The 72,089-nt window shown below is 42.1% G+C and overlaps 2 protein-coding genes across 2 annotated transcripts; one reads left to right on the forward strand and one right to left on the reverse strand.

The window, feature by feature from the left end:
• Positions 1-2,992: 2,992 nt before the first annotated feature.
• LOC118778790 (zinc finger protein 436-like) lies at positions 2,993-26,201 on the forward strand. The gene is made up of 13 exons (XM_036530509.1): positions 2,993-3,068; positions 5,991-6,144; positions 6,365-6,538; positions 7,364-7,480; positions 8,320-8,443; positions 11,551-11,669; positions 14,979-15,138; positions 17,242-17,360; positions 17,659-17,818; positions 20,570-20,688; positions 21,003-21,222; positions 23,974-24,092; positions 24,386-26,201. The coding sequence occupies exons 2-13, from the start codon at positions 6,100-6,102 to the stop codon at positions 24,593-24,595; spliced, it is 1,686 nt and encodes a 561-aa protein (XP_036386402.1). The 5' UTR covers positions 2,993-3,068; positions 5,991-6,099; the 3' UTR covers positions 24,596-26,201.
• Positions 26,202-52,761: 26,560 nt separating this feature from the next.
• Positions 52,762-60,549, reverse strand: copz1 (COPI coat complex subunit zeta 1). The gene is made up of 9 exons (XM_036531701.1): positions 60,478-60,549; positions 59,642-59,710; positions 59,471-59,552; positions 58,603-58,694; positions 58,449-58,504; positions 58,278-58,355; positions 57,519-57,570; positions 57,379-57,417; positions 52,762-54,070 (listed from the first exon to the last, which is right to left on the reverse strand). Exons 1-9 carry the CDS (start codon positions 60,493-60,495, stop codon positions 54,023-54,025), a joined length of 534 nt encoding a protein of 177 aa, XP_036387594.1. The 5' UTR covers positions 60,496-60,549; the 3' UTR covers positions 52,762-54,022.
• Between the last annotated feature and the right edge of the window lie 11,540 nt (positions 60,550-72,089).

Genomic DNA, 72,089 nt, shown 5'->3' on the forward strand with positions numbered 1-72,089 from the left:
TCTCTAAGTAACTTGGCCTATGTTTACATCACACTTTTTCCTCCGTTACACATACTCATGTCAGTGTGTCCTACTGTCAAGACACATTACATCAAGGTCATTCAGACCGCTTCTCACATTCCCAAAAGTTTATGTTACCTCCCTATCACCACCCCTCTCCCTCTGGTGGTTTCTGCCTCTCATACAGCAACCGTTCTTAAAACAGGTGTCAATAAGTTCAAAAATATAGCCAGCGAGCTCCTTTCCAAACCAGTATTGACTCAGTTCCAAACATAAAAACTTTCAAAGGCAATTTGGCAAACTAATACCGATGTTATAAATGTCTAATTTGTTATTCATTGGTATGCTACTGAGTTCACCATATTTCATGTTTTGTCTTCTTTTTGGTGTGCCTCTACCTAAATTGCCAAGATCTTTGGGTTGCTACCTCTCAACTCCTCTTTCTGCCTGTGTTTTCACAGGCCAGCTCACAGGGGGCAGTTGAGGATGAAACAGGGCTCTTCCCCACATTCACATTTGTGCCCTTTGGAATTTTGACATCCCCAGAATATAAAAAGGTCAACACTTCAGACTCCCAAAATGAATCACAAAGCAAACAAGGGGTGGGTTGGGATATAGCCATAGCTTTATATTTGCCCGAAATAAGTAAAGTTACCCGTGACCTATCCAGGATGTTGTTGTAGTATTGTTCTCCTCCACTAGGTGGCTCTAGTCCTGAGAGAGTATGTAGCGCAGCTTGAGCATGAAGTTGTTGCAGTATTACCAATCTCTACAAGCCAGGTGAGTCGATTTTATCATCAGTCACATGGCTTCCTGGAAAGCTGTGGACTGTGGGTTTAGACCTAACATTCACACCCAAAATGTTAGGAAGATTTTCACGGTTCACTGTAGCTGCCCCTGTCACGTTTGTGACTCAATAGTCCCGCCTTCCTCATGCTTGTTGTCAAAGAAATAATTCAGGCTGAGCAGTTGTTCTGATTTAGAGGAGCAAAGCTTTATTCTCTTACCCGGGGAGAGTCAACACATGCGCACTAGACAGGTGATGCAGTCAACTCTGCTATATTTTATATAGGGTTTTCCTTCAAGAGCATACGTGATTTATTACCTGATTTATGACACACATACACAATGTAACTTCCTTCTTATCTACCTGTTTTGGTTCTATACAGCTGCTCAAAACTGGTTCTGGTTCGCAGGTGTCCTTGTTGCCAGGCAGAGAGACCTAGATAATGCTAGCATACGCAGTTAGCTATTTTCCTTGCTAATATCAGCAGTACATTCAGCTACACAAAATAGTTCTCAGATCAGCAAGAGGCTGCATGCAGCTTCAAGAAATAGGGCAAGGGTCTTTATTTATATTCTTCATGAATCATCAGCATTCACATTCATGTTTTTCTACCCCACTTGTGCAGTTATTTTTACTGTTAATATTATACTACAATATATAAAGTTAGTGTACACCAGGTATGATAATGTCTACTCTGATTCTGCAGTAGCTCCAGGTGTGGCTCTACTGCCATGCCTTTTACATTGGTACATTCCCACCAGAACCATTTGCACCTGCAGTATAACTGAAATTGGACTGTCTAATCCAGTAACCCAACAACAGAGGAACTACTCTGTCTCTTGACCTCAATTCTGAGCATCATGTCTGGAGGAAACCAGGCACCGCTCATCACCTGCACAATACCATCCCAACGGTGAAGCATGGTGGTGGCAGCATCCTGTTATGGGGGTGTTTTTCAGTGGCAGGGACTGGGAAACTGGTCGGGGTTGAGGGAAAGCTGAACAGAGCAAATTACAGAGATATCCTTAATGAAAACCTGCTCCAGAGCGCTCAGGACCTCAGACTGGGCTGAAGGTAGACCTTCCAACAGGGCAATGACCCTAAGCACACAGCTAAGATAATGCAGGAGTGGCTTAGGGACAACTCTGTGAATGTCTTTGAGTGGCCCAGCCAGAGCCCGGATTTGAACCCAATTGAACATCTCTGGAGAGACCTGAAAATGGCTGTCCACCGAGGGTCCCCATCCAACCTGAGAGAGGTTGAGAAGATCTGCAGAGAAGAATGGCAGAAAATCCCCAAATCTAAGTGTGTAAAGTTTGCTGCATCATATCCAAGAAGATTTGAGGCTGTAATCACTGCCAAAGGTGTTTCAACTAAGTACTGAGTTAAGGGTCTGAATACTTATGTCAATGTGATATTTCAATTTTTTACTTTTAATAAATTTGCAAAAATTTCTAAAATCCTGATTTTGTTTTGTCATTAATGGGTATTGAGTGTAGGTTGCTGAGGGAAAAAATGAATTTAAACAATTTCAGCATAAGGCTGCAACATAAGAACATGTGAAAAATGTGAAGGGGTCTGAATACTTTCTGAATGCACTGTATATCCATTTTCTCATGGATGGCTATGGTCAACAATCTGATTAAACACAGCTCACTTTTGCTCCTGTGTACATCCAAGTATGCTTTTAAATGATCTAACAATACTACTTCGGTTATCTTTTTCTAGTTTAATCAATGCGTCCAACTAAAGTGATTCGATCATAGGTGAGTCTGGGAATTTTTACTCACGTATATCGAGTTCTGCATCAGTGCTAGACAGGGGACAAACCACCTGCAAAAGGGCAGTCTTCCACAAACCCGCAGATCGCTCACCTAGCCCGGTTTTGGTACCATGGCTATTTAACCGAATCGTGTAGCTAAGCAGAACTGCTTTGACATGCACATTAGCAGTAAGTCTATTGGTACGCTCCAAGGACTACGACTGAAACACTGATGTGGAGAAAAAGGATATTTCTTTTCTTCAAGGGCTGTGGTGCCTACCCTATTCTTGTAGGTTGGATGGAGGTCTAGCAGTTCCAACCAAAATGGAGGACATTCGCTGTGGCGGGGTCCCCTCACCTTCACCAATATGGCAGTCAAACAGAACTCATTTTTTTCCGATCACGTGGCAGCCCTCTCCCCGGGGAGCACTTCCGGTGGCGTTTCCTGTGTTTGTAAACTGAGAAAAACTGGAACTCGGGCGAGAAACTAAAAGGGCGATATACGAGGAAACGAAGGGGGTAAATCAATCATTTAATTAATTCCTTTGCTTTGATCGCTAGCTACTTGCTCTGTATTTTGGATATCAGATTTGGAAATAGAGTAAAAAGAGCTCTGTAGACTTATTAAATCGGTGTGTAGCCGCACGACTTGTGTGGCTAGACTGGTGTGGGGGGAGCAGTACGCAAACGACCATCATCACAAATGTACTGGATTTTCGCGAAATCTCACTTTAACCGTGCAGCGCTCCTACCGATTTCGCGATATCTACTGTTCACTGTATCCGCGTTTCTGGTTTTCAGAGTTCAAATCTGCTGAACTAATCTAATATATTTATTATGACTTAGCCAACTCCAGTTGGCCAGCGAGCTAACGAAATCTGCTTGGTTTAGATCGCAGAGTTGGCCATGATGTGTGCGAGCTAGCAAGCTAAGATGCTAACGCTGGTCAACACAATTCAGACGCATTGTTCTGCGCTGAGCATGCATTGCCGTGAGAGCGCGGTATAAACAGCACCGATGAAAATAGTCAAAAACCAAAGATCGATGGTTTTACCTGTAATTTCACTGTGAAACTGTCTAGCCACCGTTAAATACTACGGTGAGATTCATCTAGTTAGCCAGAACAATGGTGAGACTTGAAATGGTTAGCTGGTTAGCTAGCTTCGTTTTTTTCTGCAATCTACGTTATTGTTATACTATTGTAGTATACTAGGAAGCAAGTTTGCTGTGGCTGTTTATTTACTTACGTTAGCTTGCCAGAAAATTTGTTGATGAATATTAAGACATTTTTGAATTCGCAAGACTCACAGTCCGTGTAGTTTCCACCTTCGTACAGGGAAATTGATAAATTAGGTTAATAAGTGAAACGGATTTAAAAGGCAAGTCCTTTTAAAGAGAATTGTGGTTACAGTAGCTTGTGGCGGTTTTTCAGTGAGCTGTCAAGGCTTTGGATTGCTAGCCACACGTCTTCACATTTTTGAATTTCTACAGTTCAGTACTCACAAGCCAGCTATATAAATCAGGTGTGTTATTCAGAGAACCCTGTTTGGCAAAACGCGCAGGCTGTTGCATTAACTTAGCTAAAGTTGTACATTTCTGATTTCTTTAAATATGGAAATGTAATGGAAATTAAACCTACTGAATTGCTGTGGGCCAGATTTGGTAGGCCACCATTTGTTCGTCGGGAATTTAATAAAACGTGTTTCTACTCAAACATTTCTCTAGTTCACTATAGAGCAAACATCACCAATTAGCTTTTGAGTCTTGGCTATTCTGAGGTTAAAATACATTCCACATTTTTTAACCTTACAGCTGGACTATAGTCAGTTAAATCGTTCGTTCGTAAAACAAAGGCTTAGCGATGAAAGTGAATCACAATTGTTTACATTTTGCTGGTGTAAATCTTAGCATAGGCCTACCACCTTTTTGACCTTTTGATTTTGTGCTGGCATCATGCATCCCAAGTCAGAAATCAGACAACTTGCCTCCTCCTATCAGTGAGTCGAGACTCTGCAATGCTGAACCTCTGTGGAGATACAAGCAACAAAGATCCTAGTGATACTGAATGAATAAATGCAAAATGTATGCTGTTCAGGCATTTTAATTCATCCTAGCTCTTTCACGTGCTCCAGTACAATGCTTTTAAAGACCTCTGTACTCTTAGAGCTGAATACTGCCTTATAGCTTGTATACCCGGTGGCAGTGTAGCATAGTGCAAGGAGCAGGACTTGTGACCGAAAGGTTGCTGGTTCAGTTCCCCACTGGGGCACTGCTGCTGTAACCTTGGGCAAGGTACTTAACACACAATTGCCTCAGTAAAATATCCAGCTGTGTAAATGGATAACATTGTAAGTTGCTCTGGATAAGAGTGTCTGCTAAATGCCAATAATGTAATGTAATGTAATGTAATACCTGCCTTGCAACACTTCTGTAATGGTAGATTTTGAAATGGTCATTGTGCCAGCATGTGAAAGTGTAATGGTGATTTGTATTTGTTATTCATATTTTAAAGAAAATCATGAGCCTTAATTACTTCAGTGATGATAAATTATGGAAATTGAGCTTTGTGGCTCTGTTTGGTTTAGTGATCATGGATGGCCTTGCTAAACATTAGCACCTCCTGTCCACTGAGGGTTAATGTCATAATACTGTCTGTTTGAGCCAGAATATTATTTAACTGGAAGTAAATTAATCAAGGTGAAAAAAGAAGTTGGACATAGTTTTTCCTTGAAGGAAGATGCAGGCCTGTCCAGATAATCAGATTACCATTTATGGAGGTCTGCTTCAGTCAGTGGTGGTATTAAAGGACACTCTTCTTGATAACAGGCTATAAGTATTGTTTGTGGTTAAATGTGTTCATACATGTATTTTTATTTTCATTAATTACTTTTCCTGTGGGGTCCTTATTTGGTTTCACTTTTTTATTCTGGCACTTTGTTTTCATGTTGTCTATTCCAAATTGCATTTTGTTACAGGACTGTGTGTAGAGTGCAATTTCATTTATTCTCTCTAATTCCATGCGATTCCAGTTCTGCAGGGTTCTGACGTATTACCTAGAGAAATGCTTTTATTTTATTTACATGTATTGCCCAATACATTTAGCTGGCTTTCTCCACATGAAAAGCTTTATGTTGTGAATATGATCACTATATGGCATTTAGTGAGCGTAGCGTCATGGTTTAAAACTTTGATGAAACTTTGGTGAAAATCTTGTGAAAGTAGGTCAGTGCAAATACAAAGGAAAAAATGAGTTACTCTGTGTTATTGCACACAGTTGAGAACCGGCAAGTGCTTTTAGTTACAGACATGAAGCACAGACCACTTTCCATAATCCTCTCACACCTCAGTGACGAGGCAGTCATGCTCCAGTTCTTTGTGGGCTGTCCCATCCTAGTGATTCCATAGGTGTACCTGTTTCATCCCTAGCGCTCTTCTTCACAGGTGAGTGCCAGATGACTGGGGTGGGCGACGTGTCCTGATAGACAGACTATCTCCAGTGACGTTCCCCTGTCACCCACCCACCCCACCCTTACGCTTCGGGATCACAGCGATGACGCATCTGCCAAGTAGCTCGGTCCGAGACCACATGAAATGGGTCAGTGTTTTTACCATTTTTAGGCTCTGGGTGCTTCAAGACAACTGATATTTTTACAACCACAGAAAAAAAATCTGCTGTGGCTGGAAGTGTACGCACACGGGAGGTCCTGTCCCGTTGTTCCCTTCTTGAGCTTCTGTACCCAAAGCGTGGTGACCTTTCCCTTAACATGTCCGTTTGGTTACCATGGCCGCGGCTAATCTGTGTTTTTGATTGGCAGGCGGGCTTGCTGGGATGCGAGGCTGTGCTGTCCAGCATGGCGCTGATGCAGGCCAGCTCCATGGCAGGGCAGAAGAAGATGCTGTCCCCCCTGGGTCATGGACAGAGGGATGGCCCGGAGCGTGCCCCACAGAGTCACATGATCCTGCCCTCTGGGATGAGCTGCCCACCGCTGGTGAGAGAGGGATGGGAAGGAGGAGGGTTACAAATACCCTTTTATTATTATTTTATCATTGTTTTGTGAATGTACATTATTAAGCTGTGAACATGTGCTTCATATGACGTGCAGTGAATGTGCACATCACAGATCATCAGATTAACACTCTCCGTGATGCTGTGGGTTCATTAAAAATGTGTCACTTTTTATTAACAGAATGTCTACAAAGGGCATACAGAGACCTGTGAGTGAGCCTAAGAGCTTATGGGAAAATAGGGTGGGAATCTCCATTGTTGGTATAGACTGAGGATAAGAGCAATAATATTAATCAATATTATTGCTCTTATAATAATAATAATCAACAAGTGTTGTTGTGCTCAAATATATAGAAGAGAGCACTTCAGAAACTGAGATAGAAAAATAGTAGTTATTTCACTGTGATACGTGAAAAGTTCATTAAGTGCATGAGTGCTTAAAGAATGTGTAGAACAAAATGTTTTTGGTTTATACCAACCAACAATGCTGTAGATAACCACCAAAATGCACACTTACAAAGACAACAGGCATTCATAAAATGTAAAAAAAACAGTCTTTTGAATCTAATTTTCCTTCCTTGAATTTAGAAGGCACACAAATTTGGCAGGCCCAGTTTAGCCTGCATCTACAGTTAACATTTCACAACCCCAAGGGGTGTCAAAATGGCTGTGTGACTGCAAGGGTTAATGGGAAGATAAAAGCTGTAGTTGTAGGAACAACAAATGGTGGATAGTGTAGTCATAGTGGTGGCTTATAATGTTTGTTTCTGGTCTCCCTCTCTCCCTCCTTTCCCTCCGGCCCACGCAGCTGATCAGAAAGGAGGGCGAATTCCACTCCGCTCGGCTGCTGGATGAGAAGGAAATGAGAGAGAGCGAGGATTCGCAGCTGAAAAAGAAGAACAGGAAGTCTGGAACGCCCTGCAAAGTGGGTCTGCGGTGGTGGGGGTGGGGTGGGGTGGGAGAGGGGGGATGGGGTCGAGAGGCACTGAGAGCAGAGGGGATGTGGGGGATGTGGGGCGGGGGTGGGGGGTTGGTGGTGTGGGGGGAGGTGGAGTCACTGGAAAGGAAAAGGGGGGGGAGTGGCGGTGATGGTAGAGGGATAGCGGAGCACAATAACTGTTTGTGTGTCTCGGTGTGTGTGCGCGTGCGCACACATGTCAGTTTAAGGTGGGGGGATGGGGGGGGGCATGCAGTGACCCAGGAGTATGATTTGAATATGCCCTCTTTGTGGTAGTTGTTAAGATATTAGAAGCTAGTATTGATCAACAAACAGTAATGTAAACATATTTAGGGATTTTATGTTAATTGATGTTATCTTTGCTTCAGTGGTAAAGCCAGCAGTTTTATACTGCTTAGTTGGTGTAGTATATTTTTGATTGGAATCACTGTAATAAATGTGTGAATAAAAATCATAATCTCAATAATCATAATAGTAATAAACTTTATTTAAGTAGCACCATAGTGGGGGCAAGGGCAAGGTAAAACCCTTAATTGCCTCAGTAAATATCTTATTTGCTCTGGATGAGAACATGTGCTAAATGACAAGAATGTAATGTAATTTCATGCAATGCAATGGTATCTCATATTAATGTTTTTTTGTACAGTGTCAATGCTAACAAATGATTGGATTGATTATGATTCATGATGAGTGTTGTCTATTGCTTTTTCCCTAATAGAAATATATGTGTTTAAAAGAAAGAGCGACCCATTTTTCAGTCTTGCTGAAGTGCGCCCTGTGTTTAGCACCTCTTGCTGTGTCCCCAGGTGGTGGTGGTAGATGAGAACGGAGAGTGTCCACTCAAAGTGCAGAAGAACTTCATCTGTGAGCACTGCTATGGTGCATTCCGCAGCGGATACCACCTGAAGAGACACATCCTCATCCATACAGGTAATATTTACCTTGAGACATGGCTAATCAAAAATGATGTCTAATTCATCCCTCTTTAAAAAAAGGAAAGTGGCTGAAGTGATCAGCTATTCGTCATTTGAAATGCTTGTTTGGTTGTATAGGGTCTGACTTTAACACGTGCCAGCCTGCAAATGAGGGTACATTTTATCTTTGGCGGGTTAACGTTGCAGGGTCACAAGCCACCCTGGCAGGTTATTTTTGCGTAAATATAAAAAAAAATATATTATGGCCTGTTATGTTACAAGATGCTTACAAGATCCCTTGTGAAATGGAAAAAGGCCAAAATAAAAACTTTAACTTTCAATCTGGTTCCTATTATTTTTTTTACACTGTTGGTCTGCTCTGTAAAGTCTCTGTTTGTTCAATCACAAACTATGTACGACAGCCTAATGCAAATTCTACCAGGGGACGATTGGGCTTGGTTTAGCAACTACCTCATTAGTTTTGGTTTGAGAGGTAGTTACCCTTTAGGGTGTCTGTCACATTGCGTATTTTCATAGCTAGCTCTACAATCAATGTGTTAAATTTGGAGACACATTCCAGACATTAAGCCCTTGAGAAGCATACACCTGACAAGAAGCAACATGACAAGGGTCATTGCAAGCAGTGTAAGTTTCATGAGAAGTGTACTTAGTGCATGAGAAGAAGTACATAGGTAATGTCTGTCTGGCTACCTAATTAGCTAACTTGTAGTAGTGAACGCTACTGTGGTTTCTCTGTCAGCTTTAGCTGTAATGTTGTCTTGCAGGCTAGCTAGATTGCTAATTAGACCATTGTAGTTAATAATATACAATATTGCTAACATTACCGTATGAATGTGTGACCCTCAGAATCCAATTAAAATGTAGCTCTGCAACGGTTTGCCTCTGAATTAATTTTTAAGTGCTTTTTGCGGATAGATAATTAGAGAAAGCTTTAGGAATTTTAAATTGCCAGCTTGTCAGGACAGTCACTGGTTTGCTAGCCTAGCTATGACATAAAGAAATGTTATAAAGTGAATTATCAATGAGTTTGACTCAAAAATGGGTAACTAATAACTAGGGTTGCACCGATATATTGGCCATACATCGGTATCAGCCGATGTTCACCTTGTAGACTGCCGTTGGCCTATTGGCAAATAAGATGACATTCAGCGATGGCAGTGGCCAAAGTTTATCTGTTGTGTCGCATCAATTTTGTGCTGGCTAAATGTTGTGTTGGTTATTTGTGGTCTGACTCGGACAACAGTAGCCTACCCAGCTGTATTTTCGGAGAAGATCCAATAGTTGGTACTATAATTAACCTTCTTCACATGGCGGCCATTTTGCTTTTACATCACGCTCAGGGTGGGAGCAGGGTAACTCTTCAGTCAGCATCTATGGCAAAGTGGACCAAAAGTTTGACGTGTGTCTGTATCTACCTTTTGAAGAAAAGTAAAACAAAAATGGCCAGATGGGTCAGCAAAGATCCCTAAAAGAATTCAAAAGAGATACAGTTGCTGGATTTAAAGTTATATCCACAAATGAATGAATGACCTGGTGCACTTAACACTAGCTAGTTAGCTAACTAACTTTAAGTTGCTAGCTAGCTAGCAAACGGTACTTAAGATCAGAAGTCAATACCTTGGCTTGCAGTATGAATGTTAAAATTAACTATTTGTTCATAAGAGATATGATGAAGCTGTATTGGTTTGATAGCTAGCAAAGTGCATGAAAGCCAAATTAGCTAGCTAGCTACTTGCACATTCAGCTGAAAAGTACAAATACCACCTTACAAAGACAAATCTAGCTAGCTAGCTACAATACGGCAGTGGCGGCAGTGTAGCATAGTGGTTAAGGAGCAGGACTCATAACCGAAAGGTTGCTGGTTCGATCCCCGCTGGGACACTGCTGCTGTACCCTTGGGCAAGGTACTTAACCCACAATTGCCTCAGTAAATATCCAGCTGTATAAATGGATAACATTGTAAAGAACTGTAACCTATGTACGTCGCTTTGGATAAAAGCGTCTGCTAAATGAATAAATGTAAATATAAATACAAACAAGACAATAAATGTAACTAGCTAGTTACTATCACATTCCACTGACAAATACAAATATCACCTTGCAAACAAACACATAGCTAGCTAGTTACAATAAAAACAACGTAGAAAGCTAGATAGCTTGCTAGCTAATTTGGCTTTCACGCACTTTGCTCAGCTGTCATATTACTAAGAACTAGCTAGCTATCAAACTAATAAAGCCTCATTACATCTTTTCTGACCAAATAGTAAATTTTACCACAGACACTGCAAGCAACCCGTTCTGACAACTTTAGTACTGTTAGCTAGCTACCCACCAAATTAACTAACTAGCTAGCTAAGTAGTCTGTAGTGAGTGTTTTAGCTAGCTAGCCAGGTCTTTCTTTAAACATCGGTATCGGCATCAGCTGTCAGCCAAGTTATTTTAAACATCAGTATCGGCCCAGAATTTCACAATGGGTGCATCCCTGCTAATCACAAAACAGCTGAATCTTTGTAGAAAGGCATGTCACTGTGGAGCACTTGCAATGACCAGCTTTGTTCATTGAGAAAGATAAATTTCAGTTTTAAAGTGAAAATCAAATAGAATGTAGATCCATTATAATACCCTAACATGTTCACACATTAGTGGTTTTCTTTAATTTACTGTTTAAGGACAGATTCTCTTATGAAGTTCAAACAGAAGTATTAATTTTGAATTAAATTTATCTACCTTATCTGTGAACATTTAAGATGAATTTAAAATGAATAACAGCTGCAATGCAACTAAAAATACAATGAATTGTTTTGGCTGGTGAAAAATCACCAACTAGTTGCTGATTTTTTTTTCCATCTACCAGCCACCCTGGCTTGTGGGCAAGAAAGTTCATTTAGAACCCTGGTTGTATGTATCGTGTTCTCAAAGCTGAGTTGGTTTTTCAGTGGCCTTCTGACAGTAAATAGTAAATAGGTATCATACCTGTAATACACAGAATGCACAGTTATGTTAACAGTACAGTACTACACAGCATTGCTGATGGCAGTCTGAAGTATTTGGTTGTGTGGGAAGAGCATTTAGTTAACATGTTCTTCTCTTCTGGTCTTTTAGGGGAGAAGCCGTTTGCATGTGATGTGTGTGACATGCGATTTATTCAGCGTTACCACCTGGAGAGACACAAGCGAGTGCACAGTGGGGAGAAGCCCTATCAGTGTGAGCGCTGTCAACAGGTGAGAGCAACATTAAAATTTATTGCCCTCTGTCTCAATTTTCCCTTTATCATTTCTTTTGAATGGAAAAAGTGGCCATCCTGGGCAAATGAAGCATCATTCATTTTCAGTCTGGAACTTGGCTGAATATCCCTCAGCTGTGGCTGTTTCTGATCAGGGTTGTGGAGTGATGTCAACAGCACATTTAGAAGTTGGAGAATACATAGGCACATAGGAACACTTGTAATTTGTCCTTAAAATCACACTTTCCAACTGAGTTATTCACTTATATTAAGTAAGCAGAGTAAACACATACGTAGGTGGAAATGTGTTACCCATATATAGGTATTTGGAAGTACAAATTATATCCGAGGTAAAGCAAGCAAGCAGTCAGTTACAAGGTATGCATGAGGTGATAAAATAGGATAACTAGCTAGTTACACGCTAGTAACTTAACACTTAACTTGTGTACCAAAACAGCTAGATAAATAGACAGCTATCTAGCTGCCCATTATAGCTGGTAAGCAAGTTATTTTAATAGGTAAAATATCACTGAAGATTACTTTCAGCAACAAACATTTAACCAACTTTTTGATTCACATACAACAAGAGTATCTTAGGCTCACAAACACTGCTCTAGGGTACCTCATACCATGTCCAACAACATAGAACTGCAAACACACATAAAACTGTGTATATATTGTCTACACTTGCTTATCTGAAAATAGAGACAGAATGAGTATCACCTTGCTTCATTCGCCTTACCTGCCTTTGTCGCAGTGTAAGAAAGTAGTGCAGATATCAGCTTTAGCTCTGCAATTCTGTGACATGCTTTGCAAAAGGTTAATGGTAGAAACATGTTTATCCTGCATGTATTTATTCATTCAGATGCAAATGGATTCAATGTTGCCTACATAGTTATATCAAGAAAAAATACCTTTGGCCTGACTGTCCCAGTAGTTTAGGAGAGCACAACACCTAGTAATGAAAGCTACGATGCAGCAGTTAAAAATGTGCAATTTTTACAGAAAATGTTATCACTGGTAATATGTTTGAAACTATAACTAGCTAGCAAATGTCCCTGTCTTGAGCTACATGACAGTTAATGAATTTGGCTAGCTAGCAAATTTTGTCTATATTGCCAGATTGTTACCTAACTAGAAAACTAGTTATCTAAGTGTAGTGGAGCTGAAGTAGCTCGTGTGAGTCCTGCGTAAAGCCTTAGGTAGCGGGTAGCAGGTAGCCGAGTGGTTGCAGCGGCTACGTCACTCCCCCTGAGACCTGGTTAAGTAGCGTTGTCGCCGACAGGCTAACAGCAATTTGCCTTTAGCTCAACTGGCAACGACGCTGGCTTTAAGGGGTTGGCAGCGAGCAGTAAGAACCTCGGTTCGAAACTCGCTCGCTCGCCGACCCACGTAACATCACATTAAATCTAATACACAACGCAGTAAGAGACCACCCGTTACATAAAGGACATAATATAATGTAGCTAGCTGACAAGCCAGTCTGTTTTCTACCTGTTATGTGGTGCACCACTCAAAAAGAACCACTGCTTTTACACACTGGAATGCACACCATAAGTAGGGATGGGCAAATATGAACCTTTTTTTCCAAAATCTCTTATAATGTGAGTGGATTTCATGGCCATTTTAGTTGCTGAACACGAATCCCCCAAGTTCTTGGACCTAAAATATATTCTTGAACTGGTTCAGTGGACTTTTTGGCAGTAAAAAGTTGACTTTTTTTTGGGAAATTTCTTTACAAATTTATTTTATAAATTTTTCTTTTTTGCTGAATGCGAAAATAAAGGAATTAGAACAATTCAAGCATGTCTATTGCCTGAAGTGTACAAAAAGTGGGTAATTTGACCATTATTAAAATGTGAACATAATACAGAAAAGCAGGATTTGCAACAAAATTATCACATTGTCAGTGCATTCATCAATAGATTGTCAATATCACTTGCGATATTGTCCTCTGGCTTCAAAGCATTACTTATGAAAGTTTGAAGTTCCTTGATACTGAATTTCTTCATCTTGAACTTTCCCTCTGCTGTTTTGACACATCTCAGCTGTCGAATGTCTGGGGCAATCATTAGTCTTAGCTAAAATCTGCTTCTCACTGAGTTTAGACAAATCATCCAAATTGTTTGGTGTCATGGGACCACCATGGCTTTTACAACTCTCCAAAACAGTCAATGTTTTGTTAGCTTTCTTCTTCTTCAGATCTTCCTTCTTGTGTAGTTCCAATTTCTTTGCAGAACGTACTGTGCCAAGAAAGTGCACCTCTAGCTTCTTTATTTGCTAGTTAATAGTTTTGCAGACATTTTGATTTTTAAAATTTAATTGTTCAATATTTTTATCTGACCATTTACCAACACACCCTTGATCTTTCTGATTTGTTCATATTTGAATACAGGGACCCCTGAAACATCATAAAACAGACACATTACAAGCAATGGGTGTGGGACGTCTGATGCCTTTGTCAAAACAAGTCTTCTGTGTAGACATGGTTATGCTGGAATAATGAAAAAAACATTAATTTCATTGTTCTTGTCTTGATGGCAATATGAATGCTCCAATTGCTTTGATTCCTTTATTTTTGAATTCAGCAACCTTGAAAACCTATAAAAAGATATTGCAAGCCATGTTGGTAAATTTCCAAGGAAATTTCCTGAGAAAAAGCATGAATTTTTGGCCACCATTCTGAAAAAGTCCACTGAGCCAGTTCAAAAAATCATTTTAGGGCAAAAATCTGGATGGATTCATGTTCAGCAGGCAAAATGGCCATAAAAACCACTTGTCTTGTTAAAAACTTCAGATTTGCCCAAAATTAGCAGATAAAATTAGCAGAAAATGTTGCAGTTGGCACAGCTGATATGTTCATTAAATAAATGTTTCTTTCATCCTCAAAATGTATTCACAATTTTAGAAGTATCTCTGTTTTCTGAGCTCTTAATATATTATGTTATTTATGTCTCTAAGAATGTCAGATAAAGTGACTTTACATGTATACTTAACCATCATACTTTGTTGCCAGCATGTGCCTGTACAAATGAATCAGTCTTTCATCGCAATATTACTTTGTTTTCATACTGCCAATGGGGCTGCTTGGTCCTTAATATTTGCACTACATAGTATACCCAATTTCCCCATTTGTAGGTATCACATTCAGTCAGTCAATTGGAATCAATCAGTTTCCAGTGGAAATTGAATAAACAGAAAACCAAAAAAAACATTAGAATGTATTGACCGCTAATAGCGAGGGTAGTCTGTAAATTAGTATGTATGCCTAGCTTATAATAAGTGTACTGTTCACCATCTCTCCCAGACCTTCTCCCGGACAGATCGTCTGTTGCGACACCGTCGGCTGTGTCAGGGGCGTGGTCTGACCAAAGTGGAGAACCAGTCCTGTTTCGAGGGGCGGGCTTATTCCCAGGAACAGCCGCCACCCCCAACTGCAGCCTGGAGCCCCCTGCACGCTCCCCAAGGTCGCCTGGCCGTCTGACAACCCCTTACTCCCACCACCACCCTGGAAAAACACAACAAGCCACAATATCATGGGCACACAGTCTGGAGCTTAGAGGCGCCACTGCCAGGCACAGACTGGAACTACAGCTCCAGTTATGAGCCTCCAGGAGAAAGACAGAGATGAATTCTTTTCTTTTTTTTAACTTAATTTTATTTTTTTTATTATTTTGGTCAGCCAGTTTATTTGGATAGGCAGTGGAATATTTTGTACTTATTCTAGTTATGTGTTTTGTTGTCTAGATTTTTTTATGCTTTACATGGTACTGATAGATGGGAAAGATTGGACGGTTGAGTTAGGCAAAATTCTTAACACCACATCAGTTGTGAAGGAAGATTTATACATGCGCATATGAATATGATAGAAATGTGAAGGATGAAAAAATTAAATGTAGCTGTTGTAAAAGAATGTCATTGAATGACAGTACAACAGTGAGATGTTAGATTTGTAAGGAAGACATTGGTTATGAAGCAGAAAAAAATGGTGGTCAATCACTTCCATAACACTCAGTAGTAGGAAGGAGCCACACAGTGATCAGTGATGCTCAGTGATGTTCTTTTACATGGTGTGGAGGTGACCTGTGTAGGACTACACGTACAACTCAGTACACAGCACTCGGAGGCAGCTTTACCGGTTTCTGTCAGTTTTATTTCTACTGTTTACAGGCATACTGTACATTAGGTAAATAACAGGTCTTACACAAACCCTTGTGGCCTTCAGACACACTCATAAGTGATTTCTAATTGTGACTGAGTAGTTTCTTTTTGTTTGTTTTACTTTAGCTTGTTAGTGAAATTGACAGTTGTTGCTGGTGCATTTTATGTTTCAGTATTCGTGATTATGAGAAAGTGTTTGCTGCAGACCTGTGACAAGGGAAAGGTGTTTAGAGTTAATGCTGGCACAGCTGGCAAGGCAAAACGGAGTTAGGAGACAGCAGGGGGAGAGAGCAGACAGTGGCTTCCCCTTGTTTCCGTTGCTTATCAATGATTTGATGAATGAATCTCAAAGACCTTTTTTAGCATATTATTTAAACACTGGAGTGACAGAAACAAGGTGCTTGTTGATGTAATGTTGTTAAAGTTATTTTTTTACTCCATTGAAAGAGGCAGATAGGATCTCTATTTAAATGGTGACACTACATGACCAGTAATTTGGTTAGTATTGTTTTGAGAAATAAGATTTTCTAGTAATTAAAACCTTAAAACCGTAGATTACCTCAGAATATTGCAGGGTTCTTCATTGCTTTTACCCCCTTTCTCAATTGTAGCAAATATTCTTAATTAGGAAAAGTAGGAAAGAAATTGTGTGCAGTGTAGTAGTTGCAGATTAGAGTTTGTCTTAATAGTCTTGCATGCAGAGTTGTGGTCCTCACTAAAACTAAAAGGATCATATATTATTTCTTTGGTTAGGTAAAAGATTTGGATGAAATAATTTCTTATTATTGTTATAGCCGTTACTGTTAAAACGGGCAAACTAATATTTACCCTCATGATCCAGGTAGTGGCACTGTATGAAGTGAAGAGCAGAGCTTCCATTAAGCTGAAATAAACAACTTTTTCAAATGACAGCGTTCACGGTGTTTGTTTTTTCCTCATTCACACAGGTGATCTTTACTGTGTCCCTTCCGATGGGGGCAGAATGCATAGGTCGACTAATGCAAGTTTCATAGGTTACTGTATCCATGTGACAAAGAGCAGAGTAGTATTTAAGCAAACCAAACGCATGCGCACGCACACACACACACACAAGCCCACAACAAAGGTAGTGATCAATAAATAAATCCAAGAAGCTGAATTATCTAATAATCAAAAGACAGGTCAAGTTTGTTTTTACAGTAATTGATATTCAGCCTTATTCACCTCCTTGTAAAAGTGGCTTCACTGATTGGCTGCGCATCATTAGAAATGGTTGTTTCGTTGGATGGAAGCAATTTCTACATGTTCTCGAAGCTGAGTTAGGCTGTAAAGAGACGGGATCATATATGTTATGGCTAACATGCACAGTAATGTAACAGCACAGTGATTGCAGATTGGTATTTTGAACTTGTGTTCTTCTATGCATTTAGGGGAGAAGCCGTTTGCATGTGACGTTTGTGACATGCGATTTGGTCAGCGTTACCACCTGGAGAGACACAAGCGAGTGCACAGTGGGGAGAAGCCCTATCAGTGCGAGGGCTGTCAGCAGGTGAGAGTGACACACATACGCACTATGAACATACATATGTATCACAGGTGTGGATTTTTGGTGTAACACCATTTTGATGAGAACAGTAGTATTTTTGACTTTGTAAATGAATTTGAAATCAGACTAACTGCCACATGAGGAATTATCCATGATATAGGGTTTTTTTTTATACATTTGAATAGAGTATGGCTGTTCAGCACATTTAATACAGTGTTATGTATGTATTGCAGTCTGTCTTGGTGACAGGTCAGTATGTGTGTGTGCCTAGCTTAAGTGTACTTTTCACCTTCTCTCCCAGACCTTCTCCCGGACAGATCGTCTGCTGCGACACCGCCGGATGTGTCACGGGCGTGGCCTGGGCAAGGTGGAGAACCAATCCTGTTTTGAAGCACGGGCCTATCCCCAGGAGCCTCCGCCTGCCCCTACAGCTGCCTGGAGCCCCCTCCATCCTCCCCCAGGTCGCCTGGCCGTCTGACAGCCCCTTACCCCCACCACCACCCTGGAAAAACACAAGCCACAATCTGATGGCCATACAGTTTTGGGTTTAGTGGCCCCACCACCAGGCGCAGACCGGAACTGCAGCTCTGGTCATGAGCCTCCAGGAGAAAGACAGATGAACGTTTTTTTTTTTTTTTTTTTTTTGTCAGCTAGCATTTTACAAGAGGAAAATGATTATTTCCTACTCAATCTTTTATTTTTTGATAACAGTAATGTGTTTTGTTAATGCATACAGTATTTGTGCTTTACATGGTAGAGATAGATGGGAAAGACAGGGCAGGTGGGTTAGGTGAAATTATTAACACCATGGCAGTGGTGAAAGTAGATTTAAACATACATATATGATGATAGAAATGTTATGGATGAAAAAATTAAATGTAGCTGTTTATAAAAGAATGTCATTGGATGATAGTACAACAGTGAGAGATTAGATTTGAAAAGACAACATTGGTTATGAAGCAGAAAAAAACAGAAAAGGCTTGCTGTATATTTGCGAATGGGAATCATTCCATTCTCAAACCAGAGTTTTGGGCTGGTGGTAAGTCAGTTCCATAACACTCAGTGATAGATAGGAGCCAGGCAGAGTGAGGGTCAGTGATGTCCTTTTACTTGGTATGGAGGTGACCCATGTATAACTACACAGAAAACTCAGGGCAAAGTGCTCAGAGGCAGCTTTACCAGTTTCTGACAATTTTATTTCTACTATTTACAGGCATACTGTACATTAGGTAAATAACAGGTCTTACACAAACCTTTGTGGCCTTCAAACATGCTCATAAACGGTGTTATATTTTGACTGAGTAGTTTCCTTTTGTTTGTTGTACCTTAACTTTTGAATGAGGTTGACAGTTGTTGCTGGTGTGTTTTACATTTCCAATATAGGTGATTATGAGGGAGGGTTTGCTGTAGACCTTTTGAGATAGGGAAGGGTGTTTAGGGATATCATTGGCACAGCTGGAAACCTCACAAACTCCACAGTACTGCACCGTGCTGTGGAGAGGCCAGTAATGCTGCTAACATTTCACATTACAGGAGAGGTGTGCCCAGATTTGGGCAGTGTGTCTTTTGGGATGTCAGGCATATTGATAACTACCTGTGCCTGTGGATGTCACTGTTACAGTGTAGTTGTTAAATCATGAACTCTGAAAATCTGCAATCAAACAGCAGTGAAGCAGAGGATGATGTGCACTGTGATTTTTTTTCCTTTGTGTTTTGATCCTGATTTAGCCATTGGAGTACATGTGTGTACTGGAAGTGTGACTGTTTCCACAGCCTGTTGTAGGTCTGGGTGACCCAAAGCTTTAGAGTATACTGCAGTGGTGCGGATACTTTCTGTCACATGGAGATATGGAAAAATGCAGGGGTGGCATCAGGCTGGCTTGGAATAACCCACCAGCATGATCAGTGAGGGCCTGAAACAGACCAGCGTCCCCACTTCAGCATTTGTGTTGACAGTTCTGTTACAATTCATTTTTCAGTTTGAGAATCACAAGTCCTTCACAACAGCCAAGTTAGGCGACAGCAGGGTGAGAGGGCAGTCAATGGATTCCCCTCGTTTCTGTCAATTTATGATGATTCCATGAATGAACCTCAAGGACCTTTTTTATAGTATTTTCTTAAAACACTGGAAGGACAGGCAAGCTGATTATGCATGGATTTTTTTTTAAACCATTGATTTTTTTAGCCTTTTGAAAGAGGACACAACCTCACTCTAAAGGGTATTGTTGTTTTGTTTTGGAAAATCATATTTTCTAGTAATTTAAATATCTTGAAAGCCCTAGAGTACCTCAGAACATTGCAGTGTTCTCTACATTGCCTTCACCCCTTTTCCCAGTTGTCATGAATAATGCAAATTAAGAAAAGTAGAAGAGGAATTGTTTGTAGTGTAGTAGTAACAGCTTAGCGTTTGTTTTAATAGTCTTGCATGCAGATTTGTGGTCCTCACTAAAACTAAAAGGTTCATATTTTACTTCTTTGAGTAGGTGAAAGATTTGGATGAAATAATTTCTTATTACTGTTATGGCCATTACTGTTAAAACAGGCAAACTAATATTTACCCTCATGATCCAGGTAGTGGCACTGTATGAAGTGAAGAGCAGAGCTTCCATTAAGCTGAAATAAACAACTTTTTCAAACGACAGCATTCACGGTGTTTGTTTTTTCCTCATTCACACAGGTGATCTTTCCTGTGTCCCTTCCGATGGGGGCAGAATGCACATGTCAACTAATGCAGGTTTCATAGGTTACTGTATCCGTGTGACAAAGAGCAGAGTAGTATTTAAGCAAACCAAACGCGTGCACACACCCACACACAAGCCCACAACAAAAGTTATGATCAATCAATAAATAGTTTCAGGATCAGGTGGTTCAAGAAGTTGAATTCTCTGCTGATTAAAAGCGAGTTTGCATTTGTTTTTATGGTATTAATCAATGCTCAGCCTTATTCACATCCTTGCAAAAGGGGATTCACTGATTGACTGTTTATCATTAGAAATTCTTGTTTCATTGGGTGGAAGCGACTCTGCATGTTCTCAAAGCTGAGACAGTTTTTCAATCACCCTCTGATGGTAAATAGCTAGTGTAACATGCATAATGGCTGAAATGCACAGTAATGTTACAATAGAGTATGTATTGCTGATGGCTGATGACAGTTTGAGGTGTTTGGTTGTGTATTTAGAGCATTTGGTTACCATGTTCTTCTGTGCATTTAGGGGTGAAGCCCTTTGGGTGTGACGTGTGTGACAAGAGGTTTGCGCAGCGTTACCACCTGGAGAGACACAGGCGAATGCACAGTGGGGAGAAACCGTATCACTGCGAGCACTGTCAACAGGTGAGAACGACATACACACACGTGCACTGTACATACAGGCACCATTGGTGTGGATCTGTAGTATAACACTGGTTTGGTGTGTGCATTAATACAAAGTCTTTGAAACAGAGCAAGGAGGACTACTTGTCATCTGAGGAATTATCCATGATAGAGGACTTTTTATCTTGTGATTTCTACACAAGTTAATACAGCTTCACAGTATTTAATGTTTAATGCAGTTTTATATATTAAATGCATTTTTTTTTCAAATAATAGTTTACCAGTTGCCTGTTTCCCAGCTTCTAAAAAACTGTACTTCAACACATCTCTCTTAGGGCTTCTCCCGCACAGATCGTCTGATGCGACACCGTCGGCAGTGTCAGGGGCGTGGCCTGGTCAAATTGGATAACCAGTCCTATTTTGAGGGACGGGTCTATTCCCAGGAGCACATGCCACCACCACCACTGCAACCTCCTCCACCGCCACCGCCGCCGCCGCCACCACCACCGCCACCCCCTCCGACAGCCGTCTGGAGCCCCCTGCACCCTCCCCAAGGTCGCCTGGCCGTCTGACAGCCCCTTACCCACACCACCACCCTGGAAAAACATAAGCCACAATCTGATGGCGACACAGTCTTGGGCTTAGTGGTGCCACTGCCAGGCGCAGACCGGAACTGCAGCTCCAGTCATGAGCATCCAGTAGAGACAGAGTTTAAAGTTCTTTTTAACAATTTTTTTCAGCTCAGCTAGTTTGTATTTTCCAATTGGCAATGCATTATTACATACTTATACTTTCTTTTCATGAAAGTTCTGTCCTTTCGTATTGTTTAGCTTTATTTTTGTGCTTTACATAGTACAGGAAGATGGGGAAAGACAGGGCGGGTAGGTTGGGTTAAGTTCTTAACACCATGGCAGTGGTGAAGGTAAATTTGTACATGCATATATGATTATGATGGAAATGTTATGGAAATTTAAAGTAGCTGTCTGTAGTGGTTGGAGGATAGTACAACTGTTGGAAGTTAGATTTGAAAAGACAACATTGGTTATGAAGCAGAAAAAAACAGAAAAGGCTTGCTGTATATTTGCGAATGGGAATCATTCCATTCTCAAACCAGAGTTTTGGGCTGGTGGTAAGTCAGTTCCATAACACTCAGTGATAGATAGGAGCCAGGCAGAGTGAGGGTCAGTGATGTCCTTTTACATGGTATGGAGGTGACCCATGTATAACTACACAGAAAACTCAGGGCAAAGTGCTCAGAGGCAGCTTTACCAGTTTCTGACAATTTTATTTCTACTATTTACAGGCATACTGTACATTAGGTAAATAACAGGTCTTACACAAACCCTTGTGGCCTTCAAACATGCTCATAAACGGTGTTATATTTTGACTGAGTAGTTTCCTTTTGTTTGTTGTACCTTAACTTTTGAATGAGGTTGACAGTTGTTGCTGGTGTGTTTTACATTTCCAATATAGGTGATTATGAGGGAGGGTTTGCTGTAGACCTTGTGAGATAGGGAAGGGTGTTTAGGGATATCATTGGCACAGCTGGAAACCTCACAAACTCCACAGTACTGCACCGTGCTGTGGAGAGGCCAGTAATGCTGCTAACATTTCACATTACAGGAGAGGTGTGCCCAGATTTGGGCAGTGTGTCTTTTGGGATGTCAGGCATATTGATAACTACCTGTGCCTGTGGATGTCACTGTTACAGTGTAGTTGTTAAATCATGAACTCTGAAAATCTGCAATCAAACAGCAGTGAAGCAGAGGATGATGTGCACTGTGATTTTTTTTCCTTTGTGTTTTGATCCTGATTTAGCCATTGGAGTACATGTGTGTACTGGAAGTGTGACTGTTTCCACAGCCTGTTGTAGGTCTGGGTGACCCAAAGCTTTAGAGTATACTGCAGTGGTGCGGATACTTTCTGTCACATGGAGATATGGAAAAATGCAGGGGTGGCATCAGGCTGGCTTGGAATAACCCACCAGCATGATCAGTGAGGGCCTGAAACAGACCAGCGTCCCCACTTCAGCATTTGTGTTGACAGTTCTGTTACAATTCATTTTTCAGTTTGAGAATCACAAGTCCTTCACAACAGCCAAGTTAGGCGACAGCAGGGTGAGAGGGCAGTCAATGGATTCCCCTCGTTTCTGTCAATTTATGATGATTCCATGAATGAACCTCAAGGACCTTTTTTATAGTATTTTCTTAAATCACCGGAGTTACAGATACAAGCTGATTGTGCATGTATTGTTTTTAAACCATTGACTTTTTTGGTCTTTTGAAAGAGGAGGACAGAACCCCTCTGGGTGAATCTACATGACTGATATTTCAATTATTATTGTTTTATGAAAGATTTTCTAGTAATTAAAACCTAAAAGCCCTAGAGTAATTCAGAATATTGTAGTGTTCTACATTGGTTTTACCCCCCTTTGCCAATTGTAGCAAATAATTTGGAGAAGTAGAACAGAAATTGTGTGCAGTGTAGTACTCCCAGATTAGTGTTTGCTATAATAGTCTTGCATGCAGAGTTGTGGTCCTCACTAAAACTAAAAGGTTCATATTTTACTTCTTTGAGTAGGTAAAAGATTTAGATAAAATAATTTCTTATTATTGTTATGGCCGTTACTGTTACAACAGGCAAGCTAATATTTACCCTCATGATCCAGGTAGTGGCACTGTATGAAGTGAAGAGCAGAGCTTCCATTAAGATGAAATAAACAACTTTTTCAAACGACAGCGTTCACGGTGTTTGTTTTTTCCTCATTCACACAGGTGATCTTTCCTGTGTCCCTTCCGATGGGGGCAGCATGCACAGGTCGACTAATGCAGGTTTCATTGGTTACTGTATCCGTGTGACAAAGAGCAGAATAGTATTTAAGCAAACCAAATGCATGCACACACCCACACACAAGCCCACAACAAAAGTTATGATCAATCAATGAATAGTTTCAGGATCAGGTGGTTCAAGAAGTTGAATTCTCTGCTGATTAAAAGCGAGTTTGCATTTGTTTTTATGGTATTAATCAATGTTCAGCCTTATTCACGTCCTTGCAAAAGGGGATTCACTTGACTGCTTATCATTAGAAATTCTTGTTTCATTGGGTGGAAGCGACTCTGCATGTTCTCAAAGCTGAGACAGTTTTTCAATCACCCTCTGATGGTAAATAGCTAGTGTAACATGCATAATGGCTGAAATGCACAGTAATGTTACAATAGAGTATTTATTGCTGATGGCTGATGACAGTTTGAGGTGTTTGATTGGGTATGGAGAGCATTTGGTTACCATGTTCTTCTGTGCATTTAGGGGTGAAGCCCTTTGGGTGTGACGTGTGTGACAAGAGGTTTGCGCAGCGTTACCACCTGGAGAGACACAAGCGAGTGCACAGTGGGGAGAAACCGTATCAGTGTGAGCGATGTCAGCAGGTGAGAGTGGCATACACACTGTACACCATAGATGTGGATCTTTGCTGTAACAACACCCTTTGGATCTGTATACTAATACCAAGCGTTTGAAACTGAGATGTCAGACTTAAATCACCTGCCATTTGAAGAATCATCCATGATACAGGATTTTTACCTTGTGATTTATACACAGGTTAATTTTTTCACAGTATTGAAAGTTTAATAGTTTTATGTATTTAATTCATTTTTCATATAGTTCAGCAGTATCCTGTTTCCCAGCTTCTAATAAATGTACTTTATCGAATCTTTCTCAGAGCTTCTCCCGCACAGATCGCCTGGTGCGACACCGTCGGCAGTGTCAGGGGCGTGGCTTGGTCAAGATGGATAACCAATCCTATTACGAGGGGAGGGCCTATTCCCAAGAGCCGCTGCCACCACCACCCCTTCCACCACCACCGCCGCCACCTCCCCCGACAGCCGTCTGGAGCCCCCTCCATCCTCCCCCAGGTCGCCTGGCCGTCTGACAGCCCCTTACCCACACCACCACCCTGGAAAAACACAAGCCACAATCTGATGGCGACACAGTCTGGAGCTCAGAAGCGCCACTGCCAGGCGCAGACCGGAACTGCAGCTCCAGTCATGAGCATCCAGAAGAGAGAGAGATGAACGTTGTGTTTGTTTTTTATTATTATTTTTATATTAGCTAGTTTGTGTCAGTTGGTGATGGATTATTTTATGCTTGGTTTATCTGATGTTTCATACAGTTTCTCTGGTTTGTTATTGTTTAGCTTTAGTTTTTTTATTTACATATTACTGAAAGATAGGGAAAGACAGGATGGGTGGGTTAAGCATGGCAGTGGTGAAGGGAGATTTATACAGGCATGTATGAATATGGTAGAAGTGATATGGTTGAAACATTTACATGTAGTTGTCTCTATTAGAAGGTTTTTGGATAAGGTACTACAGTGGGAGGTTAGGTTTTATAAATAGGGCATGAGTTATGATGTAGAAAAAAGGGAGAAAAAGCATTTTGTATATTTGCAAATGGGAACCATTCTGTTCTCAATCCAGGGTTTTGGGTTGGTGCTTAGTCAGTTAGTTCCATAACACTCAATGATAGAAAGAAGCCGCACAGAATGAGGGTCAGTGATATTCTCTTACATGGCATATAGATGACCCATGTAGAGCTACACAGAAGACTCAGGATACAACACTTGAAGGCAGCTCTACCAGTTTTTCCTTTAATTTTATTCCTGTTGTTTACAGGCATACTGTACATTAGGCAAATAACAGGTCTTTCACAAACCCTTATGGCCTTCAGACATGTGCATAAGTGATTTCTAATTGTGACAGTAGTTTCCATTTGTTTGTTTTACTTTACCTTGTGAATGAGATTGACAGTTGCTGCTGGTGCGTTTTATGTTTCAGTATTCGTGATTATGAGAAAGTGTTTGCTGAAGGCCTCCTGTGACAAGGGAAAGGTGTTTAGAGTTAACAGTGGCACAACTGACAAGGCAAAACAGACAAGTTAGGAGCCAGTAGGGGGAGAGAGCAGTCAGTGGATTCATCATGTTTCAATCACTTAACAGTGATTCTGTGAATGAATTTCAAGGACCTTTTTTCTGGGATTTTCTTAAACGCTGGATTGACAGATACAAGCTGATGGCAAGGCTTCCAAAATGATATATCTTTTGTTTTTCAGTCCTTTGACAGAAGGGGACAGAACCACAAAATCATGAAAATAAATGACCAGTACTTGTATTAGTATTGTTTTCAATAATCATATTGTCTAATAATTTAAATATCCTAAGAGCCCTACAGTACCTCAGATAATTGCCGTGTTCTACTCCCCTTCCCAATTCTAGTAAATCTTCCTTAGGAAAATTAGGAGAATGAGAAATTGTATCTAGTGTAGTAGTCACAGATTAGAATTTGTTGTAACAGTCTTGCATGCAGAGTTGTGGTCCTCACTTAAATTAAAAGGATCATAAATTCTTTGAATAGATAAAAGATTTAGATAAAATACCTTTTTATTATTAATATTTACCCTCATGATCCAGGTAGTGGCACTGTATGAAGTGAAGAGCAGAGCTTCCATTAAGCTGAAATAAACAACTTTTTCAAACGACAGCGTTCACGGTGTTTGTTTTTTCCTCATTCACACAGGTGATCTTTCCTGTGTCCCTTCCAATGGGGGCAGCATGCACAGGCCGACTAATGCAGGTTTCATAGGTTACTGTATCCGTGTGACAAAGAGCAGAGTAGTATTTAAGCAAACCAAATGCGTGCACACACCCACACACAAGCCCACAACAAAAGTTATGATCAATCAATGAATAGTTTCAGGATCAGGTGGTTCAAGAAGTTGAATTCTCTGCTGATTAAAAGTGGCTTCACTGATTGGCTGCTTATCATTAGAAATTCTTGTTTAGGGTGCAAGGGATCCTTCAGGTTTTTGAAGCTGAGTCAGTTTTTCATTCGCCCTCTGATGGTAAATAGCTAGTATAAACAGATAGTAAACATTTGGTATCACAAGTGTAATGGCCGAAATGCACAGTACTGTTACAGTAGTGTATGTATTGCTGATGGCAGTTTGAGGTGTTTGGTTGGATATGGAGAGTATTTGGTTACCATGTTCTTCTGTGCATTTAGGGGTGAAGCCCTTTGGGTGTGACGTGTGTGACAAGAGGTTTGCACAGCGTTACCACCTGGAGAGACACAGGCGAATGCACAGTGGGGAGAAACCGTATCACTGCGAGCGCTGTCAGCAGGTGAGAGTATATATATAATTTCATGTTTAATATAGAGTTGCATATTTAATGCAGTCTTATATTGGGATACTTCTCTCATATCTCTCCCAGACCTTCTCTCGGACAGATCGTCTGTTGCGACACCGCCGGCAGTGTCAGGGGCGTGGCCTGGCCAAGGTGGATACCCAGTCTTGTTTTGAGGGGCGGGTCTATTCCCAGGAGCTGCCACCTCCCCCACCTACAGCGGTCTGGATCCCTCTGCACCCTCCCCCAGGTTGCCTGGCTGTCTGACAACCTCTTTCCGCCTCTATCATCTGGGAAATACACAAGCCACAATTTCATGGCATCACAGACTGGAGGTTCGTGGCGCCACCATCAGGTGCAGACTGAAACTGCAGCTCCAGTTATGAGCCTCCGGAAGAAAGACAAAGATGAACTTTTTTATGTTGTTTGTGTTTTGGTCAGCTAGTTTCTTGCGATAAATGATACATTTTGTACTTAATCTATTTGATTTTTGATAAAGGTTCTGTGGTTTGTCATTGTTTAGTTTAATTTTTTGTGCTTGACATGGTACTGAAAGACATGGTGAGTGAGTTAGGCAAAACCCTTACCACAACGGTAGCAGTGAAGGTAAATTTATACATGCATGTATGAATATGATAGAAATGTTAAGGATGAAAATTAAATGTGTCAGTATGTAAAGGAATGTTGTTGGATGATAGCAACAGTTAGAGGTTGGATTTGTAAAGAAGAAATTGTTTATCAAGTAGAAAAAAAGAGAAATTTGCGAATGGGAATCATTCCATTAACAAACCACCTTTTTGGATTGGTGGTCAGCCAGTTCCATAACACTCAGAGATAGAAAGAAGCCGCGCAGACTGAGGGTCAGTGATGTTCTGTTACATGGTGTGGCGGTGACCCATGTAGAACTTCTCAGAGGACTCAGGACACATTACAACAGAAGCACCTTTACCAGTGTAATGGTGCTGACTAATGCATTACATATAAAAACAGCAAGGAGAAAAAATCAACAAATAGTTTATTTGCAAAATCCAACCAAGAAGCAAGCCTTGTCAGAGCACTACAGACTGCTCAGATCAGATTGTGTTCTTCACTGCAGCAGCCACACCACAGTTTTAAAGGCTGTTGATGAGATGGATGAGGATCATTAACCAATGGCTGGTCTGACACACATTGCTCATGTGAATGAAACGATTAACCAGACTGAAGAGGAAAGGGATGGAATGAGCTGTTATTGACTAAGGCTATGTTCAGACTGCAGGCTTTAATTCTCAATTCTGAATTGTTTCTCAGATCTGATTTTTTTCTTGATGGTTCCTATTCATTTTTGAAAGTGGCCCATATCTGATATCAGTGTGAATGGACCTCCATCCTGAAATGTACCACATGCACATGTAAACAACAACAAAAGATAGCATTTCTGTCTTGTTGCATAAAGTTATAATGACAAGGGTAACCTGTTGCATGCAGAATGACGTAAAAATCACTTTGGCCATGTTAAACATGCTCAATTCAGATTTCAGCATCCATGCACAGGTCACATGCAAGTCACATGGCTAGTTATCCAATTTGTTTCCTCATATTCATGTTGCCCAAATTGGACCTGAAAAGATGCAACTTAATGTGATTTTTTACTGTGCACACTATTCTAAAAACATCTGAACTGGGGCACATGAAGGGCAAAGAATCGGGCCACTTTTTAGCTGCAGTGTGAATGTAGCCAAAGTTGCGAATGGATAGACAAGGATCTTTATTAACACAAGCCTACATTCATTTACACATCTTACACACAACTTAAAAACACAGACCATTTAAAATGTCAGATATTTTTTTCCATGTTTTTTGGGAGGGGGATAAATAATGAGGCCAGTAATGCTGCTAAAATTTCACCTTACAGGAGAGGTGTGCCCAGTTGTGCAGTGTGTCTTTTAGGATGTCAGGCCTATTGATAACTACCTGTGCCTGTGGATGTCACTGTTACAGTCTAGTCTAGTCTAGTCTAATCGTGAACTCTGAATATCTATAATCAAACAGCAATGAAGCAGAGGATGACCTGCGGTGTGATTTTTCCTTTGTGTTTTGATCCTGATTTTGCCATTAGAGTACATGTGTGGACTGGAAGTGTGACTATTCACAGCCTGTTATGGGTCTGGGTGATATAGAGCTTTATATGGCCTGCTTACTGAGTGTTCTGTAGTAGTGTGGATGCTCTCTGTCATGTGTTGATGTGGAATTATGCAGAAATTAACAAATCTCAAGGACCTTTTTTTCTAGCATTTTCTTAAACACTGGATTGACAGATACAAGCTGATAATAGATGTGTTGGTGAACAACTGAACCTCTCTTTAAATGGTAAAACAAATAACCAGTACTCAGACTATTATTGTTTTCATCACATTTTCTAGTAATTTAAATAATGTAATAAATTCTTAGCAGCCTAGAGTACATAATTTTGCATTACACTGCTTTCAACCCCCCATCTTGAGTAGCAAATACAGGGTAGGGTTTGTTTTAATAATCTTGCATGCAGTTATGGACCTCACTTTTATTAAGATCATGTATTAATTCTTTGTTGGTAAGACATTCTGTGGAAACAACTTTTTTTTAAGTTGTCATCACATTATTGCCATTTATTGTTATCACTGTTATTGTTAAAACAAATATTTACCCTCATTATCCAGTTAATGGAATTGTATGGAGTGAAGAGCAGAGCTTCCATTATGCTGAAATAAATGATTGTTTCAAACTACCACAATTGTAGTGTTTATTCATTGAATTCATTATGAAGGCTAAAAACAGTTGTCATGAAGAGCTTCACCAGACACATGTCTCTGAGAAACTGCACATCATTACAGCTAAGGCTGAAGAAAGTTTCCAAACACTTGCCTGCAGAGGGCTTAAGAGTTAACAAGACAAGAACATGAAGCCACATGCACTGAGTTAGAAGAAATGGCTGCAATGCTTTCATGTAGGTGGATGTGCTTTTCACCTCGGATAAACCCAGTCTGAAAACAGGAACATTTATATACCACAGGAGGGAGCTCTTTGCCACCGTGATGAAGAGAAGTTTGCTCATAACAGCTTTCTTTGCCCAGGATTCACGTAAGTAACAGCATAAAATGCATTTATAAATATATACAAATAAAATATAACATGTAAATATGTATAGATACTGTATAAAGATGTGTTTAGGAAACTATGCTGCAGCTGTCAGTGTAGTTTTGGCTACAGAGAAGACATTGACTTGTTGATACAGGGTGGTAGAGGAACTGCTGTCACACTGGGCAGAGTCTACTTGGTTCAATGATGCCTCCTTCACGTTTCACTGATTCCATTCCCTTTTCAAAGGCTTTCTCCAGGCCCTTTCCATACATACTCATCCTGGGAGCATGCTAGCGGTGTGCAGCTAAGCTTCTCTCTGCTTTCAGGGGGGAGTGAAACCATTTTTAAATACCGACAGATAGCAAACAATCATTGAAACTATGTTAAATCAACATTCCACTGTCAACGTTAATTTCATTGAATCACCATCGAACTCCGATGTTGATTCTTCATCACTTTTGCACCCTCGGTTAATATTGAAACAATGTTGAAATCATAACTAAAGATCAACGGGACTTCAATGGTATTTCAACTGATATTAAACCACAGCAAATTACTATTAATGCTTCAAAATATGTCAAAAAAATATGTCCTGATTTATCTAAAGCCAGGATAAATGTTATGAAATAGGCCTATATCTACATTTACATTTACATTTACATTTACATTAACATTTAGGTCATTTGGCAGACACTTTTATCCAAAGCGATTTACAAGTGAGGAACAGCAAGCAAGCCACGGCAGTGTAGGAGACCTTGGAGTAAGCTTTAAGTGCAACCTAAACAACTAAACTCAGCTAAATAAGTCAAGGAAAGTAGAAAACAGAGGTAAACGAGGTGAAAACACAAGGATAGACAGGCAGAGGAGACAAACAAGTAGTGACAGGAGAGAGAAGTGTGAGGCAGAAAGTGCGCAGAGATGGAATTGTATTAGAGTTGTTAGAAGTTGTTAGGAGAGGAGGTGCTCTCGGAAGAGCTGGGTCTTCAAGAGGTTCTTGAAGATAGAGAGGGACGCCCCTGCTCTGATAGCATAAGGTAGCTCGTTCCACCAGCGGGGAACTACATATGAGAATAATCTGGACTGAGACTGCCTTGTGTGCAGGGATGGCAATGCTAGACGATGTTCCTGGGAGGAACGTAACGGCCGAGAAGGAGAGTAAGCCTGTATGCTTGAGCTCAGGTATGTCGGAGCAGACCCAGAGGTCACTGTGTAGGCAAGCATGAGAGACTTCAATTTGATACGGGCGGCCACGGGTAGCCAATAGAGCTCAATGAGAAATGGGGTGACATGGGCCCTCTTGGGCTGATCGAAAACCAGACGCGCCGCCGCATTCTGAACCATTTGTAGTGGTTTCACTACACATGCTGGGAGGCCAGCTAGGAGGGCATTGCAATAGTCGAGGCGGGAGATAACCATGGCCTGTACCAGGAGTCGGGTAGCATATTGAGTCAGGTAGGGCTGGATTTTGTGGATATTGTATAGTGCAAAGCAGCACGATTCAGAGACTGAGGCAACATGATCCGAGAAGGACAATTGGTCATCAATCATGACGCCCAGGTTTCTTGCAACCTTAGAAGGTTTGAGAGTATTTGAGGCAAGCTTTAAATTGATGCTGTGATGCATGGATGGCTTGGCTGGGATGACCAAGAGTTCCATCTAGAGAGATTTAGCTGAAGGTGGTGTGCCTTCATCCATAGGGATATGCCTGCAAGACAGTCTGTGATTTGCGCCGAGACTGTGGGGTTGTCAGGTGGGAATGACAGATATAGCTGGGTATTGTCTGCATAGCAGTGATATGAGAAGCCATGCGGGCAGATAACCGGGCACAGAGAGGTGGTATAGATTGAAAAGAGGAGGGGCCCCAGCACCGAGCCTTGGGGTACCCCTGTAGAGAGGCGATGGGATGAGGACGTCTGTCCTTGCCATGACACGTTAAACGGGCACCCAGTGAGGCAGGATTCAAACCAAGACAATGCTTTGCCCGAGATGCCAATTTCTGACAGTACCGATAGCAGAATGTTGTCGTTAACCGTATCAAAGGCAGCTGATAAGTTGAGTAGGATGAGGACCGAGGACTGAACCACAGCTCTAGCTGCTCTTAGAGCTTCTGTCATAGACAACAGAGCTGTTTCAGTGGAGTGTCCACTTTGAAACTGGATTGGTTTGAGTCAAGAAGGTCATTCCTAGAGAGGAATTCTGAGACCTGTTTAAATACTGTCCTTTCAATAACCTTGGATAGGAATGGAACAAGACCGGTCAATAATTCTCAACATGAGCAGGGTTGAGAGAAGGCTTTTTGAGTAGAGGTGTTACTCTAGCCTGTTTGAAAAGAGTTGGGAACACTCCAGAGGCAAATGAAGTATTTATCACATGAGTGAAAGCTGCCACAAATGTGGGAGAGATGGTCAGGAGGAGTTTGGTAGGAATAGGGTCTAATGGACATGTAGTAGGACGGATACAAGTCAGGAGTTTAGATACCTCGCTCTCAGTGAGGGGGGTGAACGAAGAAAATGATGCACCATTGACCGAGGGAGACAGAGGAGATGTGGTAGGACTGCCACACACATATGAAGTGCTGTTGGCTGGGAATGTAGTAGGACTGCTACATGGAGGCTTTGAGTGTGTTATACCATTTTCCGGGGAAGACAGAGGAGGACATGTAGTAGGACTGCTGCATTTTGAATTGTTTGAATGTACTGCGCTCTTAACCGAAAGAGACTGATTATCTCTGAGAGGCTCGGAGAATAGTCTGCTTATGGCTGCCACCTTTTCAGTAAAAAAGGAAGCAAAGTCGTTTGCTGACAGGGTTGTGTCAGGTGGAGGCGGACATAGTAGTGATTTTGAAGGTGGAAAATAGTTTCAGAGAGTCAGTGGTATTGCTTATTTTGTCACTGTAGTAAGCCAATTTGGCAGCAGAGATGTTGGTTGAGAAGGAGAGTAGAAGAGTTTGATAACCTTTGAGATCAGTGGGATCTCTGGTTTTTCGCCATCTTCTCTCAGCACACCTGAGATCAGAACACAACGCGGGTTGGAGCGGGCCTTTTTAGTGGATAGAGGACACAGGCTATCCAGGCATGAGCTCAGCGTAGAGCAGAGAGATTCTGTGGCATCATTGACCTCTAATGAGGAAAAAGAGCTGAGAGGAGGTAATGAGGATGAGACCACTTCAGAGAAGTGGGTGGGAGATAGGTTGCGGAGGTTATGGCGGTAGGAGACCATTGGAGGTCGTACAGCGGACTGTTCAGGGAGGCATACAGTAAACTGAATGAAGTAGTGGTCAGAGAGGTGCAGAGGTGTGACCATGAGGCCATTTGTGGTACAGTTTCGAGTGAGAATCAGGTTGAGTTCTTTTCCAGCTTTGTGAGCTGGAGGGCTGCAAGCCCGTTCCAGATCGAAAGCGGATATCAGGGACAGGAAGTCAGCAGAGTTAGGATTGTCTAAGAGGATGTTTATATCGCCTAGGACGATTAGTGAACAGTTATGTTGAGGAATGGAGGATAACAGTGTGTCTAGCTCAGTCACAAAATCGCCTAATTGTCCTGGTGGACGGTAGATGACGACCACAAAGACTTGGACCGGAGCTGTGACTTTCACAGCATGGTAGTCAAAGGAGGCATATAATCTATAGCCCTATATTATTAAATAGGCTATTAGGTTTTATCTATATATAAATTATATATATATATATATATATATATATATATATATATATATATATTTGCGAATTCATTCCTGCGCTGTCTGGCATCCCACCCCACCCACCAATCTGATGCCATACAGCAGAGCCATTTCTGGCCTGGCTGGGCAAAGGCAAATTCAGTGACTGCCCCTGCCCCATGTGCTGAGTCAGGGCATCTAAAACAGAAAACACAGAAGCAAAAAAATAAAGTTATAAATTTAAGATATAAAAAAAAAGGTTCAACAGAAATTGCACTTAGAAGTAGAAGAGTGTACAATGCCGCACTGAGCGCATAAGTTACGGTACAAAGTGTATAATTAGGCCTACCAAAATAATACAATAGTGGTAATATAGGCAAATGTTCAATATCATTTTATACTGACTTTATAGCACAACGAAGGGCCTTATTGCATGCTAGTTGTGTGCTGCTAATGGCAGCAAATTAGCGCAAACATGTGAGCACTTTTCCAGAAGCCAGCATGGCTTGGAAGGCTTTTCAGACACCCTGTTAATCTCCAAGAGGCCTTGTGGTCATGCTTGTTTAAAGGAATGCTAGTGAAAACTTGTGCAGTGTTTGGTGTATTGATTCGCAGAGTGTGGGTGCAAGTGTAAGTGGTGTAGATTGCTGAGTAATGCTGCTAGACACTGTAGCAGGATGAGTAGCATTGCTGTTACTCACAAGAACCTGCACTGAGTCAGAAAGGGCTGACAAGAGATGGTACTCTCACAGCCCATGTTCCATCCACTCAGCAAAAAGAAGTAAGACTCTTCCTGAGATGGGGTGTGGTTTTGTTCCAATAAATCAACTCAGTTATCAAACTGTTCATCTCATGGGCTTGAAAAATAACCATAACATAGAACGGTGGGATATTTTCAGACAGCATGAAGAACTGAGTCAATACATTTTTGGTTGACACATTTTCACCGCAATAAATATGCCACCATCTGCTCTCACCAGCTAATGGGATTTAGCTAACAGCCCCAGAATGTGTGTGATGGGTCCAGAGTGGCTCAGTCAATTAAGGTGCGAGCTATGTCATACACAGATGATGACTGGGGGTTTGTAGCAGTGGAATATAGCTGGCATCATGCCACTCAGGCATGGGTGAGTTTTGTCAGCTGAGGTTCCCCGATCTTGCTGCTGTGGCACCCTTTACCGGTTTGTGAGGTGCCTGTGAGTTGCTTGGATGATGCCAGGGAGGCTGCGCCTATCCTCCAATCAGTGTTCACTCAGCTGTAGGAGAGGCTAGTTTAGTGTAGTGCAAACGGCAATACTGAACTGACTGAAGAAAAAAATAAAGAGTGAGTGTAATGACTTGGTTTTTGATTCTGTACATGTGTGAGTGTTTGGTATGTGTTTGAAAGATTGACGATGGCTGTGTCCGAATCTTGGGGAGTAGTGTTCTGAAAGAATTGGGTGTGAGGTGAGGCGAGAGGTATGGTGCTGTTCTCAGGTTTCCCTGGTACAATTCGCTTTCTGACATTCTTTTGCAAGCTCCCCCCCTTCCCCCACCAAATCCACCCCTTGTATTGACCAGGGCGCAATCAAACATCTGAAGTGTGATGAGATCAGCTTCCAGGCTGGAGAGAGTGAACCACCTCTCGAGGGACACAGGTTCTCTCTCCATAATGCGGAGCTATTCAACTGATTTACAGCCCTCCAGGGCCCCAGGTACTTAATGCAGTGCCATCTTTAACGCATGGGAGGGAGACGCCCCTGAATGGGCTCAAAACCAGTCTGTTCCACTGCTCCTCCTGCATGTTTCCAAGATCGTTGATCTGTGAGCTGAAACCAAGGTATTGTTTGAAGGTGTTGCCTTTTCTTTCAGGTGGAGGTGATCGCTTTTGGACGGATGGACTGTGCAAAGCTGAGCTCTATGTAGCCACTTTGTGCCTACATGAGCGGTTTCCTTGTACTCTCATCATCTAAGGGGTTGGGAGACCTTCACGTTTCACAGGAAACTTCTCACTGCCCAAAGTCCTCAGATTTGTGTAGAAAACTATTACTGCACTTTTGAAGCTCTATGGTCACAAATTCAGCAGTGCGCTGCTGCCACATTGATCATTATCAGGAAGCTGCAGAGGGAGGAAGAGGTATGCGGGAGGTAATTTTCAGCTTGGCCTGTAACGGTGTGGTAAATTAAAATTCTGATGGTAAAGCAATTCATATTTAATTTAGATTCTCAATTTCATAGTGTAACTTCCTTTTGCTTCTCTTGGGTAGACCTAAAGTTGTCATAAATTACCCATCATTCCCCATGAGCCCCCCCTGCCCCAGACAATCCCCCTCCAAAAGATCTAAGAGCAGCTCCTCGTTTAATGTTTAATTAATAAATTAATCTGCCTCTCTCTAAATGCTGTGATCTGCTCTATGACATCCATCATGAGACTGGCAGCTGGTCTCTCTGTGTTAATTAACAGTGATATTTAAGGGAGCAGAATGTCTTCTGTGGTTGTCAGCGTGTCAGCACACCTCATTAACATTTTAAACCCACCTTCTATCCCCCATCCCCCATCCAAGGACACACCCGCACACACATCATAAATACATACAGAAAATTGTATTGTGTCCCACATCTATAGAATACTGATGACAGTATAGCCAATATGGCCTGCATACAATTGATCAAAATCTTGATTCTTTTGTATGCAATTGTTGGAACTACACAAACTTGATGTGCTATCTCTGAGATGTACACAAATGGAGTACAGTCTGTTCAAACTCGCTGATGTTCTGACAAACTAAAACCTGATCAGCTGTTTTGCCCCAACTCTGATACAGACAGAATTTGCTGTGTCACTCTGTCAAGCTTCCTAAAAGAACAAAAAGAAAAGGATGGAATTAAAATGTATTTCAGGATAGCCAAGGGTTTCACTGATTCATTTGTTCCAAAATAATGTTAATATGTTTTATCAGGTCTCGTAATGATCATTTTACTAAGTGTAATGTGTGTGTGCATGTGTGTGTGTGTGTGTGAGAGAGAGAGAGAGAGAGAGAATATACACAGAAATAGAAATAACATAATTTGTGAAATAGAAAAAATAATTTGTGTACAATTATACAACCATTGAGTTCTGGACAGCAGGAAGTAAAAGCTGGAATGGATTCTGCATTTGCACAGCAGGTACTAAGCGTTGGAATGGATGTTGAAATGTTCTGAGTTGCGCTCCACAGGCTGTACATATGTCTGTTCCAATGTTCTTGCATAAGGTCATAGCTAAACACCTAATAAATTGTTTACTAGCACCTCCACAAGAAATACTTACAATCTAATATAGCTTTTCCCAGCTGCCCCTGGGGTAGTTTTTTGACTCTTACCTGGTAAATCCACCATGTTTCACGTACAGCACTTTGTGACAACATTGATATACTACTGAAAATCTACCTAAAATGAAATTGTTGCAGAGGGTGATGCATTGGATACCTTGGCATCCAACCAGCCATGATGGATTTATAATTAACATCCTGGTGTGTAAAATGTGAAAGTACAGTTATATATAAGCAGATTTGGGGATGTAGTCAGTTAGCTTTCTGGCTACTTTTGTAGGTTTTTAAATGGGCAAGGTGTCTGTATTTTTGTTTAACCTGTTAACTGACAAAATTGATGGCTGGCTATCTACTTTAGCTGTATTTTGTAAAAATTTTCATAGATGTAGCTAGCTAAATATACAGAAAGCTAAAGGTAGGTGATGGCATGCTAGTTAGATACCACTAGCTAGTTAGCTAACCACATAGTCTCTCTATTTAGCCAGCTAGCCACAATAAATACACTTGGTTAGCTTTGTAGCCTCTAGTCTACCCAGTTTTGGAAAGAGTGCTGGAAAAGTACTCAAGCAGACATGCTGTTACTTCAGAGAGAATTTACTTGAGTAGCCAAGAAAAATACCAGAGTCCTGGAAAATACCCGAGTAACAGTAAAAAAAAAAAAAAGTACACTACCTTATTTAAAAAGTACTCAAGTACAATACAAAAGTACACTTTTGGAACAATTCCAATATAGAGCAATGTCATGTCTTGTGCAATGTCATGTGCGCATGCACACACATACACACACAATGTTTAGTCTAGTTTAAATAGTTACAGAGCCCTCCAAAAGTGTGTTAACAGTAGAGTGGAATTTGATATTTTTGCTACTTTAGGCATTTGCATTTGAGATCAAAAATGACTATGAGACCAAAGTAGAGACTAGCTTTTAGCTTTTATTTTGATGCTATTTACATGCACATACGTTTTTCATTTTATAGAAAGAGCCATTTTAATGTGCCCTTTTTTCAGATGTGCAAAAGTAAGTTAACAGATAAATTTCAAAACAAATCAAAGTGATAAGGTCTAATATTTGGTTGATAGCCCTTTGATGCAATGACTGCATCAAGTCTATGACCCATTGACATAACCAAAAGTGCTATCTTCATTGGAAATGCTTTTCCAGACCTTCACTACGGATGCTTTCAGTTGATGTTTGTTACAGGGGCTCTCTGTCTTCAATCTCCTCTTCAGCAAGTAAAATACATGCTCAGCTGGATTTAGATCTGGTGAATGACTTGGCCAGTCTAAAACCTTCCACTTTTTGTCAATGATAAAAGCTTTGGTGACACAGGCAGTGTGTTTGGGGCCATTGTCTTGTCACAGGATGAAACGCTGGCCAATGAGATTGGAGGAATTGCTTTGTACATAGCCAGACAAAATCTGTCAGTACGCTTCTGGATTCATCCTGCTGCCATCATCTGTTACATCATCAAAAAAGATGAGTGAGCCAGTTCCAGAAGCAGCCATACATGCCCACGCTATGACATTACCTCCTCTGTGTTTCACAGATGAGGCAGAATGGTTTGGATCATTGGCAGTTCCTATTTTTCTCCACAGTTTTGGATTTCCATCATTTTGCTGAAGGTTTATTTTGGTCCCATATGTCCATAAAATTTTGCTCCAGAACTCTTCTGGCTGATCTGTATTTTTTGGCAAATTCTAATCTAGCTGTATAACTAGCTGTATTCAGCTAACTTGCGATGTCTCAAACCATTATTAATAACCCTTTTGATCTAATTGCCTCTTCATGTACCCTCATGTTAGAGTAAGGGTTCTTGTATGATGATACTTCCACTGATAAAAGCTACCAACCTTCGTGTTTCAGGCGTAATAGTTTGTGCAGGTGCAGCCAGGGATGTTAATCCTATATTAATCCTAAATTCAATATTAATTTGATAGTGGGGCTTGTCCTTCTTTCCCATTACTGTTACACTCAGTCAGTTAGCTAGTTGAGCTAGCCTGCCGGGTCTGACTTGAGCAAACAGGTACAAAAAAATCAAATAGCTCAAAATTTGTGGGGGATTTACATTTTATTTTACTTTATGGCTACGGTCAGTAGTAATGTTGAGCGGCTTGACCAATGGTGTAGCTGCAGTTTTTTTCAGTAGCCTACATAGTGTTCAGTAGCCTACATGCTGTTAATGAAATAATGAACGCCTGCAGCATTGCTTTGGATGTGTTGTGTGCAACCAAGAAAATGTAACATTCTGGATTTGAAGAAAAGTTGTGGTAATATAAAAGTCTTTTATTTTTTTTATTCAAATCTCTTATTCAAAATGAACTTGGGTAAAAGTATTGTCATTGAAAAGTTTTCTACGGAAGCCGAGAACGGCTGTGCTTGAAATTATTTTTTAATGCCGTTATAACGAGATAATTTATCACGAGAAAACGACTTTACTTTCTGAAGCTGGGGTGTCCATCTCTGAATAAGTTAAGTAATAAGAGGAAACGACCTTTTGTTTTCTCGTGATAACAAAATAATTAACTCGTTATCATGAGAAAACGAGCTTTGTTATCTCGAGATAACAAAATAATTAACTCGTGATCTCGAGATAATGGCATTAAAAAAAATAATTGCAACCACGCCATTCTCGGCTTCCATACTTTTCAGATAATTACAAAATTCCAGAAGAAAAAACAACCTACTCAAGCACGGTAACGAGAATACTTTTTATCTTTTACTTTACACCTCTGCTTCAACCAAAAGGCTACCAAAGTGTGGAAAGTTTACTTTTGTTTATGAAATAATAAGTTGTCTTCATGGCAAAACATTAACTTTGAACGATGTGGCTGTTGTGTCTTACTGGACAAAGTGAATGCGTTTTGGTCAACTTGTAATATGCAGGTTGGTACTATTGTCAGCCATTCGCTGCTTCTCCATAATGGTTGGTGTATCCTTTAAGTAATTATTTGAACTTAGTAAACACACAATAGGCCATGATTACCTTTGCCTATAGCTGGTGCAGGTAGCCCCAAGAGTCCACTGACATCTTATGGCGCGCTCGGATGATACATTTGGTCCTCCTGCCAAGGATCCCCAGCTGCCAGCACCAAGGTGCCTGTTTACAGAGGAAGGATTAACTGCTACAGCTTTAGTTGTGGAACAAAGATGTATGGAACAGAGAATAAACACAAAAAAATGATTAAATGAACATACAGCTATATTTCATCAGTACTTTGAGCCTCTTATCAAAAGTACATCACCATACATGTTTGCTGTCTGCATGTTTACCCAGCAATTAGATGTCTTAGGCCTTAAGAGGATCATAAGAGAACCACAGCAGTGTTTATGTCCAGGTACTAAAAGCAGTTTAGAGACAGATTTAAACCATCCGACACTCCTGTAAATGTGGCAGGGCTGCAGCCTCAGTTACAGTGTAAGACATGCAGAGGCTATAGTGAGTGAATTCACCACTCAAATTCAAATTCTTTTTCAAGCACACGAATTGTTCTTAACACAGAATGTTAAACACAGCATGCAAGCACAAAAGACTGGTTTAAAATGCATTACATTAATACATGAGTAATGCATTACATGCATTTTACATTAAGCATGCCCAAACAAGGTGTGTTGGAGTCAGCAGAGTTATGTCTACAATGATTATTTCATTATGGACCAAGTGTTTTTTTTTTCAATATTAAAATGTAAGTAAAACCTTTGCCTCAAGCCCATACCATATTACACTTATTATTGTGTTATTGGCATTGTCAAATGTGTTGTTTCCCATTTGCTAAGAGCATGGCTTCGTTTAATGAAAAGATATAAATTAAAGGCATATTCTAAAGACTGAAGTCCCAGTGCAATCATTTGAAAACAGGAGATCATAAATGAATAAATCTCCAACATATGAGAATAAAGACCTCCCTTGGGGTGGAATAAAAAAGGCGGCCATTTTAGGCAACTCCCCTGACTGCATCAGATGAAATGGCTCACAAAGTAGGCAAGCGCGGACTTTAAAATACAGAGAGCTGCATATTATTTCTGTGCGCTGGAAATGGCTGAGCTGCTGTTACTCCTTGTTTCTTCATTTCACAGAGGGATGAAAGTGGTCTTCTGTCTGTGTTCTCACAGATTAAGGAATCTCCTGATACACGTACCAGTTCAGTCCCAGGAGTAAATTTATGAGAATGTATTTTGAAACAATTTTCTCTGGCCTTTTCTCCATGTTCCCCCTCACCATACCTGTGTCGCAATGAAAGCCAACCACAGGGCAATGAGGCAGTAAATCAAACACAGAGTCAACATACCACATTTCTTGATGACTTATGATACAACAGAGAAATTACATTGTGTTACAAGCATTTAGCAAATGCTCTTATCCACAGCGACCATCATAGGTTACAATTTGACATGTTATCCATTTATACAGCCTGAAATTTACTGAGGCAATTCTAGGTTAAGTACCTTGCCCAAGGGTACAGAAGCAGTGCCCCAGCGGGGAATCAAACCAGCAACCTTTCGGTCCTTCTTCTTACCACTGTGCTACACTGCCGAAATGAGAGTTGTAGAATGATCGCAGCATCTCCAGGCTGAGGGCTCTGTGCACCTTGAGTGCATGTGTGACAGAGAGGAGAGGAAGAGAGTGGTATGGACACCATCTGAGAGCACCGCTGTGCATGACCTAGTCCAGGGCCTCAGCCTCCATTTTGTCTCAGTCTTCTCTAATGGGTCGATGCTCACTGATGATTGGAGGATGATGGGCGGGTTAATGAGTTCTGGCCTTGGGGACAACGCAAAACCGGATTAATGAGGGTAGGCACAGATCCTTTGTCTCTTACACCTCTGGTTTATTTCTGGGTGAATGTCCCAATCAAGACTGTCCCAGTGGCAGAGCCCACACATAGACCCCACCACCTGCATGTACACTCATACACATATGTGCTGCTTCACTTAATTGTTTCTCTGCATCACTAAGCATTCTCTATCCATTTCTTATGCAGGTGAGCAACTTTCGTTGATGTATATCTAGGTGTCTCTGCACAACATAACTGTACGTGATGTAAATGTGTTTGACATATACACACATACACACACACATACACATAAACACACACACACACACACACATACACACACACACGCACACACACACACACACACACACCATTCCATTGTAGCAGGCTCTACCCTCTTCAAGAGGACTCTGCGGCTCGCAGTGGCCCAGTGATTGACCAGGACAGATTTATTCTGCAGGAGACTCATCCACTCTACCCTGACAGGTTGGACACCCCCAGCACCCTGCAGCTGGGGTAAGAATCACTTTCCCTGACTGACACACACTCAGCCTCGACAGATCCATTAACACAACACAGTCCCTGTGTTGTGCCATCAATCTGCAGCTTGTTGGGGTCCATCAGCCTGGCTTTTGGTGGTGGGGAGCTGAGTGGTGGTGCAACCTCAGTGTTGGCATTGTTGGAGCTCTGTTTTTTATCCTGGCAGTGGTATTAGATTTGTGCCCCGAGGGTAATAGGTTTGAAACTATGGACAATGATGGACCCTTTCCTGTACATACATCTGTGCCCAGATTCTTTTGTAGAAGTAAATGTCTCATTTTAAATTTAGATGCTACTCACATGCAAGGTTTCATAGATACCTATTGTCTTGATTTACCTTTCAGGTAACTGAAAAAGTTACAGAACAGTTTTAATACACCTTTGTTAAAGTACCTTAACAAAGCCTCAGTAAGGCACAAATGGTTTGAAAAGTTGAGTAATGTCGTTTTACTGTAGTCATAAGGGTAGAAAGGTAAACTCTGTTCAAAGTGAACTCTTCCAAATAGGTTCAAATGGATATCATTATAAAAATGCATCTATATTAAAAAGCAGTCATATGGTCATGACTAATATCATCGGTATTCTTTGCATTCTTTAAAGTGGATTGGTGTAGATTTCCTACCTCTTTGAAATATCATTCAGAATACACTATATGTACAAAAATATTTGGATGCCTGACCATTACATTGTAATGACATTGTATTCAAATACATATACTTTAATATGGAGTTGGTCCCCCTTTTGCAGCTATAACAGCTTCCACTCTTCTTGGAAGGCTTTCCACAAAATTTTGGAGTGTTTCTGTGGGAATTTGTGCCTATTCATTCTGCAGAGCATTTATGAGGTCAGGCACTGATGTTGGGCGAGAAGGCCTGGCTCACAATCTCCATTCCAGTTCATCCCAAAGGTGCTCGATGGGGTTGAGGTCAGGGCTCTGTGCGGGCCAGTCAAGTTCTTCCACACCGAACTCATCAAACCATGTCTTTATAGTCCTTACTTTGTGCACTGGGGCACAGTCATGTTGGAATAGAAAAGCTCAACCCTTTGTTTAACAGGAAACACTATCTGATGACAGTCTGGGGGTCTTCCAGCCATTCTCCTTTTGAAATGGTTAAATGGCTGGGAGAAGGTAATTAACTCAGTGGTGACCAGGAGCCCACAAGCAAATAAAATTGGCTAAGGTGTGAGGGCCGGGAGTGAGCTGTTTCATTAGTTTCCTCTTTCATTTGCATTCAAAGCAACAATCTGACAACACTTACTGTATAAAATGAGTTTTAAGCAACAACTCGTGGTTCAGATTGATTCCGCTGAACCCAGAGTGTGTTTTCACGTATTTCTGACGACTGCCGTTCCTGTAAATAAAGAAGTCTTTTCCACGAAGATCGGAATTGTGCCTTGTTTTTCCTTACATCCTTTTGTCCACTGATATGCATTATTCTATGCAGGCCTGCAGTAAGGACTTACATTTAACATGATGAAAGTGTACAGATACGCATTACTGTGAACTAATCGGGAGTTGTGTCTTATTTGAACAAAGTGTCCAACATCAGGAAGCAAATCAGTTATGTTAAGTTACAATATTTTAACCTGGCATCTAAAAGGACGCAGATTTACAGAAAGACCTTCATTGCTGATTGAGATTTATTTGTACGTATGGGAAGAGGGTGGGTATTGAAAGGTAATGCAGTTCACAAAGATAGTTTTATGTAATGATCCCTGTTCACACAGTACACTCAATGCCTTTATTCGGGGGCCGGCATCCCTTCATCTTGACATTTTCAAGGGCCCTCTGATATGCCTCAGGTACACCAACTGCTTTGCTGTCACTGGCAAAATGGCCTTGTTTACAGGGCACTGATCACAGTGGCAGGTTCTGCTGGATACTGGGGCCAAGGGCAGTTTCTTGGTTGATTGTGGCTCATTCCTCAAGGTTAGGCCATGCGCTGTCAGCACCTTCAGTGGCCGTCCTCGGCACAGACACATACCACACAGTAATGAGGCGTGCCTCTGTGTGAGATGTGACAGTTTATGTAAATCATTTTCAAAGTGCCTCTGAGAAACTGTGGTCGGAGTGAGGACCACATAAACAGTTTGATCCTTATCTACAGCAAGCCAGGTCAATGGTTACAAAACAGCCGGTGCAATAAAGTAATGAACGGAATGGGATGTCGATACACAAATGACATCACCTGAAAATATTAGCACCAGCAGTAAATGCAAAAACTGCAACACCAGCACATTGTGCAGCATTTTTGCGTGTTAACACATTAATGCATGAGTGCAGTAAAGGCGAGCTAGGAATATCTGTGCTTTTTCTTCCACCTGCGGTGACATACGCAGCGTTCCATAACTGTGACACACAGCGGCCAATTGCAGAGCAGGCAGAAGCCCACTGTCAGGGCTCTCGGCCAGCCTGACGCAGTCTGGCCCCTGAAACGGTTATGCAATGTGCCCACCACATGCCAGGGGCTGGTCAGGTAGCGATTGCTCCTCTTCCTTTGTCCCCAAGCCCACCCCTCCCCCTTGCTGCAAGAAAGCAGCATAAGGGAGGAGAGTGTGTTGGACCTTAAGAAGGAAAGATGTACACATGTAGTGTGTCTGGCAGGAAGGGCTGGCCCATGGTATTCTCAGCTTCATGGGTCGGAGCCATTACAAGAGGGCGCCCCCAGCCCCCCCACATCCTGCTTCCCTTTCTACCCCACGCCCCCTGGGGTGGGCTCCCCCTGGAGTGGGCGCCCCCGTGTCGACACGCAGGTAGACAGGCAGATGGATGGCTGTGCCATTCATGAGGGAACAGGTGAGCGGCCAGATAGACAGGAGACCAAAGTGACTTTGGCACTTCTCTCCCATTGATTGGTTATGCGATGCGGAGATTTATGCCTGCCCATCAAAAGACGCCAGGCATATAATACGTCATGTACTGCTTGGCTGATTATAGAAGGCTGAGAAGAGGTGGTGGAGTGTGTGTGTGTGTGTGTGTGTGTGTGTGTGTTTCAGGGTGGGGGTGTAATAATGGTATGCACTGTGAGAGGAGAGAGGCCACGCGTACACCTAGGCAGCGCAGAGAGTAATGTACATACTGCTGATACTCCCTGCTGCCTGGTGGGAAGAATTTCATTTTGCACCAGGCCATAAAATCAAGCTTTCAACACCCTCAACCATAAAGCACGCAAAGTGATTCCACATTGTCCCCTAAATTGCTGTTGCATAACGAGGGAGTGGAAGCAAGGGCATTCTGGAGTGGACAGACAGACAAAAGTGTGAGTTGGTAGAAAAACAGGCTAGCTTGATGGTTAAGGAGAGCTGGGTGGCAGTTCTGTACTTATGACCCTCTTCCTAATGCCTTATTATTGAAATAGTTGACCTATGACCTATGATCTAATGATTATAAACGTCATTGAATGTTGACATTACTGTTTAAGCCACTAGTATATATGCTGACATCAACTGCCCTTCCATTGTTGGTCAGCAGGAACTTACACAGCAAAGTGACCCAGACAAACCGTATGGTGATCAACCCCCCAGATACAGTATTAGGTTCATCTAGAGAGTAGCCAAGTCAAATGGACTTAGACATGTTTATCCAGTTCCAAATACCACAGACAGAATGTGTGTCTAACATTAAGCTAACTCTTAGTTAGGGAGCACAGTCATGTTCACACTATAAACCATAGTATGGGATAGAAAATAACGAAGTATTTTACTTCCTGTGTTGCACGATGGATCTACTTACAGCCAGAATCATTCACCACCACCTTTTTATGGTCTCTTTAAAATAGGAACAAAACAAGCAAAACCTTCAAATATCTTTTGCCACCACAAGCTAACAATCACCCTCACAAACATGGCGATTTGGCTCAGTTAGTTAGAAACAAATGTACTGTAGGCTGCATTAGTAAAGTCCAGCTTAAATAATACTACAGCATCATTTGAACTTTGTGACAACCATATTAGGTTACGTGGCTATAGCAGGTCAAACCAGGATCTATTTTGTCCAGCTCTAAATTGCTTGTGCTCAGAGGTCAGAGTGCTTTCCTGAAACACATACCAATAAATCAATTTGATTAAGGTCTCAGAGCAGCTAAAAGGACAAAAAATGATGGCAGTGTTACATATTTGTTCATATTTACCAACCTTTTTGTTCAGATGTTGAATTAATCAGTATAGTGTGAGGTAAGCTTGTGAATATGTCATGCTTCCAAATTTTGTGTGTGTGTGTGTATACATAATATATGTCAAGAAATAGAACTGAATGCATTTCTACAAAAGCAAGTCAAGTGGAGAACTATATGTGGTAGAAAAATACTGCAGCTTTTAATCATGTTTCTCCCTCCCTCCCTCACTCTCTCCCTCTCTCACTCTCACTCCTCTATCTGTCATCAGTCTTTCATGACGTAGAAACCACAGCATACCCCCCTTCCCTCAGGGACAGGATTTTTATGACTGCAACCTGACACCGGTTCTGTGTCCTATCAGCGACAGGGCCGTAACTCACTTCAAAGCTAGCTTGTGTCGAATCACAGCGAGCCTATAAATTTGCCTGTCATGGCTGAGCCAATGACAGGAGAGCATTAAATCACCGCTGTCAGGCTGGCGGCCAATGGTGAGACGGCAGCAGTAAATCTGTCAGATGCGAGTCAGTTAATGGGAGCTGCGCGACTGCTGGGGAATCCACAGGGAGGGGGAGGCGGGGAGTGGGGCGAGAAACAGACGTTTCAAGATGAGAACCATACTGGCAAATACGATACGTTTTTCCCCCTTTTTGCTTGTCTGAAAAGGCACATATATATGCACAGAAGAGCTCGGAGCCACCAAGCAGAGGAATTTCCATGTGAAACAAGACCAAACATGTCCACAAGAAAGAAGGAGCACACAACCCTTGAGGCTCAGTATGCACAAAGCACAAAACCAGGAAAAACACATTCATAAACAAATATTGCCACTAAATCCTTTACTTTTTATAGCTGACTGCCACTAAAAGCACATTATAAGTGTTGCTGTCATTTTTTGCAGCATTATTTCATGTTCTGTCAAACATGTTATTGTACGTAATGGTGGTGTCACTACATGTGCTATGTGCCAAATCGGTCATATCTGACCGCTAGCTGTGGAATTTGAACACAAACATAATTGACAGGCATGTCCTTTTGAGTGGTGCCCAGATGTGACTCGGCTGTGCATATTGGTGTCCACTGTAGGAACATCTGGATGGGTTCCCAGACCTGCGGGAGCACAATCATTGAGATGGTGTTTCACGGGAACACCAGAGTGAGCTCCTTGAACTCGCCAGCCACACTCAAGCAGACTTGTTCTGTGCTGTTTTCAACCCATTCAGACTTTCAGGATACTTTGTGTTTTTTCACTGAATCTCTGCAAGTATACCTGACATCTGGATCCATTCCAGCAGGGTCAGAGGTTGACAGCCCCTTGCTCTGCCCGTACAGACCAGCTATTAATAAAGCATGAAGGATGTGTGCTTTTGTTTAGTGAATGCATGTTATTTTTACATTTTCCAGTGCATGGAAATAGACTGAAAACCAAGTAAATGTGGAAACTGAATGTTAGGAGGTGAGCACACTGCTGCACATTCACATGATTTACTTCTTTGTCTTTCTCAACTGCCGCTGCTGCATCTTATTTTTAGTGAATACGTGCAGACAAGAGGTTATATTTAAGCTGTCAGGCCAAAATATGAAGAAAATGGCTGACCCCAGAACACCTAATCTACAAACAGCATACGTTTAAAAAGCAGGCATTAATAGTGCACTGGAGGACTGCTGTCCTGAGGTAGGGGCAGAAATGTCATTTCAACAGAGATGGATAGAACTGCCATTTCTGGGCAGGTGGGCAGAATTGCTGTCTCCACTTCTTCTTGACACCCCCCTCTGAGCCCTGAACTGCACAGTTCCTCCAGTGCAGAGTAAGTGCCTGTTTTCTGAATGAAAGGCTTTCCTCAGGGTGATCCCACTTGCTTACCATCCCAGATGAGGTTTCCTGGAATAGTTTTTGGAGGGTTCCCTTTTTGGTACAGTGCTACAGAGATGTTTTAATGAATGAGGTCTCCCCAAACTCTCCCTAAAAGGAGTCAATCCACAATAATCCACATGCTCTTTGCCATCATGCCCAGCCGATCATTTATCGAAGTGCTGCCTCTGCCTGTGTGATTACAGCTAGCTCCTAAGGACCTCCCCATCAGACGAACCTTATTTATTCATGTGAGAGCTCACCAAAAAGCTGAACAAAGATGTAGAAACTATAACATGAGCTACCATCGATAGAAAGGCCGGTACATTTCGAATCACTTTACCCTCAGTGTTGTTTATTTGAAGATGACATATTGAAAATATTAATTACAGGGCTTTATTCTCTCTCTCTCTCTCTCTCTTCCTCCGTGTGTGTTAGTGATGAGAAGTCCAGCTCTTTTTACTGAGCCGGATCATTTGGCTCAGCTCAGCAATAAGAACCGGCTCTTTCGGCTCCCAAACGGCTGTCCATTTAGCACTACTTCTGGCTTTTATAATTCAGCCAAATTTAGCAATGTTTTGACTTATGATTGGTATGTGTGCACGTATATCACTTAAATTATTCAATGCAATTATACTAACCCTTATAATTTCCAGAAATAATTTTACATTATGTTTGGTATAAATGCAAAAATGCAAAAACATCAAACACTATTACACATGTGTATTGAATGTTTTATTTATATTGAGCGTTGTAAATTAGCGTTTCGCTACAAACACTAAACACAGTTCATCTGGTCCTCGTGCATAGGCTACATGTATGTTACAATTGTAACATTCAGTCAGAGCATGGAGTGCCTGTGGCCGAGCAGTGTGGCGAAAACATAATCCTATTATTCCGTCTTGTATTAATTAACAAAAAAAAAGAAGAAGAAAATAAATCGCATCTCTGACAGGAGCCGGCTCCCATCGTTCACGTAAAGAAGCCGGCTCATAGAGCCGACTCGTTCGCGACCGACACATCACTAGTGTGTGTGTTTGGGCGTGTATATACCCACGTCCCATCCCTATTATCGAGATTTATACCTCTTGCAGCACTCTGTCCAGTTGTAAATTACTCTCTCTCACTTATCCCTTCATTCGTATCCATTCAATACCCAGTTCCCAGTGTGTTGTGACATTACAATGCCACAATCTGAGATAAAAAACACACTGACAAAGAGAGATCCTGTGTATGATATTTAAATACCATCGTGTTGGGTTTCTTTCTATTTTACCGAAATACACCCCTTGTGTGCTGAGTTATAGTCCATGAGAAAAAAACAGGAGCAGTCGAAACAGGAGCTTGGTGCTGTTGTTTTTGGCACAACTTCGCTTCAGAGCCGAAATGGCTTTCTATTTCGCGAGAATCCACAAACGGCCCCCGCGAGGCACCCGCAGCCATAAAACATGGCGAGCCGCAAGGAGATGCGGCAGATCAGTGCCGACTGGCTCGTGCCCCAGGTCTCGTATAAACGTCCCTTAACAACCGTTTCACTGCCGCTCCACGCACTCATCTGCCCACAAACAAACGCTGGTCTCACTCGCATTCGCAGGTTCTCTGTTGGTTTCGGGGAGTTTACCATTGGTTAAGCAAATCCTCCTAGAATGAATGTGTCTCGTAATTCCCCCTGCTTTATCGTGCTAAATACGTTTGCACAGCTTCCTGGAATATCAAGCACAGAGGGTTGCACATAACCTACTATATTGTGGATTGGCACATCGCACGTCGTAAATCCAGTCTTTTCTCTGTTACTTTAATCAGTTGTGTTCAAAAGGACAAACGCCGACCTGGTCTGTGGAGCACAGCATAACACAAGAGTACCATTTGACAAGGTTTGACAAGCACTGTGCGTTTATCCGTAGCTTTTATGGCTCTAAGCTTCCATCCCATAAGCACACAGCGGGAAGCTAAAGCAGCTCAGCCAAACGGGCAGAGAAATAAAGGCAGTAAGCCTTCAGATGGCAATTTATTGACTCTGTCTCTCTCTTACACACACACTGACACAAACCCACACCCGCAAGCATACATTCTCTAACTGTACACACACATCAATTACAAAGCTTGTAGCCCACACGCCTTTGACACTTTTACAGCGCGTTATGTACAGTGTGTCAAACCGTGGCGTTTGATACTGTTATACTCGTTCCCATATAATTAATATAAATTACTTATTTGTGTTTTATGGCTGTGAAACAGTAATTAGCGGATGAAAAGTGAATCTTTGGCCGCCAGTTTCTTGATTTAAAAACGAAGGCTGCCAGCCAGCTATCTCGTAGACGGAAATGATTTAATACTTTCAAATCACAGTGTGCAGCGTGTTTTCATCACACGCTTTTTTCCTTTTCTGGAGACATTTAGGATCTGACCCCCCCCCCTCTCTCTCTCTCTCTCTCTCTCTCTCTCTCGTTTGGAATGTGTAAGTCCCTGGCCCTGCAGTTCCCCGGCTGCACGAACCCGTTTAATACCAGAGCCAAATCCTTATTAGTGAGTGAGTGGATCTGTGCAGAAATGATACCCTATGAGTGATGACAGGAATATGGCCTGTCCCTCACCGCCACCTGCTTGCCCGAGCATGCCAGGATCAGCAAGCTGCTTTACAGCTGCAAACATGGCCTAAGGAGCCCTCTTCGCCCGCTATCGCTGTAACGTTAGGATGCGTGCTGCTAATAATGCTTGTCAAAGAGTCCATTTCTCACAGGCGCTACCTAGTTTGTTTCAGCCTTCGTGATATTTAAACAATAAGAAGCAAATTTTGAGTCCATGCAAACTGGTCAAAACTGTTTCTTTTTAGATAGAATCATCAGGTCTAGCAAACTATGATTTAATACGAGTACCAGACAAAATGGAGAGAATGCAGAGTATCCCATTTGAGCACTCGAGGTAGCAACGACACTACTGGTACTACTTTTATCAACACCTTAGCCATTCTGTGATTCCTGTTTTCTGATCATAATTTGCGGGCTGAAGGTACAAGAAAGAAAATACTAAAACAAATCGGCATGAACATCCTTTCAGAATTAATGTGCTTTTCTTTTTTACCAGCAGATGGCAGCCTTGTCCATACAATGAGCTGCTGCCCATATGCAGCCTGCCTTTCCCAATTGCTAACACACTACAACCGGTTCCCTCAGCAAGAAAACCTATAGCCTTGCCTCATTTCTCAAAAGATACACACTTTTCTCACAACTGTAAACACTATTCACATGTTTTCACACAAGTTTCACACGTGTAAAACACTTTATGCGAAACTCTATGCAAAAGTGGCCAAATGAATCATTCACTGCACTATATGTTCATTCAGCAAACACACGCAACCAATACAATGCACTCAAGTCATTATCATCCGAACTCAAAGAGCACACCTTTCCCCAAGCATAAACACAAAGCGACTAAATTAGTGACACACCAATCAGAATGACAGGATCCCTATAAATAGGGCCGTTTGTTTGCATGTGATCTTTGAACTTGATGGGATGCCTCAGCCCCATGAATATATCTTTGTTGATGAGGCAGGGTTTAACCTCACAACAAGGCGCAGAAGGGGACGGAACATCATTGGTCACCGTGCCCTTGTGAAGGTTCCTGGCCAGAGAGGAGGCAACGTGACTCTATGTGCTGCAATCAGTAATCAAGGGGTCCTCCACCGCCATGCCACCGCACATCTGCTTGAATTCCTAGGTCAACTTTACCAGTGACTTCAACAGGAAGGGGAACCAGGGCAACCAGAGCAGTCCCGGTATGTTTTCATCTAGGATAACGTTAGTTTCCATCAGGCTGCTCTGATTTGCGCCTGGTTCAATGACCACTCCACATTCACAAATCTTTTTTACCTGCATATTCCTCGTTCCTCAATGCAATAGAGGAACTTTTGTCAGCATGGCGGTGGAAGGTTTATGACAGTAACCCCTAAACAAGACAAAAACTCTTGATTTCCATGGAGGAGGCCTGTGGGGATGTGTCCATAGAAGGCTGTATTAGACATACCAGGGCATATTTTCTGCATTGCCTGGCCAGGGAAAATATCCTTTGTGATGTTGATGAAATTTTGTAATCAAATTTTGTCAGTGTGACATTGCAAAGGTGTTGTATAGTATTGTTTTGATGGTGTCTTCCTGTACGGGTAATCTGTATGTCAGTAAAGTGATGTTACAAAGTTCAAAATAATGCAGATTCTCAAAATACTGATTTCAGAAGAAAAGTTACATTTTGGTAAGAGTGTTTTGAATTAATCCCTCTAGTGTCTAAGTCATGTAGTATGTGCTTCTGATTGCTTGTGTGTATTGTCTGAGGGCAAAGTTTGAGTTCGACCGGAAAGTTAGCTGGTTGTACAGATGAGAATGACGTTTTGAGAATGTGTGTGTAGTTTTGAGAAAATGGTGAATGGTTTCAGAAAATGTGTCTTAGCAATCGGGAAAAACTGTAAAGGCACAAGCTGAAAATCTATGTATATGCTTATAGGTGACAAATATGCTGCAAAGATTAAATAGCTTAACACGTATTTATAAATATAAATATACATCCAAAACAAACACAGCAAACTAGTTTCCGAGAACACGTTTTATTAATATCCTAATATAACTTTCACAGATTTGGTGATGCAGTGAACAGCATATCTGTTTATCAGTGTGCTGACCAGGAGCATTGCAGAAGGAGCAGTTCAGTTGCACTGGGTTGCAAGTGAACTGTTGGGGTGAAAGAGCAGAGTTTAGCCAGCCATCTGTCTAATCCACACAGACTGAGGGCTGCTGCACGCCAGCAAGTGCTGACCTAGGACCAGTTTTGCGACACAGATTATTATGACCAAGGTCAGAACTGTGGTTGTGGTATATGGTCCTAGATTAGGATTTACTGGCAACTGTCATGGTGAGTCTGACTGGCGATTGGCTGGGAGGTAGCCACAGCACAGCTGAGCTGCTTGCTCATGCAGTCACACTGCGGCTAAAGTATGATGCTTCATTTTCCCCACCACGTTTCTACAAGGTTAGTGATGAGTGGACCTCTATTCGACAGGAGTGAGTTTTGAGTGCTACTTGTTTCCACAAAAGGCACAGGAAGTGTATCTTGGCCTAATGCTGAGGTGATGTGTCATTTTGGTAAAACGACTTCCTCAGAGTTTTCACACAGCACAGGTGAAGAGTGAGGCCAACCCCCGTGCAGGGGTAGACAGGTATGTCAGCCGAAGACAAACATCTAGACCCAGGTTCTGGACTGCTGTAGTCCTTACCAATGCGGACTGGACTGCCATTATTTAGAATCACAATTGCTTGAAATAGGTTACACAGAAACGGTAGAAGGTAAACATGAATTGCAAACAACACGGTTGAGACCCACTCTACAAACACTGAATGGGGCTGGAGATCATCACAAAGACAGCAGCCTGCAAAAGCACATTTTAATACAACAAATGCTTTGAGGCTGTAGGTTTCTTGCTGAACTGTTCTGGAACATTCCCTCACAAATCTGTGAAATCCACTACTGCTGGAGACAGTGGTCAAGTAATAATTCAACATGCAAGAATTTTTTTTTTTTTTTTTTTACAGCACAATGGTTCAGGTAGCGTTTCACAGATAACCGCACAGCGAGAATCTGCGCTCATATCATCTCTGCCAGTAGGAATGGACTGCGAAGGAACAGAGAAGGGAAAAAAATAAAACAAACCCCAGTGGGGTCGCTGTAGGAAACTGATTGGTGGAGCAATCAGGTGATTCAGTGCAGTGACTGGAGGAATTCTGAGAGAGAGGGAGGAATGGCCAATCACATGATATGGAGGGGTGTTGAATTAAGTTGCCCCTTGAGGTTTTTAGGTACCGATCTACCGCAGCAGGGACCACTTTATCTGCTCTTTCGCCGACTGAAGAACCTGTTTAAGGACAAAAGAAAAAACTCAAATATATGCACAAGAGTAACAGCATATTACATTTACATTCATTCATTTGGGAGACGCTTTTATCCAAAGCGACTTACAAGTGGGGTACAGTACAACACAAGCAAAAAACCATGCAAAGTCAAATACATTAATAGCACTGCATGAACAGGTTTCAACGGTTGGCCAGGCAAGGTACAAAGTAGCAGGTAAAGCTAATGAGTGCGTTAAACCATTACATTACATTTTTTTATATAATTCTATTTTATAGTTTAGTAGGAGACAGGCTGAGACATGAGAAGTTCCTTTAGGGGGTAGTGTTTCAGGTGCTCAGATGACAGCAGAAGAGCTGTGTCTTCAGATGTTTCCTGAAGACAAAGAGGGACTCGGCAGAACGGATGAAGTGTGGAAGCTAACTCCACCATCGGGGGACAATGACGGAGAAAGTCCTGGATAGCAACGGGACCACCAGACACCGCTCAGTAGCAGAGTGTAGCGGTCGGGGAGGGAACACAGGTCTGCAGCAGTGAGTTCAGGTAGGTAGGTGCAGTTTTGTTGTTTGCCCTGTATGCAAGCATCAAGGCCTCGAACATCATGCGGGCAGCTACAGGGAGCCAGCCAGTGGAGCGAGACCAGGAGAGGTGTCTTTACAATGGCACCTTGTTAATTTAAAGGGTAAGAGCACTATTAATCTTGAACTCTAATCATGAAAATGATGACAGCATTGTTCAACTGTTCAACAGGAAAAACGTGAGGTAGTCTTTCACAGAAGGGATGATGGGAAGTGAAGTCCTGAGCTAGCTCAAGTGTACTCCACAGCAACAAGTTCAAGAACCCCTCTGGAGGGCTTGGTGTCGTGGGCTACCCCCTGGCCTCAGGATTCACGAACAAACAATGCAGACAGCTGAGGACATTACTTTCAAGCATCCAAAAAATGAATGAAAAACTGAAAAATACTCACTATATACAACAAAAGTGAAAATTATGTAAACAAGACCTGCGGCGCCATGGAACGAAGGTCTTATTCTTTTCCATTAAGCAAAATGGGAGAAACTGACACCCGTGTTGCTGGCTGCTGGGAGAGGGATAATCACCAGATAATGACAAAGGCTCCGAAAAGTTCCAATTAAACCTTTAAAGAATTTGCGTGGTGAGTGATGGCCACCAAGGGGAGCCCTGATGATTTCATTAATCATGCCAATCCGCCGAACGAAGGGCGAGTTATAACCGTAAAGTGGCAGGAATCAATCAGCTGCACGGAGGGAGACACCTGCAGCCTGTCACAACACCCCTCAAATGAGCCCATTCATCAGCGTGGGCCCACCCGCGTGCCCCCAGCCACTGCCACAGACACCAAGTCCAGCCCTGTTGTTGACGATCGCGCAGATGAATAATTCAGATCCAATAAAGAGCATCTACAGTGGTCACAGGGAAAACGGTGACAGCATCGGCGCAGCTACCATTAACACCGCTCGATCAGACACCCAAGCTCCGTTTATAATTGGAGGTCAAAGGAATGCATTCTGCCTCTTCAGCCCCAGCAGTTATTCAGTGTTATGGCTGGAGATGAAAGTAAGCTTAATCATAGTGTTACAGCTGTGATTTTGTTGCCTGCAGGGTTGGGCCAAATGGTTTTTCCAGAGCTTGACAAATTAAACTGAATCTTTTTCCCCCCAGTGTTAAGCAATTTTAACTCTGAACGCTAAAACGGTTTGCAATTGTGCACACATATTTGTAAGAGGATAATCTTCACATGTAGAAAGAGAGAGAGAGAGCACACACACTGGAGTGGACCAGTATGGCAGACCCAAAGCATGAATCCCAGGAGTAAGTACCATGCTTACTAGAGTAAGCTGAAACTTTACAAGAGATGTAGCACTCACAGAAAGAAACAACTTAGACCATCAGATATCATAGCAAAGTTTTTTTTTGGCAATAACTGCTGGCAACCGCTGTCAGCAGTCACTGCAGTAATTAACATATAATGTTAATTTTGTTAAAATCAGACTGGACAGTAGTGTCCCTAGTGGGAAATTAGAAATCCTTCAATCAGAAGACAGATACCAGTCATGTTATTTGTTGGGTCACAAGAAGTATTTTGAAAAACATTCAGAGGCATCATTATAACAGCATATGGGCATAAGAGTTCCGAAATCAAAACAACTTTTGGTGATTATTCTGGGATAATCCATTTAAAAGTGTGTACTTGAAACACACTGCACAGAATGAAACATCTGAATGGTAGAAGAATGTGTGTGATACTTTAACCACTGGGAAATGTATCACTTTATATTACTCAGTAAAAACTGCCTCTATGATGGCTTACAGGCAGACACAGTTACGACAAAGGGATGATGAGGTACTGCATGCAGCAAATAGGGGACCTGAAAACCCAGCAGTGTTGACCATGACCCTCCTACACCCCAGCAGCCTGCAAACTCCATCATGTTCACGTAACAGAAGTCATCCAAAAACCTCTCATGCAACATGCCATACACTGTACACCAAATACTCAGAATGGCTCCTTTTAGTAGCCATCACTCAATGTGGCTATTCACGCCTGCTGCTTTCAGCAAGAAATGCTAAGGTGAACCAAACAGCAGTCTGCATCAGAGAGCCTGTGCGAGGGTCTCGCTGCTGACAAACACTGCTGCAGTGACACAAACAGGGGAGTTTCTGGGACCATTTTCAGCACGACAGCAGGGTCAAGCATTCTAGATGGTCTGCTACAAAAACAGCCCCATCTAGGATGCACTCGAAAGGCTGTATTTATTTAACGGCCCATTGGTGGGTGAACAATACACCAGTCAAAGGCAAGACTCGTCTCCTCTATGGCTGTATACTTAAATATTAGTTTAAAAAAATGAATGACTGAAAGTGGCGGGAAAAATATTTGATATACTGATATTAATACTGAGACACTACATTTCAAAAATGGTTGTAAAGCTTCATTCATTAAGCATTTGGGTGTACCAAAACAGCAAAAGTATTGGAGCTGTTTGCACTTGAATGATGATAATTGTGTGTAATTTCAAATGTGTTCATGTGAAACACAGAGTCACTTACTAAATCAAAAGCTTCCCTTTATGCCCGCACAAGGACACCATTCATGGGAACTGATCTAGGATCAGACTGCCAAACCCAAATCCTTACCTTTACTTAAGCAAAATTCAAAATTCAGGTGTTCTGCCATTTTTGGTCACAGTTTCGAAAAGGTATTTGGAATACCGTGAAACTGAACTGATATCACATCGAAGTTCAAAATTCTTTTAATTTCTGATTGGTGACAACTCTCATCTCCTCACCTGGGTGACGGTCTGTTCTGTCAAAGGCACGTCATCACCCTGTAACAGAGAGGAGAGAGGTTCAGTCTTGGCGGCTTCCTTCACATAGCCATTTCGCAGAAGGCAGCATAAAGGTGAGCAGGTGAACACCGATAACATACCCTCAGTGCAACACGGTGAACCACCTGCTGGGGATCACTCTCCAGGATCACACTGCAAGGAAGGGCAGAGGAAACGCATCACAGCAGGAAACAGTGCCCCCTACAGGCTATGGGTGTCCCTGTCATACTGACAAACACTGCCCCCAGTGGGCAATCCAAGCAACTGTCATACTAACATCACAAAAACAAACACTGACCACTTGGTTTTTGTAAACCCAGGGTAAAAATCGCATCCTTGGAAACAGATGTCCTGACCAACAATCTAAACTAATAACAGCCTACATTCTGCCAACAAGATAACTATATGGCAAAGTATGAGTTCATCTACTGCTGCCCATTACTGTCTGTCCTAGAGAGGCACATTCAGTCTAATTGCTATGGCACTCTGTCCTTTGTTATTTTGAGAAACTAATTTGAGGAAGTATTTTATTTCCCCAAATGCATATCACCTCAGGTTTGCCAATGAGTAAAATAAACTAAAAACATTCTGTAAGGATCATAAATCTGCAGAAATTAAATGTACTACACATTAAATACAAAGCAGTATAAGAATAGTGATTTATGTGAATGCCACCAACAGTGTCCTAAGGATGGTGTCTTTGCCACTCATTCCTATTAGTATCCATTAATCTACATTAAAGTTAGGGGTAGACAGCAAGGCAACGCGTGTGCCCGTAACATCGTGGATTTACCCAACCCTGAGGTGCAACAAGACAAAATGACAGCAGGTCCCCCATCTGAGGTGTGGCCAGCACTTACCCCCCATCCACTATCTCGTCCACAGCCAGGAACAGGCCCTCCATGTTCTCCAGCAGGGCCCGCTTCTCAACGTTCTTCCTGCAAAAGAGAAAGAGCCATGTGGGCCTCACTAAGCTACTGCTAATAGGGGCGTGGCAAAAGCCATGCACATCGGGTGGCCCTCGGCTTTACCTCAACATCTGGCTCAGGGAATCAAACAGGCAGTTTAGAACGGACATCAGCATCAGCTGGGAGAAACACAGAGATAGAGATAGAGATAGTGATGTTAGATACCAAATAGAAAAAAAAAAAACCAACACAGCTTTCATTCATGTGGCTGGGATACCTCATTCTCATGTGAACTTCCGATCACATAGAAGTAGAGATCGATATTGCTCTTGTAGACGACTGTAAGACCCTCCAGCAGAGCAATTTCACCTGGGTAGACATGGAAGGGAAAAAAAGTCTTGATGAAAAAGGACTACACCACAAAACAAGACATTAAAACTAATACTTTAGTGGTGCAATCCTTTAGACATGGCTTTGTCTAGGTGAGAGTTGCTTTCTAGTGTAAAAGGCTTCCAGTTCTTTCCTACATTAACACTCACACTTTTTAATTAACATGCTGGGGCTCCTTAAGGACGGCACAAAGACCATACTTCCCCTGCTGCCTATCTGAATTTCACTACAGGACTGAACTGTTTTGGGTGACGACAAGAGCTGCAGCAGCATTTATAGAAGTTACCTATACTCTACCTACTTCCCTGCTGATAGAGCTTCCTGGAACACTGTGCACTTACAGTTGCTGTGACACTGTCAAGACCCACAAAAATATTAGCTGCACCCTATTCTGGGGCACAGATCGCTTAGTGGAACCTTAGTTGCAATGCAGGCCAGCCCTTTTCCTGGAGAATCACTCATTTCCCTCTAGTTTCTGCTGTCATCTTAGGCTCATCAATGAATCTAGGAAGACCAGCAGCCATAGATCAGCAACTCAATTTGGCTTCGTTTTAAACCTTCAGTCACTTGATTTGGAGTAGACCTTTCTTTGCCTACCAAACTCCCACCCCTAGGGAGACTGTCAACGGTACCTCCAAACCATGAACTAAAAACTGTATGATGAATAAGCAGCTAGAGAGATGATGACCAACGGTTAACAAAAGCAAGCCAAGGCCACTGACAGAGTAGTGAATTAAAGAGATGTTTCTGCTTACTGTCTGTGCGGTGCGTCTTGTTGAAGATGTTCTTCTCAAACGCTTTCTGCTCTTTTACTGTTGGGTATGTCTCGTCATAGTACTGTGAGAAAAAACAGGTCAAAGTTTACATGTCAACCCACTGACACACTGCTAAGTTGCCTAACCAGAGCACACACCAAAACTAGTTACCTTTGCATACAGTCTCTCTCCATCGTTGTCCAATATAAGAACAGCCTTCACTGTGTACAAGGACGGTTCCTGCGAATCAGAGAAAGATTTTGATCAATGGATGCTACCTGCTCATGAAGTGACATCTAGTCTAATTTCAACTAGCCCCAACGGTCTCACTTAAGTTACATAAACAGAGTACACTGTAAACCCTATGTAGCCACCACAAAACAAGGTGCCGCTGAGACATAGGTACCTCATCTGGACAACCAAGTATGCTGGCTAGCTACCTCTCCCTCCATGACACTGTTCATCAAGCTGGCCAAGGTACCCGATAAAATAATTTGCTGACTAAGGTAACTAACTATATAGGAAATTTCGTCGTTCATTGGTAGCTAAACTAACAGGCTAACAAGCTGGATACATAGCTTTTTATCTCTCAGCAGCCGGGAGCTGAGCGAGAGCTAGAGATCTGGCTAGCAAGTGGATAAAAACAAGCTAGCGACCCAGCAGTGGTCAAGCTAAAGCTAGGCAGCTAGACTATGGACATTATGAGCTAGCTAACTTCATATCGGCCGTCCAAGTGGCTTAAGGTAATCAGTGAAGCAAAAACTGCCAGTCTCCCATACTTCCGCATCCATTTCTCTTATGCTCTTTGCCCGGCTACATCTCATTCGTATTCCGCGGATTGGGTTTTTCTGGCAGGCCCTACATTAATCAACCCTCATTTCTGCAATGCGTGCATGCTTTTTTGCAGCGTTTCAGAAAACTATACAATAAAACCTCTCCATAACACTCTTCACATATTGCTCAATATCTATGGCATGAAGGTAGTTAGCCTGTTTAAAGTACAATACCAGAATAAGCGCATCCATTTTCCTTCCAGCCGACGTGTAATCGGTCAAATAATGTGCCTCCTCTGATTTGTCGATGCCGAACATCAGTCAACTGAGTACATGACAATAGGAAACTTCCTCTTCCTGTGAAACCACTGCGGATGTAGGCCAGAGCCCTGCGGAGAGAGAGTCGCGTCAACGGAGGTCCAAAATGCTTGATCGTCACGTGACTCACGTAGACTTCAGATCCAGGAAGTTCTTGGCGGGCAATTTGAATGCGTAAATACATAGATAAATGCGATTAGTAGTCAATAAATGCATTGATTTACAATATTTATATAGCACACCGACATGTAGTTATAGCAATATGTTTTTTACCTGCCTCGTTGACATATTTTAGGATAACGTTACCTCGGTTAACGTCGTTTATTGCTTTGAATTGTTTTTTATTATTATTATTATGTTCTTAAACTTGTATGGTAGTCAAGAGCAATCATATCCGAATCCTGTTTATTGATATATTTAGAGGGAGGGGAAGGGAAGGAATGTTTCAAAATTCAGATCAGATTAATTTTCTAACATTTCTGTAATTCATGGTGGCTTCTGTAATCCCATGGTAACTGAGGACCTAAGTAATGTTAATGACTAATGTAATCTTTATGACTTTTAGATAGTCCCCTGTAGATCTCATTCTGTCCTATTAATGAATGTAATGAATTCATTAAATACATCTCTAATAAACTCAGAAACATGAATACCATGTCAAGCAGTTTTTGCCCTTTCCTCCGTGTTGTCCTTGCATATAGTCTCTACCATGGTTTGCTGTGCTGCATGGGGATGCTCCAATCGCTCGGAGAAAGGAGTACGAATGTACGGTTTCCCCACTGACACGGAGAGGAGAAAAAAATGGTTGCCTCAAGTCAGCAGGAGCAATCTTACTATCACTAAAGATTACAACAACAAAAGAATATGTGAGGTAATCATATTAATAGGCTGTTCGTGGTTAATATTATGTGTTGCTAACTTTGTATAGCCTAATCTGTTATCTAACGTTCCCTAAATCTACTAATTTAGTGGGGAATATTCCACTAACATACTTTAATGCACATGTTAATTTGATTCAGATGTGCCGATAATATACAATCTGATTCTTTAAACGTTTTACCCTTTAAAAGTGCATCACAAACGGTCTATTATGCTGCAACTCTATTCTGCTGCAAAAACGATTCTTTTTAGTGATTCGGTTCCTTTCGTTCAGTTCAATAAAATGATTCGAATCTTTGACTCACTGATTCGTTCATTTCCATATCCGGTCGGGATACACGAATCTGTAAATAGTTTTATTGTATTTTAAAAATTACTCTACATTGTTCCAAACATCATGTCCATTATTAGCCTGCCCTGCGGCAAAACAGCACGTGTGAAACCAAATGTCAATGAAATTAATCATAATTAGCTAAATCGTCATATTCATTACGTGAAACTGCATCATGCTATTCAAACAATCATGCAGCCGCAAAGTATACTTCGTCTTTAGGAAGGTAATAGAACCCCACATTTTAACGTGTATAAAAGCCTAAGTACATGTCATTTGCTAAAGCTAAAAAAAAGCACTGACGAAAAAAAGAGCCACGCTTAGGCTATATCCGAAGCGAAATACTTCGTTTTACAAGTTTTGACATTTTAATACACATATATATACATGTATAATAATATACATTTAATATACTTGTAGGCCTAGTCAGTGATGTCGTATTTTTATTTGTTGTTAATATAGACATAGTACGCTACAAATGTGATGCATAGGCTTATGCATCACATTTCTGTTTTGTTTTGGAGCCTACTATGTTGATTTGTCAATATTTATTAATAAGGACTTTATTCACGTTAAAAGGAAATGTGATGTCAACACAACATAAATCGTAGCCTACGTAAAATTGCAGTTGTGATAAACAAGAACTGCGATACATTGTGCGCACCTAAAATATGCTACTGCTAAAAATGTAAATATAAAATAATATTCCAGGTAGATGAGCAAAATAATATTTGATAATATTTTAAATTCCTATAATAATGTTACGGAAGCGCTCTGATTCCTTTTGCATCGTCACAGTCAATGGCAGATGTAACCCAAGCCTGCTATACTGAGAACTAGCGATTCTGGCAACACGTAGTCACCAGGTCTTCATAATCAGTGAGTCTTTTGAGGGGAACGGAACCGGTGTACTGGGAACTTGTCAGTGAATCTTTGGAGTCCGAAAGTACTTTTGTACTGAGAACTTGTCAACAGCTCATCAGGTCAGTAGGGGGAGTTTAGAGTCTTCGTAGTCACCGGATCCTTTGTGTCCGAAGGAACTGCTGAACTGAGGAACCTGTGAACAGTTCATCAGGTCAGTAGGGGGAGTTTAGAGTGTTCGTAGTCACCGGATCTTTTGCGTTGTCCCATATCGTCAGCTGTGCCGAGATGGCCAGTGGGAGGTGGTTCGAGTGTTTTAGCATTTCAGTTATTGGCTAGTCGTCATGCACGTACTGCTGATATAGTTTTGTGATAGGTTGCTTCATGGACAGACCGCATATTTATTAATATCCACTGGAGGGAGAGTTGCAGCTGCTGTTGTTGTTTGCAATGAGGAAGGAACGAATCTTTTAGACTAGGGATTCAGCACACTCAGTTCACCTCAAAGATTCGTTCAAAAGCATTCGTTCGTTCACGAACTGTACTATATAGACACGGGCTTGGACGACAGAGGCATGTAATACCCAAGAATTAAGTTTTTTTTTAAATAAAAGTGCATTACGCATATATCGATATTTATGTCTTTATCTGACAAAAACTTGGAGTGGAGAATATAGATGGTACATCAGCAAGTATAATACAACCTGCATCAAGCAACTGTATAAAAGGCAAGGCAGATCCGACCCAATTCAATGAAAAGACAAATCTCTAAATGTTAACAACTCTAGTATAGCTAGTATAACTCTTAAAATGCTTGGGTAGAATAAAATAAATAGAGGTCCAGTAATACAACAGCACTAGGATCTGAAAATGATACAACAGTCAATTTTACACACTGATTCTTCACATCAGCTTACATGAGGCTGTTATGAATTATGCATGCATAACTTCCGCCTACTGAACATTACCATAACAGGATATGACAGCCCATCCGTAAATACCCATGATACTACCATTCTACCATTTCAGCTCCACTGTGCAATATGTTACAGCTTAATGTAATACCATATCATAGTGTATCTACCCAGTCATATTATACCTGCATACCTTAGCTGAACTGCATGTGAAGTCATTTCATTGGGGTTACAGGCAATGTAAACAGGCACCAATGGAGTGTTGAAAATATGGTACAGGTGTGATACCAACATACTTTTTAGTTTAATAATTTGCTTGAACAAGATGAAACAAGCACTTAGTGCATATTTAGAAAAAAGGACTGAAATGCTGAATTAAGGTGAACATTTTCATTTAAAGCTGAAAATGTGTAGTGAGACATCAAACATAACAACACAGAAAGCTTGGAGAGATGTCAAACAAGGCTGCTGAAGACTTCAGTTCTGTAAATACTTTAATTGCAAATAATTATCACATTAATTATATGTGTTCTTGACAAGAAGCTAACTTTGAGAAGGAGTTGGTAATAAAGTACTTCAAGAGGTGTGTGTGTGTGTGTGGGGGTGGGGGGTTGGGGACGACTAGTAAAGTATCCGTGAGTAAAGTATATTCTCTGTGTGCTAAGAACCCTGTTTAATGCTGTAAAGAGAGTAAAGTATATTAAAGAGTGATGCAGACCTGACACATACCTGGTACTGTAGCATTCACATTTTTATTAGGGCTGTCAAGCGATTAAAAATAATCTAATTAATTACATGCTTTGTAATTAATTAATCTAAATGAATCGCATATATCAATATTTGCCGTGAGAAGCATTTTATGTTCAAATTGTGCTTTATACAACAGTTAGTTCCGACCAAGTAATTTGATTGGACAAGAGGCATCCCATCAGTGCTGATATTCAGTATAACAGCACTGGCACTTTTAACTATAGGCTACATGTATAACTCCGCTTTACAGATGTTCCGATGCAATCGTTGATTACACTAATGCGAATTTAATTCGCATTTACCGACAGCGCAAATGTGGATAGGTTTCCGTGTATGATATAAAAGAACCTAGGTAGCCTGCAGTTGGGTATGAGAAATGCTTAAATGTACAGTCACATATGGGGTCAAGGGGCATCATAGAGTGCGATTAATCTGCGTTAATTTTTTTGACGCGTTATTTTTTCTATAATTAATTAATCGAAATTAACGCGTTATTTTGACAACCCTAATTTTTATCTGATCTGATTAATTCTCACATAATGCATCAATATGTGTAGTGAGTCAAGCGAACACAAGAAAGAACCTTCTTGAAATTCTCATGTAATGCATCAGAAAACATTTGTTTTATTACTGAAACAACACATTTAGAGTTGTTCTTGCCTTTAAATTAAATGTAAAGAATGAACATAATGATTATGAATGAGACATGCTGTGGCCTAACAGCTGTAGTAACTAACCCTACTTGATGCCTGGTTGAATGCCTGTCCACTCTCACATGTTAGTGTTTAACATTTACATTTATTTACATTTAGTCATTTGGTAGATACTTTTATCCAAAGTGACTTACAAGTGAGGTACAATACAACACAAGCAAAAAACTATACAGAGTCAACAATATTAGAAGTACTGCATGACAAAGTTCCAAAGGTTGGCAAGGTGAGGTACCAACTATCAGGTAAAGCTAATGAGTGTGTTAAGCCATTGCAACCAAACCTTTATGTTTAAACCATTACAACCAAACCATTACACCAAATCAATACGTTAGACTGTTACAGCCAAACCATTACATTTTTTATATAGTTTAATAGGAGATGGGGGGAGGTGTTTCAGGTGCTCAGGTGAGAGCGGAAGAGCTGTGTCTTCAGATGTCCCTTGAAGACAGAGAGGGACTCAGCAGAACGGATGAGGCGTGGAAGTTCATTCCACCAACTGGGGACAATGGCGGAGAAAGTCCTGGATAGTGATTTAACACCACGATGCAACGGGACCACCAGGCGCCGTTCGGTGGCAGAGCGTAGCAGTCGGGAGGGAACATAGGGTTGCAGCAGTGAGTTCAGGTACTTAGATGCAGTTTTGTTGGTCACCCTGTACGCGAGCATCAAGGCCTTGAACATGATGCGGGCAGCTACAGGGAGCAAGTGGAGTGAGACTAAGAGGGGTGTAACATGAGCCCTTTTTGGTTGGCTGAAAACCAGACGTGCAGCTGTGTTCTGTATCAACTGCAGAGGTTTGATAGTGCATGCAGGTAGGCCGGCCAAAAGAGCATTGCAGTAGTCCATTTTTGAGATGACCAGTGCCTGGACAAGGAGCTGTGCAGCATGCTTGGATAGGTAGGGCCCGATCATCCTGATATTGTACAGCACAAATCTGCATGATCTGGTAGTCGTAGCGATGTGGTCAGTAAATTTCAGCTGGTCATCAATCACTACCCCCAGGTTCCTTGCAGACCTGGATGCAGTCAGTGTCGTTGAGCCAAGATGAATGGTGATGTCGTGCTGGATTGTCAGGCATGATGGGATCACTAGGAGCTCATTCTTGGGTAAGTTGAGTTGAAGGTGGCGTTCCCTCATCCAGGCTGAGATATCTAAAACACAGGCAGAGATCCGTGCTGAGACAGCGAGGTCATCAGGTTGGAACGAGAAGTAGAGCTTGGGGTGTCATTGGCATAGCAGTGGTAGGAGAAGCCATGCGCCTGGATGATCGGACCCAGAGCAGTTGTATATAGAGAGAAGAGGAGGGGGCGAAGCACCAATCCCTGAGGTACCCCAGTGTGTGGCGGTGGGGCTTGGACTCCCCTCCCCTCCAGGACACCTGAAATGATCTGTCTATGAGGTAGAATTCCAACCAGCGAAGTACAGTGCCAGTGATGCCCAGTTCAGCGAGGGTGGACAGGAAGATCTGATGGTTCATTGTGTCAAATGCGGCGGACAGGTCTAGACGGATGAGGTCCGACAACACAGAGGCAGCTCTCACCACACGCAGGGTGTCGACAACAGACAGGAGGGCCGTCTCAGTGGAGTGGCCGGTTTTGAATCCGGACTGACTGGAGTTCAACAAGTCGTTCTGGAAAAGAAAAGCAGAGACCGGGGTGAAAACAGCTTGTTCAAGAGTTTTAGCTAGGAATGGGAGGAGAGAGATGGGTCTGTAGTTTTCTATTTGGGAGGGGCTAAGCGTAGATTTTTTGAGCAGTGGGGTTACCCTAGCCTGCTTAAACACGGAGGGGAAGGTGCCAGTTGTGAGTGATGTGTTGATAATGTGAGTGAGTGCAGGGAAGAGTGTGGGAGAGATAGCCTGTAGGAGATGGGAGGGGATAGGATCCAGGGGGCAGGTGGTGGGTCGGTTGGAGAGCAGCAGCTTAGAGACATCAGCCTCAGAGATAGGAGAGAAAGTGGACAGTAGTGTATTGCATGTGGGTGGAGGCTGACTGTGAATGTGTGGAGTGGAGAACTGACTGCTGATGGCATCCACCTTTCCAGTGAAAAAACTGGAAAAGTCAATCAGCAGTCAGTGAGGTTGGGGGTGGATGTAGCGGAGGGCAGAGGAGAGTGTTGAACATTGTGAATAGTTTGTGTGCGTCTGAGGTGCTGTAGATTTTGTCCTGGTAGTAAGTGGCCTTAGCAGTAGAGATGTGTGAGGAGAAAGAGGAAAGGAGAGACTGATACTTACACAGATCAGCGGGGTCCCTGGATTTGCGCCATTTCCTCTCTGCAGCCCTGAGCTCGGTCCGATGGTCGCAGAGAACCTCAGAAAGCCAGGGGTTGGAGGGTGTCGCGCATGTAGGCCTGGAGGAGAGAGGGCAGACGCTGTTGAGGCAGGTGGTTAGGGTGGAGCAGAGAGTGTTAGTGGCGTCATCTACATTTAGTGAGGAGAAGTGGCTGGGAGAGGGCAGAGAGGCAGTGATCAGGGAGGAAAAGTGAATGGGTGAGAGGAAATAGAGGTTGCGGCAAAAAGAAAGATGGAGGGAGACACAAGATGAACTGAACAAAGTCGTGATCAGATATGTGTAGCAGAGTGACAAGGAGGTTGTCAGTGATACAGTTACATGTCAGGATGACGTCCAGCTGGTTTCCCGCTTTGTGAGTTGCTGGAGTGCTGACACGTTTCAGGTCGAATGAGGCCAGAAGAGTGAGAAGGTCTACAGCTTGTGGTTTGTCAAGGTGGATGTTCAGGCCACTGAGGATCACAAGCGGGCTGCCGTCTTCAGGGAAAGAGGACAGTAATACATCCAGCTCTTCGATGAAGTTACCCAGTTGACCTGGAGGACGGTAAATGACAACAAAATACATTTTGATAGTTTCAGTAACACTGATTGCATGGTATTCAAGGGAGGTACTGTTGCATAGAGAAGTGAGAGGAGTGAATTTCCAGGTGTTGGAAATCAGCAAACCTGTTCCACCACCCCGCCCAGTTGAGCAAGGAGTGTGAGAGAAGGCGAAGTTGGTGGAGAGAGCTGCTGGAGTTGCTGTATTCTCCAGACGGATCCAGGTCTCAGTCAGAGCCAAGAGCTGGAGGGAGGACTGGGCGGCAAAGGCGGGGATGAAGTCAGCTTTGTTGACCGCAGACTGACAGTTCCAGAGGCCCACTGGGAAGCAGAGGGATGCATCTGAGGCAGCAGGGAGGGGCCTCAGGTTGTCTGGATTGCATTTCCTCCTGTAAATGACACGAGAGCTGTGTTTGTTTAGAACAACTGGGATGCAATGAAAACACATATTTCTGGCTGATGGCAAGTATAAATGTGAGAAGGAAAGAAAGTTTAAACTTCTCTGTTTATGATGAGCCTTGTTGGTGTCTTTGCTCAGTGGACTTGAGCAAGTAGACTTGCAGGTCTTTACACAGACAGGTCTTAATGCAAGGAGGGCTTCACACGAAGGCTGACGCTTCCGCTGACGCTCCTGCGTCAGCGCTACTTACGTATTTAAATAGATTACCGAGTTGTGTTCACAGCTGAGGACGCCTGTTTAATTAGCACAACAACAGTTCTGACGTGTGAATGGCTTTCCTGTCGCTGAAACTGTACCACTTAAGCTAACAATAATACTTCAAAGCACAGAGACTGACAACCAGATCGACAAAGCTAGCAAATTCTAGCTAAAGGATCGACAAACACACAGTGGTAATGCACGAACAAACTCCTAGCTAGCAACAGCACTAGTCTGACTACCCTTAAAACAGTATACAGCACTTACAGTTACTGTAGACTCCCGATTGCTTGTCCTTACAGATCACTTGTCCTTGTGTTTAAGGAGGATTCTGAGAGTGTGAATAAGGAAAAGGACTTGCTTCTGCATTTTAGAGTGTGGTGTGAGCTGTAGTAACGACTCGACAACTAACGACGCAGGTCAGAGTTTAATGTAAATAAACAGAGGATGGAGAGTTTGTTGTTCTCTGTCAACAACATAGAAGAGAACAAAGCAACTTTATAAAGCAGCTTTACAGACATCCTGGGCCTGCCCCCCCCCCCCTTTTTGCTGAAAGGCAGAAACCTTGAGTAAAACTGGATTCATCTGCCTCTGGCTGGCACCAGGTAGTTGAATTAGGGAAGTGGTAGGGAGGAAAACTCTAAAGAGGAAAGTATGGGCAGGTCAGTGGGACTACTTGGCTGGCTGGTCCAGGTGGCTGAGCACAGTCAGACAGGAGAGCAGGTGAGGCATCTGGAGCTGGACCAGGGGAACTGGGGTGGACTAGCCCATCATTTCATGCATTTAAGCTCCAGCAGGTGCTCCACAGCAGAAAGGGGGTAGGTGAGAACTCGATATTAGTGAGAGGTGTGTAGAGGGAGAGAGGAACAACTGGATGAGAGAGAATAGAGAAGAGTAGTCTGCATAGTGTGTTATGTGTTAGCATTATATTTGGAATGATATAGTCCTTAAAATTGTACATATTGCTTTCCACTTACATGTCAAGCTAGACACACATTTGTGATCTCAGCACTAGGTTTGGTGCTGATGCTTTTTCATGTGTGGATAGTGGTGTCCTGTTTGTGCAACTTTTCATGCCAGTTTATTAGATCCATTGTATAAATTGCTCTGGATGACAGCATCTGGCAAATGACAATGTGATTGTGGCAGGAGCAGTGAGGGGGTTTGTAGTGTTGACTACGCCACCTAGGGGAATTCACCCCAGGGTACTTTGGGCCCAAAAAAAAAAAAAATCACACAGGTTCAAAAAACACTTAAGACCAGAGACATGATTTCACAGATGATGTACAAAATTTTATTAACAACCAACAATTGATCAGGCGGTACACTGGTAACAGCTTAGGCAGACACAGACAACATTAACATACAACCAGAACACTGCAACCAGTTAGCTGCACGTAAAATATTGTGCTGTGCCCTATAGGCCCAGTAGCCTACTAATGAAAGCAAAGGAACCCAGGAGCAGGGCTGGGGCTTAACGCGGCAGAAGAGACTAACTGAAGGAAAGGGTCCTAATGCTACACACACACACACGTGAATACACATCACAATGCAAATAACACCCTGAGTGCTCCATAGTGAGGGACCAATGAAAGGACTCCACCACCTGGGAAGACAACCTGCCACCCACTTAGGCCCACAGCACCTGTCCAGCGAAAAGGGGAGAAAGCAACATTTAGCAAAATCACGCAGTGTGGGGGGCGAGTGGACAATGGATAATAGCCAGCTCCTTATTTAATACAGAGGCCGCTTATTTTTTTCAAGCCAGGATGAGCACTGGTGTTGCCTTCCAGCCACCCCAGCACAGCATGGTATACCAGGCCCAAATAAATACAACCACAAGGGTCAACTATGTTGGAACTAAACAACATACATTAAACACACACAGTGGCTGATGTACAGTTAAACCAATGGGGGAAAAACAAAACAGACAATAACAAAATCAGGAGGGGAAAATGAAGCAAATCGCAAAGAGACTCGGCGACTCAACCAGCCAAGCCAAAGTTTACACGCCACCAACATGGAAACCAATTTCCCAGGGAGAGAAAGGGAGTGGGAACAGAAGCACATCCAGAAAGCAGTCACCTGCCTAGATATAACGCTAAAGAGGGATCACCAAGTAATTAAAGTGCCCGCGAATCGGCACATTCCGCACGTGGACAATTAGCAAACCCAGCACGGAGACAATTAAGTAAGCAGAGAGAGGAGGAAAACCTAATCTGATACATAATGAAATGCATGTAATAAGGAATGACATGCATGACAGAATAAGGCTGTGATCAGCATAGCCATTAGGGCAGACCTGAGTCTGTCACCACCAGATCTGTTAAATATGGAGTGGCATGATACAGCATTGTCTGTCAGAGACTCTGTGGACCGTGTCAGCCCAATCCGACCCCCATCCCTAAACTAAACGATTTGCTGAAAAAGTAAGCTTTAAGCCTAGACTTGAAGACTGAGAGTTTCTGCATCCCAAACATGAACAGGTGGACTATTCCAAAAAGGAGGAGCTTGACAGACAAAGGTGTGACCATCTGCTGCTCTTTTTGCCACTCTTAGAAGAATAAGATAGCCAGGACATTATGAATGAAGTGTTTGTGGGGGTTACACACGAAAGTCAGATCTCCAGCATAAAGGGAGAAAGTCCAATTAAGGCCTTGAAAATGAGTAGAAGTGAGGTAAGTATCATATAATCGATTCAGAATGTATTAGGTAGCCGGTGAAGAGAAGTTAACACTTGGTTATGTGCTCAGTTCTCCTTTTGTTTAGAATATGAGCAGCTGCACTTTAGACCAGTTGGAGAGCCTTAAGAGAGGTGTGGTTGTCTGGTGTGACTGAGTATGTGCCTGTCTCTCTGTTATGGGAGTTATCTCACTGACAGGACACTACTAGTAATGCTATTACCACTACTACCTCTGCAGAGCAACTTTTATAATGGGGGAGCTGAACAGGGTGAAATATAATTCTTTCAAATGAAATGTATGCAGTATATATATAATGCTTTCTTATTTGAGTGGGTCAGGTTGTGGTCAGTGTTACTCTTGGGTCTCATGTGGTCAAGACCAGGTGAGCAGGAGGATTGTATTAGCGGTAAAATAAACACTCAATGTGTTTTATTGCTTTACATCATGTGTGTAGATAATCAATGAGAATTTTGTCAAATCATCATGGATTGTACCATACGACCCTGCAATACAGAATGCCACCATATAGATAACTGCAAAGGCTTTTACACAACAGTGTCTTGTTTTACTCATATCACTGGCTCCTCTGGGTGCTTCTGGTAGCCTTCATGTCATTCAGGATCTTTGGAACTGTTAGAAGCTGTATAGTAACTAGCTAGTCTTAATTACAAAACAAACAGTGGGGGCCTTCAAAGTGGCTCCGTCAGTAAAAGTGCTTAATATCTTGCACAGCTCACAGATGATCCTGGCCATGTTATCAGCCAACAATGAAAAGGAGCCCACAGAAGCAGAACAAATAGGTTTCCTTCCATTGGGGATGTAAAGCTGGTTAGGCTGGCCGGGGGTTTGTCCATCCCCCTCCTCATGAGTGTTCCACATTGGTCAAGTCAGGGTGCCTGCAGTGTGCCGG

The sequence above is a fragment of the Megalops cyprinoides genome, chromosome 6 (assembly GCF_013368585.1).
Source record: "Megalops cyprinoides isolate fMegCyp1 chromosome 6, fMegCyp1.pri, whole genome shotgun sequence".
Lineage (NCBI taxonomy): Eukaryota > Metazoa > Chordata > Actinopteri > Elopiformes > Megalopidae > Megalops > Megalops cyprinoides.

Excerpts from the sequence above, each read along its gene's own strand:
- copz1 (XM_036531701.1), bottom strand. Across the intron at positions 59,553-59,641 it reads GAGAGAGACTGTATGCAAAG|TACTATGACGAGACATACCC; the intron begins GTAACTAGTTTT and ends TTTTTCTCACAG. Across the intron at positions 54,071-57,378 it reads CAGAACAGACCGTCACCCAG|GTTCTTCAGTCGGCGAAAGA; the intron begins GTGAGGAGATGA and ends GTCCTTAAACAG.
- LOC118778790 (XM_036530509.1), top strand. The coding sequence starts at position 6,100 with ATGACGCATCTGCCAAGTAGCTCGGTCCGAGACCACATGAAATGG. Across the intron at positions 6,145-6,364 it reads TCCGAGACCACATGAAATGG|GCGGGCTTGCTGGGATGCGA; the intron begins GTCAGTGTTTTT and ends TTTGATTGGCAG. Across the intron at positions 8,444-11,550 it reads ACACATCCTCATCCATACAG|GGGAGAAGCCGTTTGCATGT; the intron begins GTAATATTTACC and ends CTGGTCTTTTAG.